General features: G+C 33.4%; 4 protein-coding genes across 4 annotated transcripts; 1 reads left to right on the top strand and 3 right to left on the bottom strand.

Moving 5' to 3' along the window:
• Positions 1-21,237: 21,237 nt before the first annotated feature.
• Positions 21,238-23,075, bottom strand: LOC120204860 (low affinity inorganic phosphate transporter 8-like). The gene has a single exon (XM_039204873.1). The coding sequence runs from the start codon at positions 22,884-22,886 to the stop codon at positions 21,267-21,269; it is 1,620 nt and encodes a 539-aa protein (XP_039060804.1). The 5' UTR covers positions 22,887-23,075; the 3' UTR covers positions 21,238-21,266.
• Positions 23,076-23,212: 137 nt separating this feature from the next.
• Positions 23,213-24,711, top strand: LOC120200147. Its single transcript, XM_039201056.1, has 4 exons — positions 23,213-23,540; positions 24,059-24,150; positions 24,255-24,471; positions 24,590-24,711. The coding sequence occupies exons 1-4, from the start codon at positions 23,471-23,473 to the stop codon at positions 24,709-24,711; spliced, it is 501 nt and encodes a 166-aa protein (XP_039056987.1). The 5' UTR covers positions 23,213-23,470.
• A 5,218-nt stretch (positions 24,712-29,929) lies between these two features.
• Positions 29,930-31,802, bottom strand: LOC120204850 (60S ribosomal protein L10-like). Its single transcript, XM_039204865.1, has 4 exons — positions 31,673-31,802; positions 30,618-31,119; positions 30,383-30,464; positions 29,930-30,146 (listed from the first exon to the last, which is right to left on the bottom strand). Exons 1-4 carry the CDS (start codon positions 31,680-31,682, stop codon positions 30,078-30,080), a joined length of 663 nt encoding a protein of 220 aa, XP_039060796.1. The 5' UTR covers positions 31,683-31,802; the 3' UTR covers positions 29,930-30,077.
• Positions 31,803-34,893: 3,091 nt separating this feature from the next.
• On the bottom strand, positions 34,894-36,758 carry LOC120198931 (cytochrome b-c1 complex subunit 8-like). Its single transcript, XM_039200167.1, has 2 exons — positions 36,546-36,758; positions 34,894-35,130 (listed from the first exon to the last, which is right to left on the bottom strand). The coding sequence occupies exons 1-2, from the start codon at positions 36,713-36,715 to the stop codon at positions 35,082-35,084; spliced, it is 219 nt and encodes a 72-aa protein (XP_039056098.1). The 5' UTR covers positions 36,716-36,758; the 3' UTR covers positions 34,894-35,081.
• Between the last annotated feature and the right edge of the window lie 35,331 nt (positions 36,759-72,089).

The following is a 72,089-nucleotide window of genomic DNA, read 5'->3' as shown; positions in this document are numbered from 1 at the left end:
CGTAATGAGGTCAATGCCTTGCGTGAGGAGGTCGGTACTTTACGCGATGACAATGGTGCATGGCGTGTTGAGGTGTCTACTTTATGTGGTGAGGTAGCAGCTCTACGTGAGATTGTAGCATCGTTGCAGAACGAGGTTCATACTCTACGCAACGAGGTAAGTTTAATATTTTTCATATATTTAACTTGATGATAAATTTACTCGTAATTTCACTTAGATTGCTTAGTAAATTCATTCGGTTGCTGCCAATATTGTTTAACTGTTTATTCTTTAACCCTGTGAAGTTAGTATTTGTTTTTGGTTGTTTTTTCGTTGAAGTAATGCAATCCATTCAAGTTTCAATTTGCAGAAGAAGAATAGTTTACTATCGCAATGCGAAAATGACTATCGCAACGCGAAAATGACTATCCCAACGCAAAAATGACTATCGCAACGCGAAAATGACTATCGCAACGAGAGAATCGCAATGAGAAATGAAAATCGCAACGCGAAAATGACTATCGCATTGCGATAGTCAAATTCGCATTGCAATAGTCATTTTCGCATTGCGATAGTCATTTTTGCGTTGCGATCGTTATTTTCGCGTTACGATTTTAAGTTTCAGATTCTATTCTTCTTCTACAAATTGAAACTTGAATGAATTGCATTACTTCAACCAAAAGACAAATACTAACTTCACAGTGTTGAAAATTTAAGTTTCAAGAATAAACTACTACTATTTATGTTGTCATTGAACCTGCACTAAACCTATATGTTATCCTTTTAAATGTTTATATAAGTGCTTACTTCTGGAATGTTATCTGATGCATTTTGTGAACAATGATATAATAATGACTTGGGTGAATATCGTGCAAGTTTGAAATATATTTGTCTTTGTTTTCACTGATTAATATCATGTCTGTTTATTTACTGATTTATGTAGCGGCCCGCTAAGGTGGATGCTCTACGTCGGGGTTTTCTTGCAAGACGGAGTTCACGCATCAGACGGCGTGCACGTGCCATTACGTCTCCGTTCACCCCAATAGTGCGAAGAATCCGTAAGAAAAAACCCGACTCACCTGTCATCGTTCAAGAGGCCTCCCCTATCGTTCAAGAGGCCCCTATCATCCCTCAAGAGTCCCCTCCCACCATTCAAGAGGCCACTGTCATCGTTGAAGAGGTCCCTCCCAACATTCTAGATCCCGATTCACACGGCGTAATATATCGAATTATTGAGAAGCCCCCTCACGTGCCGGACATGATAGATGACTGTTGGCTTTCGTATAAGTTACCGGCCAGTACCATTCCGGCAGATGAAGTGGAGAGGAAACAACTACCGGAAACAATTCTGGATAATACCCTTTGGGCTAAGACCGCAGTTGATTTTTATCTACATGAGCGGAGCCAAGGGTGTTAAGCTGACATATACAAACTCAACGATGATATATATTTGTTGATTGAACGGTCTTTGTAGGGTGTATTATTAGGGGTTGAAGACAACGGCTATTTCAATGGGGGGTAAGTCTTATATTTCTTCTTATATTTCAGTTTGATTAATTTTTTTTAAAATTTATGTAATTCACTAATATATGTCTTTTTTTGTAAAACAACATATTGATGCATGGGTGACACGTCTTCTAATTGTAAGGAAATTGAAGAAAAATATAAAAAAAACGTGATATACAATTATGCCGACGTCTTTTCACGTAGTTCACTTGAAGAATCAACGACATGAATCATATGTGTTGGCTAATGGACAAGCTAAACTTTATCCTGCATGGTGGGAGGTCGATAAAGTTAGTATTTATTTGTTTAAATATTTTAAAGGTGTTCATAAATAACTGCGCAATTTGAATTATTACATTTCGATGCAGGTGTTTATCCCTGTTTTGGAACGTACTCATTGGCTTCTCGTCGAGCTTCAGCTCTCATCCTTAAAGACAATAGTATATGACAGCATGATAAATTACATATCATTATCTGATTTGAGAGATATTATTAAGGGATGGAGCTCTTATTTGGCTAAATACTTGGATGCAATTAATTATTGGACTAATTTTGGAAACAATAAGCCAAAGAAGTTCAATGTTACAGTTATCAGAGACGAGACCGCGCCACAACAAACGAAGGAAGCCAGAGGGGATTGTGGTCCTCTCGTATGCATGTGCTTGGAGCGTTTGACGACAGGAAGTACAAAGTTTCTACCTCCCACCGATAGAGATAGAGGTGTAGTAGGCTTGTGGTTTTGGCATTTTATGGCTAGAACGATATATACGAGACGCTGCCTACCTGCATCCGTGTTATGAAAGTGTCCACAAACAATTTGTAAGTCAAATATTGTTTGTAGGTTTTAGATGTGTAGAAAGTGTTGTTGATTCAATGTTTGGTTTCTGCAGGTTAATCCTGAAGTGAGCTGCGTGAAATGGATGTATGGGTGCAAAAGTTGATTCAATAATTGATGAGAAAATAATTCTTATTATTATTTTTTGATTTTTTAATTGATTTGTAAAAGATGATTTGTAAATATTGATTTGTTTAATTGATGTGTACATAATTATTATTTGTGCTTGTTTAATTGATTGAAATGTAATAGTTGATTTGTTGATTTCAATCTGCATTATGTTGAATGCAAAACAGACTATCGCAACGCGGAAATGACTATCGCAACGAGAGAATCGCAATGCGAAATGAAAATCGCAACGAGAGAATCGCAATGCGAAAATGAAAATTGCAACGCGAAACTAAATTCGCGTTGCGATTTTCATTTTCGCATTGCGATTCTCTCGTTGCGATTTTCATTTCGCATTGCGATTCTCTCGTTGCGATAGTCATTTTCGCGTTGCGATAGTGATTTCCGCGTTGCGATAGTCATTTTCGTGTTGCGATAGTCATATTCGCGTTACGATTTCCGCGTTGCGATAGTCAAATGAATGTCTAATAAGTGATAACAACTGAACATATCATAGCAATGTTCAAACTCAAGTTACTAATACATGCCTAACTGAAAATATTAAAAGTTCACACATAATATACACATAATACAACGTTTGCATTTAAAAATCACCTAAGTTAACAGTCCCAAAAGGTGAAGCCGGTTGTGATTGGATTTTGATGAGGATTCATATTTTGGTAGAGGAAAAGATGATTGTGATGGCACTGGTGATCCACATGTCAACCTTGTATGACCACTTTCCTTGCAGCGACTACATGTCGATCTCTTATTCTCTTCACCCTTAGACGGTATACGATCGTGACTTTTTGGTCGGCCAGGTAGCCTTCTGTCCATGGCTGGTGGCAAAACTGTTTGTAAGTCATCTGGTATGTCCCACTCAGAAGGATGTGGAATAGGGTAGACAATCTCGACATAAGTCTGTCGATATACTTCTGTAGTGTAGCAATCCATAGCGTATGCGCTTGAATCATCTTGGTTTAGATGAAGAGCAACTTTTATAACATGGCCACATGGATAACCAGATGTTTGCCATTTCATACAATTACACGTCTTTGCATTTAGATCGACAAGCCCATTTAAGTTATTATCCAGTACTTCAAACAAAGTGTTTGAACATGGTTCAACTCTCCATGACATTGACTTCACAACACGTTTCGTTATCTTTTTTTCAGTCCATGGTGTAACACGATGTTCCAATGTTCCTGTAAATTTAAATAAATAATACTTAGTAAAATATATGATAAGTTACGAATTTAAAGAAATAATACATGCATGGTTTCTTTTCTTGTAGTACCACTGTTGAATAGAGGCTCGAAAAAACTCCATTAACATAGTAATGGGTAATTTCTGAGAATGACGACTTAGAGCGTTGATTGATTCTGCACTATTAGACGACATAAAACAATATCTCTCTCCAAGTTGATGTACTCTTGACCATCTTTCAAACCCGACATCTTCTAGTGTTTGAGGACACTGAGGCAAAACACGTCTTAAGCAGTTTATATGCTTATTAAAATCCACTTCCTGATAAGCTTCTACAGCCTTCCAGTATGTCCATTTGTGATTTTTTATACCAGCAGACCTTGATTTTAGATTTCTATACAAATGAACACCACAAAGTCCATGAAAAGCATCTGGGAAACACCTTCTAACAGCGTTGTCAATTGAGTTTACCCTATCGGATATGATTATCAAATTGCTAATAGGACCTATGCAATCCCTAAGATGCCCCATAAAATGCAGTATCCCATTGTTAGCATCCATGGCTACTACTAATAAGTTTACTCCAAGGTATCGACCTTTTAAATGTGCTCCGTCAACTATAATAACTGGGCGCATGCAAGTAATAAACGAACGAATCTACAAAATCATATACACAAGAAATATAATCATTTAAATGTGAAATACATGTAACTAACAAAAATGAGTCAACAAAATTATATTGATTTACTAACCGCAACACCAATGGCGATAAACAGCAACTCAAAGCGTCCATCTCTATCTATTTTGATATTAGTTACCGACCCAGGATTTTTCAACTTTAAATTGTGACAATAAGCCGGAAGTTGGGCAAACGATGCTTCTGGCGACCCCCTCAACAATTCCAAGGCATAACATTTGGCTCTCCAAGCTTGAGAATATGAGATACTAATCTTGAACCGAGCATTCATGTCAGTCATAATTTCATGTCCCCGATATACCCTGCCATTCAAAAACATTAACTCAGCCAGAAAACCACCCAACACCTTTTTGTTTGCCTGTCTATGGTGAGGAAAAACTTGGGTTCTTAAACATGTATGTTTATCAATAAAAGTCCTAACTTGAAACATTTCGCAATCTTTTATCCTCTTTGCAATCATACGCCACGTACAATTTTTGTCATCATACACCTTGTTTCGAAACGATCTTTGCTTGATTTGTTAACTTTTAGTTGATAGCCATCTTCCACACATTTCGTATACAAAGCTATCTTCAAGTATTCCTTTGTATCAAAACAATCATCTTTCTTGATACGAATAATTTTTGTGTAACAATCAACTACTATCTTTATCAACTCTTCTTCCAGTATCTGAAGTAATTCTGGCATATTCCAGTTATACTCCCGTGGCATTTTCTTCGAGGACTTTTCTTTGGGGATTTCTTCTTTTTTTTTCTTTTTTAGGGTTATATGAATTATAGAATAGATGTTCAACATGTTCATTTACAGTCGTAACTTCCTCCTCATTATCATCAATAACATCTTCCTCGGTAACGGTTGTTTCATCATCAAAATTCGGGTATTGACCAATATCAAAATCATTACACGCAGGGTCTGTTTCTTCTTCTGAAAAATCATCAAAATCCGAGTATTGACCAAGATCAAAGTCCGGGTATTACCAAGATCAAATTTTGAATACTGACTAGTACTCACAATTTTTTCTGTTGGCTCATCATCGTCTAACTGGTCAATACGAAAACCGGAATTTGGTGCTGAAAGTTTATTGGGATTTGGATTAGGGAAAGGTTGTGGGTTTTGAGATTGTGTTTGGTATTGGAAATGTGGTGAAACAATATTTGCTTGGTGATGAAATTGTGGTGGAACCATTAAATTTTGAGCACCATAAACTGGGGTTGAAAAACTTAGTTGATTACTACCCGCTACTGACCCAACTTCACTACTTCTAGGTTCAACAACATACAATGTAACATCATCACTTGAAACACTAATGTAAGCAATGAATCGTTCAACATCTTCATTGTCGGTTAACAAATAAACTTTACCATTTATCTGATAAGATAGCCTAAATCCACTTAGGGGCTCTAAATTCAATTTATTTGCAACACGTAACATTAGAGTTTCATAAGTTAACTTTTTTAATGACAGTTTTAGTTGAAGATTCATGGGTAAAGGCATATATTGTAAAACACCATGAACATTCTCCCATGACCCTCCAAAACACAAATCTATCCAAACATGATCAACATTAGATGATTTCATTATTGTAAATTAATTTACTAAACAAACGAGATGCGAAACTAAAACCTGTTGCCGGATGGGGAAGGATGTCGTTGGATATAGGAACGGATGTTGCCGGAGAGAGTGATAGATGGAGATGGAATGAGTTGCGATTTATGGATTTAGGTTATGAGTTACTGTTGCTGCGTAGTTATATACCCAAAACATTTGTGTTGCGAAACTAAAACCTGTTGTGAAATCAGAAATCGAGTTGCGAATTTGAAATTCAGTATTGCGATAGTCAGAATCGCGTTGCGATAGTCAGAATCTCGTTACGATAGTCATCATCTCGTTGCGATAGTCATAATCGCGTTGCGATAGTCAGATTCGCGTTGCGATTTACGTATTCGCATTGCGATTTACGTATTCGCATTGCGATTTACGTATTCGCATTGCGAATTAGGAAAATCGCAATGCGATAGTCATAATCGCGTTGCAAATCTGGAAACTGATTTGCGATACCGGAGATCGCGTTGCGAATTATCCATCGCATTACGATTTAGTTGGTCATTTTGGCAAATCCAAAAAAAGTTGATTAAAATCATATATTATAAGGCATTTTTTGTCACTGAGGTTATTTTCTCTTTTAGAAATTATAAAGTATTGAATTTAAGTGATATTTTGGAAAAATTGAGGATTAAATTGTAAAATTTTAAAGTTGGTAGACCATTTTTAGGAAGTGTAGGAAATTCAAGGACTCAGTCTTGAATTTACCCATTTTTCTTATATGTTAAACTCTCTATTCCCCCGTATAATCTGATTTTTCCCAGATTATTTTTCAATTTTCTCTCCCCGCCAACCCTCGTTTGACCTCCGATTTCTCCACCGTTCGGCCACCATTCGTCGATCCGAAACTACCATCGTGTTCGTTGTCGACCGATGAACAAAAGCCCTCAAACCGTTCATCGTGAATCGGCGTTGTTCGTCGTAAATCTCAATCGTAAATATCATCGGTTTTAACTCAATCTCTGTTGGTTTTCCGTTGATTCAGGTCAATCCAACCACCCGTTTTCGACACCTCCCGCTCCATCGTGTTTCTTGTGTCGTTTCGAGTCAACCGGTATCCTTCGCATCGCCGGCGCGTGAGGGAGGTAAGGAAGTTAAATTTTTTGACATTTAAGAATCGAGCTCTTCGCCGTTCAAAATTGTGAACCGAGCCTGGTAAGTGTCTCAAAATCCCTTAAAATAATTTTAGCAATTTTTCTGGAATTTTTTCGAACACCATACGAGGCTACACGTGCCCCCATGCGCCACCCCTAAGAGTGGGGAAAGTCTGGACAACTTGAAATGGGCTGACCCACTGACCCGATCCACCTGCTCGACCCGCTAACCCTACTGAGTCAACTCACGCTTAGTCAACTCGGCTGAGTCAACTTACTGGGTCAACTCGTTGACTTTGACCGAGTCAACTGAGCCAAACCGTTGACCATTGACTTTGACAAAAAAGTCAAAAATTTATAAAAATCATATTTTATGTTTTTCGACGTCCTGAGTCCGATTCCGAAGTCTGTTTCGCCAAATTCGAACCTGATAAGCTATTTTTCACTGATTAATCACCCGATTCGATCTATTTTTTGGAATTAAGCTCCATTTTTGATGAAATTTCATTTGATATGTATATGAGGAATTATTGGACATTGAATTAAAGATCGAAGGGGTTCGAATGGAATTTATATGGTCGATCAGTATGGCATGAAAATCAAGGTAATACAGTACTACCTCTTTATGCTTTATAGAACATGTTGATAATGAAAAATGCATAGATGTATACGATTGGACTATTATGCCTGTTTGATTATGGATAGACTCAAACCGAATACGGTTTAAGCGATAAATTATGAGAATACTTCGATTAAATAAAATTATGAAAATACCCTTATGTTGTAAAAAGACAAGAATTGACTCTGGAAGTTGGATAAGAAGTTTTAAAGACATATTGATCTAATGAAACTACTGATGTGTATAGAAAATACTACCTTTGCTTAGAAAATCTGGATTACCGATTTCTAGACCCAAGATGGCTTGTACATATTACTATAAGATAAATAAGGAATAATTTCAAGTTTAGAGATTATCCGGGAAAACAATTAACCATAGGATCTCCAAATTATATTATCCTTGTTAAGAGTTTAACACTAAAATTATCTGGTTATGAAATTATGAAAATTTCCTTTAGAGGTAAAAATAGTTTGAGTTAACCCTGAATGAGAATGTACCCTGAAGAATAATTTATCGAGGGTGTTTTTCTGTCAGGATTGTTCGAAAGGACTGAAATAAATGATAAGTTTGAATTTAATAATAAGATCAGACGGAAGGAAATGATTGTAATACAATGGATCTGTAAAATGACCAAAATGCCCCTAGAATGAAAATGACCAAATAATGTCACCAAGCTCAGGAATGATTGGATATCCTCGAGCTCTGAAATGAATGGAATAAAACTGAGCACCAAAATACCCTTATGGCCTAGACTAAGTAAATGTCTTGGATTAATTAAGGAATCCAAATAAACATGGGTGTTGTACTAACCTTAAAGGTTATGGAACATAACTTAAGTGAGTCGATCAACCCTAATGATGCGTCAGTACCTGAATGGAATAGATATCACTTGAATACGTGTTCGTCTTTTCAAGTTTGGATTGATGATAATTTTGGAAGTGCTAAGCTCAACTCTAGAACGCATTCGGTACTAAAAAAGTGGATATTCGTTAGACAAATCAACCACAAAGACCAAATTAAACTGAACGGAAGTCCAATATGTATCCGAAATTCAAAAACGTCTGAATTACTCTGGAAAACCCCGAAGTAACTGGAATGGACTTGACTGCTAAATGAGCTAAGAAACCTCAATGACTAAGGATTAAGTAAGTGATTTGGTTAAGTCTGGAAACTCTGATGAGTTTACATAGTGTACCATTACTATGGTTTATGAACCAAAAATCAAGTAAGTTAGTATTTCATAATATCGTTGAAGCATGGAAATGAAATAAAGCCCATTGGAAGATATATTCATCGATGATTCCTAAAATGATCTATGGACAAGAATTTTTCATATTAAAGAGTAAATACCCTGGAAGGATAATGAATTGACCAGTCGACAAGCATTAGTCTAGGAGCAGTTCATCTCGAGTTGTTCGATAATCTGATCAATCGACATAGATTGTAAAGGTCATGAATCTTTGTTCTCCCTTATCAGCTCAAATCACTCTGGTCATATATGAAAACACAAGTAACTCAGATGTAAAGGATTCTAAATACCCTTATGATTATGTGAGCTACCAAAAAATGTTTGAATAAGATATGATCCTGATAAATCACATTCTAAATAACTGATGATCCCGTCAGTTAATAAACTCCTCCAATAGTGATTATAACTTCCGGCATTCTATCGGTAAACTGAAGATCCGTGTTTCTCTGCCCGATAAAATTATCCAGTATCTCTGAATAATATCTGTAAACACTAATGTGTTCTCTAATCACATGAATGTTTTATCTGATTTCTGATTTGAATTCTATTCTAATTTGAATTATGTTCTGATTTCTGATCTGGATTATGTTATAATATCTTATCTGAATTCTGTTTTAATTTCTGATATCTCCGTTTATTGACGGAAAAATGTTTTAATTGGGGGTATTGTTGAAGGAAGTATTTCTGCAGGTTCCTTTGCTTTGTCCTCAGGGCCTTACAGGTTGTGTGGGTTGGGTATATGGTTCTGGGGAACCTACACAAACAGATTGTGAAAGGATGGGGGTAGTGTTATGTTTTTAAAAAATATATTTTAAAATGATCCGTATCTTTTCACTGGTTTTACGGGAACACACTAGATAACCTATCATGATCTCTTGAACCTAGTTATCCGATATATTTTCCTCTGAACTGAAAACTTATTGTCTGTTACTACCTGAGACATCAGTGGAACCTCAACTTAGCCTAAAAATATCTACGTCTGAACCAATAAGGAAATATATGTTTATCTGTATCTGCACGTTCTTCAGCATCAACTGGTAGTTTTGTATTACTGAGCTTTCCAAAGCTCACTTTGTTACTCACCTTTTCAGGTTAAAATAATTGTACCAGTACATCTATCGGCATCAGTAAAGGAGTTCTTTCGGCATTGCTCGTAGAGTATGGTACACGTGATTAGGGCAGAAATTGCATTTTGTTTTATGTACGAGTCTGAAAATCTGTTTTATTTCTAAACACTAATAAATCATTTTATGAGTCACATGTTTTAATAAAAGTTTTAATTTTTTCGAGATTTTTACGATGGGTCGCTCCAGTAGCCCTAATGTGACACCCGGATCAGATCGGGTTACCCGCATCGGTCTGAGGTGGTTACATTTAATGGTATCAGAGCTTAGGTTTGAGTCAAAAGTTTTCCAAATAGACCGATCGGTCGAATGTCAAAAGATGTCTAATCAGTACATGCCTCTAGACTACAATCGTACTTCTCTAAGCCGGAACTCCAAGGTTGAGTCCCTATCTGTAACGAGCAAACCTAAATTTTTATCCAATAAGGCTCTACCTTTGCATAAAGAAATACTAGTAACGTCTATCTGAATTCTGTAAAGTACCTCACGAGCCATGTGAGAGTTACTCATCTGAAAAATTCTGACCCGACTCCAGAAATGAAATTGCGCATATGTTACAACTCTATTAGTATATTCTTGTAACCAAGGCTAAATTGTTTCCACAAGGATAAATTTTCTCTAATTATTTTATTTTAATGAGGGAGAGTTTTGATGATAATGTATACTCAACTGGTTAAGGATTAGTAGAGGACGTGTATTTTTGTAAAAGCTACTTGAAGATATGAAAGAACTGATGGAAGTTTCATTTATGCAATTACGTGACATGAATGAATTTCGAGGACGAAATTCTTTTAAGGAGGGGAGAATTGTCACACTCCCTAATTTAGGGGCTAAATTTTTAGAAATTATAAAATATTGAATTTAAGTGATAATTTGGAAGAAATTGAGGATTAAATTATAAAATTTCAAAGTTGGCAGACCATTTTAAGAAGTGTAGGAAATTCAGGGACCCAGTCTTGAATTTACCCATTTTTATTATATGTTGAATTATAAACTCTCTCTTCCCCCCCCCCCCCCCCCGTGTAATCTAGTTTTTCCCAGATTATTTTTCCATTTTCTCTCCCTCACCAACCCTCATTTGACCTCCGATTTCTCCACCGTCCGGCCACCGTTCGTCAATCTGAAACCACCAACGTGAAAAAAAGCCCTTAAACCTCTCATCGTGAATCGTTGTCATTCGTCGTAAATCTCAATCGAAAGTATCGTCAATTTTAACTAAATATCCACTGGTTTGCTGTTGATTCAGGTCGATTTGGCCAACCGTTTTCGACTCTTGCCGCACCATCGTATTCCTTGTGTCGTTTCGAGTCTACCGGTGTCCTGCGCGTCTCCGTCGTCGTCGACGCGTGAGGGAGGTAAGGAAGTTAAAGTTTTTGACGTTTTGAAATCAAGCTCTCCGCCATTCAAAATTGTGAATCGAGCCTGGTAAGTGTCTCAAAATCCCTTAAACTAATTTTAGAATTTTTTCTAGAATTTTTCTGGAATTTTTTCGGACACCGTACGAGGCTGCACGTGCCCTCACGTGCCACCCCTGAGAGTGGGGAAAGTCTGGACAGCTTGAAACGGGCTGACCCACTGGCCCGACCCACCTGCCAGACTAGACTGAGTCAACTCGAGCTGAGTCAACTCACTTTGACCGAGTCAACCCGTTGACGGTTGACCGTTAACCGCTAACTTTGACCAAAAAGTCAAAATTTTCTAAAAGTCATATTTTATATTTTTCGATGTCCTGAGTTCGAATTTGAAGTCTGTGTCGCCAAATTCAAACACAATAAGCTATTTTTTCACTGATTAATCACCCGATTCGATCTATTTTTTTAGAATTAAGCTTTGTTTTTTATGAAATTTCACTTGATATGCATCTAAGGAATTATTGGACATTGAATTAAAGATAGGCATTCGAATAGAATTTATATGGTCAATCAATATGGCACAAAAATCGAGGTAATACATTACGACCTCTTTATGCTTTATAAAACATGTTGATAATGGAAAAATGCATGGATGTATACGATTAGACTATTATGCCTGTTTGATTATGGATGGACTCGAACTGAATACGATTTAAGCGATAAATTATGAGAATACTTCGATTAAGTAAAATTACGAAAATACCCTTATATTGTAAAAAGATCAGAATTGACTCTGGAAGTTGGATAAGAAGCTTTAAAGATATATTGATCTGGTGAAACTACTGATGTGTATAGAAAATACTAGCTTTGCTTAGAAAATCTGGATAACTGATTTCTAAACCCAAGATGGCTTGTACAAATTACTAGAAGTTTGATAAGAAATAATTTCAAGTTCAAAGATTATCTGGGAAAACAATTAACCTTTGGATCTCCAAATTATATTATCCTTGTTAAGAGTTTAACACTGAAATTATATGGTTATGAAATTACAAAAAGGCCCTTTAGAGGTAAAAATAGTCCAAGTTAACCTTGAATGAGAAAGTTCCCTGAAGAATAATTTATCGAGGGTGCTCTTCTGTCAGGATTGTTCGAAAGGACTGAAATAAATGATAAGTTTTAATTTAATAATAAGATCAGACGGAAGAAAATGATTGTAATACACTGTATCTATAAAATAACCAAAATACCCCTGGAATGGAAATGACCCAAGAATATCACCAAGCTCAGGAATGATTGGATATCCTCGAGCTCTAAAATGAATGGAATGAAACTGAGCACCAAAATGACCAAAATACCCTTATGGCCTTGACTAAGTAAATGTCTTGGATTAATTAAGGAATCCAAATAAACATGGGTGTTGTACTAACCTTAAAGGTTATGGAACACAACTTAAGTGAGCTGATAAACCCTAATGATACATCAGTACCTTAATGGCATATATATCACTTGAATGCGTGTTCGTCTTCTCAAGTTTGGATTGATGATAATTTTGGAAGTACTCAGCTCAACTCTAGATCGCATTCGGTACTAAGAAGTGGATATTCGTTAGATAAATCAACCATGAAGACCAAATTGAACTGAACGGAAGTACAATATGTATCTGAATTTAGAAATGTCTGAATTACTCTAAAAAACCCTGAAGTAACTGGAATGAACTTGACTGCTAAATGAGCTAAGAAACCTCAATGACTGAGGATTAAGTAAGTGATTTGGATAAGTCTGGAAACTCTGATGAGTTTACATAGTTTACCATTACTATGGGTTATGAACCAAAAATCAAGTACGTCAGTATTTCCTAATATCTTTGAAGCGTGGAAATGAAATAAAGACCATTGGAAGATCTATTCATCGATGATTCCTAAAATGATCTATGGACAAGAATTTTTTATATTAAAGAGTAAATACCCTGTAATGATAATGAATTGACCAGTAGACAAACATTACTCTAAGAGCAGTTCATCTCGAGTTGTTCGATAATCCGATCAATCGACATATATTGTAAACGTTTTGAATCTTTGTTCTCCCTTATCAGCTCAAATCACTCTGGTCATATATGAAAACACAAGTAACTCAGATGTAAAGGATTCTAAATACCCTTATGATTATGTGAGCTACCAAAAAATGTTTGAATAAGATATGATCCTGATAAATCACATTCTAAATAAATGATGATTCCTTCAGTTAATAAACTCTTCCAACAGTGATTCTAACTTCTGACATTCTATCGGTAAACTAAAGATCTGTGTTTCTCTGCCCGATAAAATTATCCAGTATCTCTGAATAATATCTGTAAACACTAGTGTGTTCCCTAATCACATGAATGTTTTATCTGATTTCTGATTTGAATTCTGTTCTGATTTCTTATCCGAAATTTGTTCTGATTTCTGATCTGGATTCTGTTCTGATATCTTATCTGAATTTTGTTTTAATTTCTGATATCTCTGTTTACTGATGAAAAAATGTTTTATTTTGGGGTATTGTTGAAGGAAGTATTTCTGTAGGTTCCCGGTTTTGTGCTCAGGGCCTTACAGGTTGTGTAGGTTGGGTGTATAGTTCTGGGGAACCTACATAAACAGATTGTGAAAGGATGGAGGTAGTGTTATGTTTTTAAAAATATATTTTAAAAATATTTGTATCTTTTCTCTGGTTTTATGGGAACACACTAGATAACCTATCATGATCTCTTGAACCTAGTTATTCGATATATTTTCCTGTGAACTGAAAACTTATTATCTGTTACTACCTAAGACATCAGTGGAACCTCAGCTTAGCCTAAAAATCTATACATGTCTGAACCAATAAGGAAATATATGTTTATCTATATCCGCACGTTCTTCGGCATCATCTGGTAGTTCTGTATTACTGAGCTTTCCAAAGCTCACTCTGTTACTCACCTTTTCAAGTTAAAAGAATCGTACCAGTGAATCTATCGACATAAGAAAATGAGTTCTTCCGGTGTTGCTTGCAGAGTATGGTACATGTGATTAGGGGTCATGTAAATGTATTTTGTTTTATGTACGAGTCTAAAAATCTGTTTTATTTCTGAACACTGATAAATCATTTTATGAGTTACATGTTTTAATAAAAGTTTTAAATTTTTCGAGATTTTTACGGTGGGTCGCTCCAGTGGCCCTAATGTGACACCCCGGATCAGATCGGGCTACCTGCATTGGTGTAAGGCGGTTACAGAGTAAATGTATTGAAACAAGCATGATATGTTGATAAAATGGTAAGGATATTACATATGTGTCATCTCATGAATAACATGATAAGAGTTTGATTGGTGAACATGCCTAGTTCATGATGAATTATATGTAATACTTCTTGATGAAATATAGCTGACAAGTACGCGTAGTTACCTTAATGAATCTTTTGTGAGTGTATCATAATATTGGATTATATTTTTGATGTCTTGTGTACATTTATGAATCCAAAGTTAAATTGGTCTATTGATATATGTTTGTCATTAACTATTATATATGTTGCATATGATTTTGGTAGAGTCATAGGAATTTAATCATGTCTAAAAGAAGATTTTGATTATTTCATGTATTTTATATCAGTATTATAAATGTGATATCGATATTAAATCAATAGGATGTACTAATACTATCCATGAGAGTATGAGTACCGCAAGCCAAATTCAGATTACAAAATGTCATTTTGGTATGGATAATGGATTTAAGTATCAATAGGGGTTAGCGTTCGATCAAGTCGAGTCAAGTAAAAAAAAATTAATTATTCGAGTTGATGAGTGTTGTCGAAACGATTTTTAAAAGGTCTCATTTTGAATAATTTGGTATTCGGTTAATAGTAAAACGTGATTCGAGGAGTCGCTACCAACCTTTGATTAGGGTGTGATTGGGCACCCAAAAAGTATTTGTCATTTTAAAAAATATTCATGTTAATTAAAACAATAAATTTATGGTCTGCGTTACAAAAAAGTCGAGTTCGGGAGTCAGTTACGCGTGGGGAAGGATTAGCACCCCCCACAACGCCCTAAATCGATAGCTAGTCGATTAATTAGTTGTCTTTGCAATGAAACTTAAGAATTCGAGTCTAATTTAATTTAAGATCTCATACTCATAATATTCTATGAATTTTAGGACGAAACAAAATAATATTTAATTATTTCCTATTGAGAAGAATCGACCTCTCATACCTTAAAGCAGTCGATTCTTACTCCAATCGAAATAAGGAAATATTATAATACATCCTAAAGTTCAATATTAATTCAAAATAACAACACAAAATAATTTTAAGAAAGAAAATAATAATATCTAATTATTTCCAATCGAGAATAAATGACCTTTCATGCCTTAAAGCAGTCATTTATTACTCCGATCGAAATGAAGAGATGTCATTATTTTGTCTTAAAATTCAATATTGATTCGAGAGAAAACGATAATATCTAATTATTTCCAATCGAGAATAAATGACCTCTCATGCCTTAAAGTAGTCATTTATTACTCCAATCGAAATGCAGAGATATCGCTATTTCGTCTTAAAATTCAATATTGATTCGAGAGAAAACCATAATATGTAATTATTTCCAATCGAGAATAAATGACCTCTCATGCCTTTAAGCAGTCATTTATTACTCCAACCGAAATGAAAAGATATTATTATTTTCAATATTAATTCGAGTGTTATTTATTTTAAAATCCCATTGAAAAATACATGCAAAAATAAAACAAATTAAAAGCATACATCAAGCAAGTACAAGTAATTATTTATTTTACCAACATCTAATGAGAATAAGGAAGTTCAATTATTTAAATACATCGAGATAATACCTTAGATTCGATCTAACAGCCTTTTCTCGGCAAACTTAATTAAAAGAATGTGATCTTTTTCTCAATCCCCAAAATTTAAAATGGATTCAATTTAATTCGTGTCGCCTAATGGGATAGACTTTTATTTTAAAACTATCGAAAGTAACTTTCTTATACGTTAAGACAATCACTTTACGACAGTATTAAAATGAAGGAATATTACCATTAGTCAAATTATTTTGATTCGAGTCAAGAAAGGCTTATGAGGTCCTAAATTATAAACAAACAAATCATCATGTCAAAACAACACTGAAACTACATGCAAATATTGAAATAAAACAACATGCAAATAAAACTAAATTATAAATGATTCGAGTCAAATTATGTAGAAAAAAACTAATTAGTGACTAAAATAACATAACATAAAAGCAACATGCAAATATGACTAAATTATAAACAAACAAATCATCATGTCAAAAGTTAAAATAAAATAAAGTACAAAAGTGACTAAAATGAACATTTTTAATATTAAGTGATAAAATTACAAAGGATAAAAATAAATAAAACATGGGGACAAAATTAAAATAAAATGAAATTGTTTGGTTAAATTAAATTAAGTAAAAAAAACAAATCATAGATGGAAATATAAACATGCTGAAACTACATGGACTATTTCACAATTATTCCTTTTTTATAAGCCTAAAATATGTTTTTAAAGAAAAATGGGTAAATTACTAAATCAGTCCAGAAACATTTAAAAATTAAATCATCACTACACATGACCAAAATGTAAAATACACAGCATGCATAAGAAACGGGTAAATAACAATTTCAGTCCTTACAGGTGACCAACATGAAAAAACACAGCTAAACTAGGGGGACTAAACAACAAATAATCCAAAAAAATATAAAGCATGCACAAAAATGGACAAATAACAAGTTCGGTCCATACATATGACTAACATGTAAAAACATGGCTAAACTAGGGGGACCTAGGCGTGATTTTACCCTAAAATCTTCCTATATAACTCATTTTTTATCTCTTTTTTTCATTTTAACTGAAACTCTTAAAAATTTCAAACTCTCTCCCTTCTCTCTTCTTCCCTCGGCCGGTCCACTACCAGTCGTCTTACCACGACTTCGGTTGTCGTTCTGGTCGCCACACACGGCGGTCGAAACCCCTAAATTGAATTTAAAATATCCCTCTCACTCCAATCTACCCGCTTAAGCTTAGATCTAGGCCTAAAACCACCTAAAATGACCCCTAAATACCCCAAAAAGATCCCGACCTTTCGATTCTCACACGCTTCGACCGCCGCGAAGATGAACTGGCCCTATGGTTCGACTCCCCTTTTCTAAGGTAACTAGATCTATTCACTTCCCTTCTCGTTTTTTGCTTCCTAAATATGCTTCTTTTTTTAATTTATTACTTTGTGTTTCGAAACTGAAAAATACAAGAAAAAATACCTTGAAGTTTCTGATTTTATTGCTTCTAAAAACCAAAAAGGAGAGAGCCTCTTTTCTTTACAACAGTGTTCGGGTTTTATAACCCTTGATATTACAAATTTTTCTTTTTTTCCATAAAATGAAATCATTATTGTCTTGGTATTTGTGGTTGCTTGTTGATTTAGGTGAACTGACATGTCAGGGTTGCCTTACACGGCTGGCGAAGATGGAAGTAGCATGGGGCTGGTGCAACAGGGCTACTGGCGCGTGGTTGGTGGAAATGGCGATGGCAAGAGACTGGTGCAGCAAGGTGGCGGCAGATGAATGGAAACCCTAGGGTTTCAAACCCTAGTTCATTTGGGTCAATCTGGACTATCAGATATGCTCATGATCTGAAGGATATCATATGATGGCTGGAGGCAAAAAGAGAAAACCCTATCTTATTGGGTTCACACACAGAGGCCTCCCATTGGGTTTTGGTTCTGTTGGGCTCCAAGTTTGGGTCGGATGGACCTTTGCAACTAGACCTAATTTTGGGCTTCTTGTATTGTAATTTGGACATGTAATAGTAAAAATAATAATAATAATATTAATAACAATAATAATCATAGTATTCGTACGAAACGGGTTTCGACAATTCATATTTTATAACTTAAACTTTATTTTAAAAAATTCGAGTCGAGTTGCTCAAGTTTTTGTTTAAATTTAATTGTAAATATTTATAATATTATGGTACTATTTGATTTCAATTTAAACAATTTTTTGTAACCATATGCAATACATATATATTTCTTCACATTTTTCATGTGATATACATATATCATAGAGAATTAAGGAACTAGACTCTAACTTGAAAATCGATCCTCTAATTACTAAAATTTTTTAGTTATTCGAGTTTTATTTTATAACTCGACTTGAACTTGAAATTTTTTTTGAGTTGAGTCAATTTATAAAACTACGGGTCAAGTCAATTCGAGTCGAAAAGATCAATTTTTAAGTTGAGTTGAATTTTGCTCGCTCATAAGTTTCAATACTATCTTAGCAATATTTACATTCAAATCTTAGGATTGATACCAATTAATTAAAATATGAATATAATATACCAATTTGATATTGATATTTGTCCAAAGATCAGTACTATTCACATAATATCAACATATGTAGTTTAGTACCAATATCAATAACTTAAATTGGTTAAAATTATTCAATTGGTCCCTCGTTCATGTAAGGTTTGTAATTTGTTATATAACTTGTATTCTTTTCATATAAGTCTTGTGATTGAATTATTACAAATCTATAATTTCATTCGAATTAGAGTTATACATAATTTTGATCATTAAAGTGTGACATCGTTGATTTAATTCATGACTAGGCCGAGTTAAAAGTGTTACAGTCGTAATTAGAAATGTTACATGACCAATAAAAATATAGTCGTTGCTTTAGATATAACTTGCCATTTAAGGTTTTCATCATCCATAACTCTAACTTTAACCACAAAGCGACTACGATCTTCTCTTTTAACACATCCCATAGGATCTAATATGATAGATGAAAATGAATATGTGATAAGACATTTTGATTTTTACGATGTTTCCCCTCAAATGTCTAAGAAAGACGTCTTATCAATCTTTAATAAAGTATTATCCATATCCATCTGCATGAGGATCGCATGTATCTTCACTTGCCACAATAAGAATATGGTGTTTATATTATATAATCATTGTTATCGTGATTGAATCAAACAACTTGATATTTACATTTTTTTTACGGATAACTATCTATAAACAATCACAAAGTAGTAAGAAAAAATAATAATATTGATCTTTACATAGAAAACCCTAAAAGAGAAAACATAAATATAAATATGTTTATTGTTCATGAAATAATCATTTTGTCTCAAGATATCTTGATATACTATAAGTCATGTAAGAAGTCAATCTTATATTGTTACATCTTTAATTTCTTGACACCTAGTTAGACCAATTGAATAAATGATATTAATCTCCATCAATTCATTTGAGTATGACCACGCATTTCTTAATCTCAATTGTCAAGGGGTCTAGAGATCTCTCTCTTATAATAAGAGGGTCAAATTTACTCATATCTCACTGTATGATTCTTATCATATTTAAGCATAATATTTATAATTGTTCGGATAAAAACAACATTTTCACTATCTCAAAATACAGTATACATCATGTTGAGACCATAGTGATTTGAGGTTTAAGAACGTAATGACAACCATTAGAGATTAACTTAAGATACTTATCTATGTATTAATATCAGAATGAGTCAATCTAATATCGGTTTACAACAATACATATGAATTTGATTTGTATCTCATAATCGTATTCATCTTATAAATATTGCTTATTAATCTTAATTTATTGTTTTTCCTACGACAATAATCAATTAAGAAAATTTAAAATAATTAATAATATTATTAAAAACATTATTATATAATATTTTTTGGCAAATTCTAAATCTAATCCTAGGCCTGTAAACGAACCGAACCAACACGAACAGGGTATGTTCATGTTCGTTCGTTTAACTTTAACCGAACAAATGAACGAACGTGAACATAAATGGAAAAAAAATTATTGGTCATGTTCGTTCGTTAAGGAATGTAGCATGTTCGTGTTCGTTCATTTAAATGATAAACGAACAAAAATGAACGAACATAAACGAACGTAAACATACACAAATAAACAAACGTAAATGAACACAATAAATAAATATAAATGAACTTAAACAATAAATGAACATAAATGAACTTAAACGAACATAAATGAAAATATTTTTTTTCTTTCCTAACAATTTTAGAATTATATTTTATTTAATTGTTTTGAGTTTTTTATTTGTATTTAAAATTAATTGAATTTTAAAATATTTATGGGTATCAGATTAAAATTTATTGGGTTTTAATATTTTAAATGGGTCTAGAGAGAGATTGGGTTAAATATAAATGAATGCACATAAACGAACGAACTTGAATGAACGAACATATTATCGAATGTTCACGAACTTAAATGAAAGAACAAGCCCTTTGTTCATGTTCGTTCATTTAATTAAACGAACACAAAATATTTTTCATGTTCGTTCGTTTAATAAATAAACGAACTTCCCGCCGAACGATTCACAAACGATTCATTGAACGTTCGATTCGTTTACATGCCTATCTAATCCTAATCCTAATCCTAATCCTACCTAGAAGCGAGTAGGTGGGGGAACTCAAAGAGAATGAAGGGGGTTTGCCGGTGGGTTTAGACTTGTAAACTAAGGGAATATGAGGGAACAAAGGTGAACAACAAGTACATTATTATATAATAATTAAACATACAAATTATAATGATAATAAATTTAATAATCAAAATAATATGTTGATACAGTAGTTTACATCACTAGTAAAATCCAATCCTTGGGGTTTTAATCGATTTGGTTGATGACGTAAGCAAATTATCCATTTTCGTAGATAATAATGCAGACTTGAGAACCCTAATATATCAACATAATGGCTAGAATCATGGAGAGACTCCAGATAAGATTATATAACCCATTTACTAGCTTTTATTTACTTTTTGTTGATAGAGAAGTGGATTTAACATGTAGTATTACTAAACCATTTCACGTTCTGCGACAATTGATTGATCTATCCCATTAGGGTGGGTCTTTCTGTCACCAAAATCTTTTTCCTCTCCAGAGATCTCCTCAAGGGACCGACCCTTGGTTTCTGGCACCAAGAAAGTGAAGAAAAACCCAATCATGTTCACCATTGCAAGTGCAATCATTACCTGCTTAACATTTTTGTCATCTTGAGTGTATGTCTGCAATACAAATGCAGCTATGATGGCTCCTGCTTTCCCTGAAGCTGCGGAGATCCCGTGGCAAGTTGATCGGAACCTTGCCGGAAATATCTCTGCCGGTACGACGAATGTTGTACTGTTAGGTCCGAAGTTGGCAAAGAAGAATGCAAGGCCGTATAGGAAGGTGAACAGCTCGGAGTTTCCATTGCAGAATTCCTTGGTCTTACTTTGTTTGCAATGATCTCCCCTAAGAGCATAAAAGCGAAATCCAAGAATTGCCATGCATATGGACATCACAAGGAAGCCACCAAGCTGGATTATAAAGCGTCCGATCCGGTCAATGAGGAACACTGTGAACCAGTATCCTGGAACAGTTGCAAGCAGTGCTACAAGGAACATGGCTTTGGATAGATGGAATGTCTCTTCAATGGCATTCATTGACGAGGCTTTATGCAACAGTCCACTCGCCGGATAGACATCGTTCTGTGTTAGTTGGAGACTGTAGAAGGCAATGTCTAGCAAGAACCATGTAGTGGAAGTTCCTAGAAGGTGAAGTCCATGTCTCCTGGCAAACTCAGAAGAGAGTAATCCATATGATGATTTGGGGTCAAGTTTGTTACTTGTTTCCTCCACAGTTAGATCTGTTTCAAGGACTTTAGCCATATCAGCGGCAGCTTTCTTTTTATCTCCCTGAACCAATGCTGTGTATCTAGCAGTTTCTGGCATTTTGAGACGCCAATAGTAGGTCAAGGCAGCAGGGACAGCGCCAAACATCAACACGATCCGCCAAACGAAATCTCCTTGCGGCTGAGTCGATAGTACATGACTTTCACTAAATGGAGGTGCTGGATAAGCAGCTAAGAATGCCTTGGAGACCATCACTGATACAAGTCCTGCAACTAGAATACCTGTTCCTTGCATTGCAAAGACGGCAGCAATGAATGCGCCTCGAGTTTTTTGGTTGGCATATTCAGACATTATGACAGCTGAGAGCGGATAGTCTCCACCGATGCCAAACCCGAGCCAGAAGCGGAAGAAGCAGAGGGTACCAATAACGCTTTCAGCGGAGGAACCAAAGGATAGACCAGATGCTAAGGCACACCCAACCATGGTTACAAGGGTGATTCCATACACTTTCTTTCTTCCAAGCTTGTCCCCAAGCCAGCCAAAGAAGAGTTGCCCTGCAAGGGTTCCGAATAGAGCGACTCCGGTAACAGCATTTTTTATTTCTTTTGGGAAAGCACCTGGCTTGCCAGTTGTAGGGTCATAGTAGTACAGTCGTCCTATGAGCTTGGTTACAGCAGTTATGCAGAAAAGATCATAAGCATCAGTGAAAAATCCCATTCCAGCAATAACGATTGCCTTGAAATGGTAACTCTGAGTCTTTGCATTGTCAAGAGCTTTGAAAATCGCTTGGCCTCCTTCTGCCATGCCTAAAATTATTTCTGATTATGAGAAACAGTGTTGTGCTCATGATAGAAGGGGTTCTGTGACTGATTTATGGAGTTGGGTAAGCCCAGAAAAAAAGGTAGGTTCGTCTTGTTTCGGACTTCGAAAGGTACTGATTCCAAGCACAAGAAATTCCCTTTGGAGTTAACGTATCATATTGTTTGGCCTTGACAACAAATGACAATTTGGTATCTTGGAATCATAAATCACCAATTTCTGCAACTTCTTCTTAGTTTAATGCTCTGTCATTGTAGATGATGAACTTGTAGACTTGTAGTTAAAGTTAAAGCCAAGATAAGATTGTGCTAGCTGTCATAGATCAAAATGACCATTATTAGCTCTGGTATTTTTGGGGATGATCCCTTCACTTGTCTGTGACTACATGCGGCTCCTCCAAAGCTTGCTTTGTAGATTCCCCCGTCACTACCAATGAATCCAATAGGACATTTCGAATATCTAGTGCCATATATTTTCAGATATATCACTCTGGAATTGAAAATCTTTCCTCATAGGTCCTTAAGAACTAGCCAGCTGCCGAAATAGTAGAGCGTCATTTAAGCAATAAGATGCAAGCAAAAATATTGTGCCTGCACGGTATCTTAGTAGTTTCTCTTCTGTTTTCCGGCACTAAAGCAGGTTTCTCCCTCTCGCTTTTTCTTTGTATGAGTGCACCTATTCAATAGACTGCTGACATCTCAGAGTGTCACGACAAACTGACCTATTGTCACGTTGCACCAGTTGTAGTGTCCTATTTTCCTCTGTGGACACCCCACTGGTTCTGCAATAATTTGTCGCATATGCCTCCGAAGCTCGAATCTAGGATCTCTCCATGTAGGAGTCCTTTTCCACAACCATGGTACCATTTGATAATGGTTGCAATGTGGGAGATCCTAGGATAAGAGTCTGGAGAAGCACACATTCAGTAACAAATCCTTAAGGAGTCTCTAGACGTCCAAAGAGGACAATATTGGCTTGTACTCACAACACCAGTGCGACATGATCCAAGAAGCGACAATTCTTTGTTGGTCCGCAAGTCGTATAATACAGACAGAGAAGCTAGAATTATTAGAACTTTGTTCTCGGACTTATATTGTAGAAGCTTTAAAGTCTTTCATGATAATTAACATATGCGGTTCCTGGTATTACATTTGCAGATACAAAAATCAAGCAAGTAACAGACCCTACGGGAAATGTGAATTTAAGTCCATTTCAACAGTGGGAAAGCGCTTATGAATGCCTGCAAAACGTTATTCTCACATACTGTTTTTGTTTCAATTCTAATCTTCTTAGTTTCCTAGTTTCTAATCAAATGTATTTCTTTGTGGGAAATGCTTGTAATGTATTTCACAGAAATCGCAAAGCTGTTCAGACATATATACTCTAACGGAAGCAGGATGGATGAATGTAACCTCCAATGATGCGACAGACTTTTGTAAAGCTGGAGGGTGTGGAGAACATACCAAGGCAGTATTGACTTGCATTCATCATGTTAAGCGAGACTATAAGTTCATCAACAAGGCTACAGTGTGGGACCTCAAGTACACAATCACTCATGGATGTACTTCTGGTAATTGAATTTTTCCTGTAGTATCTCATAAGAGTCTGTAGTAATAGTACAGCATTGAGTGAGTTTGTACGCATATAAACATAGAACTTAGATGCTAGTTTTATGGTTTATTTTGTAGGATTCAATGGAACCACCTATATCAGCAATGCCAGAAGGAGAATCTGGAGCCCAATCGCCATATCGGTTTCAGTTTTAGCAGCTGTGTTTCTGTTGAAGAACTTGGATGATTGGCGTAATTAGTATATAAGAGCTAGCTCTTTATATAAATGTTATACTACTAATATTTTCTGTGATTGATGCTTGTAATTTGTGCTTCAAAGAAAAGAAAAATAAAACAAAGCATTGTTAATCTCTTGGTATGAAAGTGAACCTTCATTTGTGATGATTTTAGGTAACTTATCCCTACTAAAAGAGAATTTCTTTTCAATGTGAAAATTATTTAGTTTCTACATGCAGTGTAAACATTTTCATCAGTTGATATTGAATGAAGTATGAGATTTTCATCAGCTGATAGCTCTGATTAAAATGAGGAACATCTATTTCACAGCAAATGAGGAACAAAGAAGATTATTGTCCTAAACAACCATCTTGGAAGATCAAGCACACCATTTCTGTCACACATGCTGATGTTAGTGCAATCTTACCGATGATATTAATGATCGAAATTGTATTGTGCATGACATTAGTACAACCATCTTGGAATAAAATAGAATTGACATTAATGATCGAAATCATGTTGTGCATGATATTACTCGTAGTGATGCAACTATGACCAAAATTGACACCTATAATGATCTTACCGATATAAAGACTAAGTTACCTTGTACGTCCAAACTTCAATAAGACTTACTGGGATTTGGTTGACAATCATTGTTGAGTGAATAACCTTTAAGGAGTTTCGTGAAAGAAGTTGAGAATTTGTTCGTCGAGGTGAAGAATTAATATTTTTGTTAAGTTTGGGTGTTTTATCAAATTTGAAATTTTTTCTTGAATTTCTTACACTTTCAGAATTCATGCAATGTGGATATTGTTAAAATTTTACTTGAATTCGATCTGAGATATAAAATTAAGAGAGAATTAGAGAAATTAGAAAAAAAACTAGTTTAATTGAGAGTTGGAAACATATTTTCCTTTAAGTTGATTAACAGCAAAAAATCTAGTTTAAGTAAATTTATACTTAAAAAATTTTCTTTGAATCAACTACATATCTCTATAAATAGATATTATGGAATAAGAAAAGAAATTATTAAGTCAATTTCTGAAAATCTCATGTATTCTTCTATTTTTGACACTAGTAAAAATTTTCTTCTCCTGCTCGAAATTTTTTCACAAAAAACAAATATGCTTGTTTTTTTATAATCATTATAATTATAGTTATCTTTTAACGATTTTCGTAAGTAATAATTATATCTAGTTGCTGCCTCATTTTGACGAATTAAGTCGAAGATGTAACTAATGGCAGAACTCAACATTATTTTTAGAAGGCTCTAAAAGAACTTTTATATATATATATATTAAATTATTTTGATATTTGTGTCACTGTAAATTATATATCAAAATCCCATATTAATAAAAAAAAATTATAAATTCTTAAAAATCATTTGTTCACATGAAAGCTTGAAGAAACAAAATACATCAATAATAATGTTATCTAGAATTATGTCTTAAGTTTTTTTATTTTTAGAGATGAAAATCTGTAGTTATAGATAGAGATGAACATTTGTCGGATTTCAATCCGATCCGGATCGGTTTTTATCCGATCCGATTTTTTCTCATAGAAAAAAAACCGGTTTATAAAATAACCGGTTCGGTTTTTAACCGGTTTGGAGGGCCGGATATCCTAACCGGTGTAACCGGTTTCGGTTTTAAAAAAACCGGTTTTTTTAAAAAAATCGGTTATAAAAAAACCGATTTTAATATTCCAGATTGCTCATAGGGAACCGATTCCCCCCCAAGGGGGTACCGATTCCTCACTGAATGGTTTGGCTCCGAGATTTCCAGAATGCTCGGAAGGAACCGATTCCTCCATAGGGGGTACCGATTCCCCCCTATTCAACGGTCGAAATATTTGAATTTTACACTTAGGGAACCGATTCCCTATGAGAGGGTACCGATTCCCTATGAGAGGGTACCGATTCCCCCACGCTCCAAGCATTTTTATTAAATGTTTTCACACTTAAACGGCTATATTATCTTCATTAATTATCACTAACGTTCAGAAGTGATTCAAGGTGTATTTAAGCAAGCTTAGAAGCCATTGATCAAAGACAAGAAACATCAAGCAACTAGAATCAAGAGAGAATCAAAGAGAAAGCATCAAACCTCAAGTTCGATAAATTCAAATACTTAATTGAAATACTTAATTAACTCAACATAATTGAAATACTTAAATACTTCCAAGTTTGATAAATTCAAATACTTAAAAACTTCCGAGTTCGATAAATTCAAATACTTAAAAACTTCAAGTTCGATAATTGAAACAAAGTTTACGATAATTGAAATAAAGTTATAAAATAAACTACATTGCCATCTCTTCTTCATCATCTTCGCCTTCTTCGTTTGGAGGGGATATTCCAAGTTCGACTTCTTCAATGTGTAAGTTTGCTTCCAAATCCGCATCAATTGCATCTTCTAGGGTGGTGATATGTTGTTTACGAGCCGCTCCATCCAAATAATCCTTTAAACAAATGCATACTTCCACCGACTCGGGACTTAGTCTTGATCTCCGTTGCGATATAACCCTGCCATTAACAGAAAAAGCGGATTCCGAAGCTACCGTAGAAGCTTGGACGGTTAGTAAATCACGGGCCATGGCGGTTAGAATCGGAAATTGTGCTTCCTTTTCTTTCCACCAAGCCAAAATATCCAAACTTTCAAACTCTTCAAATGTCATTTTTGATAGAAAATCGCATGACATATAATTTCCCAACTCGCTACTTGGGGTGGTAGTACGTGATCGTTTGGATTGAGAATTTACAAGAGTGTTAAAAAGATTCAAATTTATGTTACTTGGACGTCTACTAGATGATTCCACATTCATTCTCATTTGATCGTGTATTACACTACTTGATCCGTATTTAGTTAAATAAATTGCAAACATGTCTCGAAAACATTTGTTAAAATAATTTATTTGGTTTTGGACAAAGTTGGGTTCATCATCGGTTAGATTAAAAGCAAACGCAATTTGTTCAATTAGTGTTTCAACCCCACCAACATTTAACGTTGGGTTTAAAGCGGCGGCACAAGTAAAAATGGGGGGAATCTCCTTAAAATATTTTAAAAGTTTTTCCTTCATTGCAAAGCCAATTTCTTGAAAAACTTCGATTTCAAATTCAAAGTCATTTAGTCGGGTAGCCAACAAAAATATTTGATTAAGAACCAACGGTCTAGTAGGGTAATAAACACCGGATAAAAAAGTTGTTGCATTTTTAAAAACCTCAAGCAAATCGGTTATTTTGGCTATAGTTTCCCAACTCGAATTCGGATAAATGTTTGGGACATGACCCCTCTCGAAAAGCCGATCGTGAAATGTTTGCAATGTTTCCCTTTGCCTTAAGGCAGTATGCATCATCATCCAAGTTGAGTTCCAACGAGTTGGACAATCCAAATTAGGACCCAAAGCTTTTTTATTAACAGACTTACAAAATCGTTTATAATCATTTAGTCTTTTGTTGTTGTTACAAAGAACCGATTTTATCATTGTTTTGAATTCTAATCTGATCGGCTCAATAACCTCCAAACCGGCTTGCACGGATAAATTAATTATGTGTGCAACGCAACGGGTATGAAAAAACGCACCGTCTAAAATCGGTGAAAGTAATATTTTCAATCTTGGAACCGCGTTTGTATTATTCGATGCATTATCAAAGGATATAGAAAAAACTTTATTTTCTAATTTATAAAGACAAATTACCCTTTTTAAAAGTGTAAATAAATTAGCACCGGTATGCGGCTCACCGAATAATTCAAACGCGATTGTTCTTTTCATCATTTGCCAATTATCTTGATCTAACCAATGTGACGTAACGGCTAAAAAAGAATTTTCGGTATTATGAGGGGAACTCCAAACGTCACATGTAAGCGACACACCATAACGGTGTTCTTGGAATCCTAAAATCATTTTTCCCTCGCCGTACGCCACATTTTTATAGCATCTCTTCTAAGGGTAGTACGACTTACTTGAGTATAACGTGGTTGCATTAGTTGTTGAATTGTTGTCGTGAAATCTTCATCATCAAAGTGGTCGAACGACAATGCTTTTGTAATCACGAACTTTGTAAACGCTTCTCGTAATTTTTCGTTGTCGTAAACAAAAACACCACCTTGCGGTGTAAGATTCGATTGACTAGGATCCGATCTTGAGCGAAGTGCCTTGCATGATTTTGTCAAATGGTTCTTCAACGTTGTGTTTCCTTCCGATGCAAGAAACTTTAGACAAAGTTTACAACGCGCCCTCCTTGAGCCATTTGACATCTCACATAAATCGTAGTGATCCCAAATGTCTTTGTTTCAAGTGTGTTCGATCACTCTCACGACTTCAAGATTTCCCCCGACGGAAGATTCAGCCGTGTTACTCATGATGAACAAAAAATTACAAAAGTAAGATTTGAGAGATGTTTAAGTGTTGTGTAATAAGATTTGAGAAATTTGTAATCAACCAAATACATCCCCAACTTATTTATACATGTTTAGGGTGGTAAAATGGTAATTTTTTTAAAGAAAAAAACGGTCAAAAACGGTCACAAAACCCCCCCAACAGCTATATTAACGGCTAGTTTTTTAAACCCATACCGGTTTTTTTTTCCGGATAAAAACCGATTTTTTAACCGGTTTTTTTCAAACCGGTTTTTTATCCGGTAAAAAAACCGGTCTAGGTTTTTTTCTCCAAACCGGTTAAAATAACCGGTTTAAAAAAATCCGATCCGGTTAAAAAAAACCGGTTTTTCCCAAAACCGATTTCAGATATTTTTTTCGCAAAATCGGATATTCAGATTTTTTGTGCACCCCTAGTTATAGATACTTGAAATATACCCATAAATATAAATTGAATTGAAAAGTATTTTTAAAAAATACTTTCAACTAAAATGAAATTAAAAGTTGAATATTTGGTAACTTAAATGAAGTCCTCAACCCAAAGAAAACAATAAAACATAGAAAAACACAGTTTCTTTTAATCTTAAAATCGAAAGTGACAAAGGAAAATAGGCTTTTATCCATTATACAACTACACAAAACAATGGAACCAAGAAGTAATCATTTTAAGCTTCCTTACATGCCATCAAAGTTAAGTTAGTAACTAAAGTCAATTGCACACTAAATCACCTAAACTGCACAAAGCAAGCTGTAGAAGAGAGGGCTAAATGCATTTGAAATGAATGACTTGCCTTCCTCAAACAAACAAAAATGGAAATGATAAAAGTGCAATTCAACAAACAAAAACTTGGTGTCATAGTCTGAATACTGAAAAAGCAAACCATTAAACAGTATTATGAACCTCAATAACATCTTTTCAACTCAGGAATAAAACACAACTGTAGTAAACTTAACAAAGAGTTCAACTTCAGCTTTTAGAAAGCACTTCATATTTCTCTGGATAGTCCAAAGTCCTAAGCTGATGCATTTAGAAAAGCTCTTCCAGGTTGACGATTAGCCAAAGGTCCATGACATCCAAGAAGCTGCATGTTATGAATCACAACTTCGACTTTAGAAACCGGATAATCGTACCACGCAAATAGCATTTCAATGTTTAGCAAACACAGTAAAACCACCAAAACAATATTCAGCCCCGTCAAGAGAAGTAAGAGCTACAAGTAGCTATATAATGTATTAAACACAGAAAACAGAAAATAAATCATTGGCAAAAACAATGTTCAAGAGAGAATAATACACCATATCCATAGTATTGTACTACCTTTGCATTCACACCATCTGGCACAATCCTGTTCTCAGACTTCCACCTCAGATAGTCAGCACGATTGTACTTGGTGAATCCCCTGAAAAATACAATTATAGCAAAATGATATTAAAACATATGTCCATAACATTAGCGAGATGATGTTGCAAATATATCCAGAATATATATTAAATGGAAAAAAGCTTCATAGAGCAAACATCAGATCTTCTGTACACGAAACAAAAATGCATACCACTTCCTGCTAACAATGATCTTTTGACGACCAGGAAACTTGAACTTTGCACGGCGGAGGGCCTCCTGTGCATGGTGGCTGTTGCTGTCCTTGCAACGAACTGAAAGCAGGACCTGCCCAATGTCAACTCTTGCACATGTTCCTTGAGGTTTCCCAAAAGCACCCCTCATTCCAGTCTGAAGCCTATCAGCCCCAGCACATGAAAGCATCTTGTTGATCCGCAGAACATGGAAGGGATGAACCCTCACCCTCAAGTGGAAAGCATCCTTCCCAGAAAATTTGGCCATGTACTTGTTGCAGGCAATTCGAGCAGCCTCCAATGCCTCACTTGAGACATTCTCTTTCTCCCAACTAACAAGATGGACACAGAAAGGAAACTCATCAACACCTTTCTTCTTCATCCCAACGTCATAAATTCTGATCTTTGGATCCGGTACACCACGGCAGTATCGAGATTTCGGATATGGCTTGTTCTTGATTTGGCGATAACACCTTGCAGGTCCTATAAGGAAGAAAAGAAGTTCAGAAAAGAAAAAAATCACAACAATTATGACGCTCAAGGTGGACAGAATACAACAATCTTCTCATGGAATCTCTTGTATAAACATAAATAACACACATCTGTTTGCAAAAGCTAGTGTTAGCAAGAAGAGGAGACAAAATAAATGTTTCAACAGGTTTCCACGCTAGAAATTTAGTTAAAGCACCCTTGCAAACAAAATATCTGATGCTTTGTGTATCGCAGACATACCCAAGATATTTGAAAAGCATTTGCAAGCAATTAACACAGTCAAACATGGAAACTATGATAGAAATGTGGAATAGGTAATTACAAAGAGCTCTTACATGGTATTTAGCACACAATTAAAGGGTGCTGCAAATGTAAAGACTAATCATAGGAAATAAAGTATGAAAAATGAAAGGAACACAAACAGAATCCAAAATCATTAATATAATACAAATAAAGATCAACAAACATAAGAACAATTAAGATTACAGCATCAAAGATCTGATATGGAAATTGGCAAGGGAAGGAGGGAAAGATACAAACTTACTTCTCCCCATGTCGTCTGGTCTTGAGAATACGACAACTGCGACGATTCGAAATGAAGTAAAAGAAACCCTAGGCGTCTTTATTTATTCATTTCAACTTCAAGACATGAGCTTCAGGCTTAGCCCATTAACCCAAGTAAATAGCCCAAACCCTAGATCTGTTTTATTCTAATTTCCATTATAATAAGGCTTAATATAAAAGAATGTCTAAATTATATTTTTTATTTTATTTAAGTGTTTGAATTTTTTCAATTAAAGTAAGTGTCACATTGTCATTTAAGTGCCTGGATTATTATATCCGTTAAAAAATTCGATTATCTTATACATGTCATATTTATAATTTAAAAAAAAATCATTTTAACGAAACTTAAAATATTATAATTAAAAAAACTAACACCAAACCCATGAAAGAAATCTCAACAATGGAAAGAAAGCGGCCGAATATTGGGAGACCACAGCATGAAAGGAAAGCAAAGCAAAGCAAAGACTCCACAAGAAAGCAAAGCATGAAGGCGGCCCTCGTTGAATTTAGGCTTAATACTCAAATAAATGTTTAGATTATACTTCTTTTCTCGAATAGGTACCTATATTATTTTTTTAAATCATCCAGATGCTTAACGTTACAAATGTTACCACTTTAGATGTTTGGGCCGTCAACGGCGTTAATTTTCTCCGTTAAGTGACACGTGTTACAATCTGATAATTTAAAAAAAAAATTATATAAAATTATATATATATATTTTAAAAAATTCGGAATAACCCTAAAATTTTGAAAACATTCATTTCAACCCCTAAACTCATGTTGACTACCGTCCTATGCCGTCGACGAAGCTCCACCCGACCTCACCTTCCCTCGACGACCAAAACCCCTATGAAATTGTGACCGATCAACGGTCGATTGACGGTGAATGGACGTTTTATACCCCGTGATCCCACATGATTTCGACAGCCAATCGACAGCAACTACGATGGCGTATAACTAGGATGATGGCAGGGACTACGTCGGAGGCGATGGTCGTGGCCGGAAAGGGTGCCGACGGCGGGTTAGTGTTGGGATTTTGAGGATTTTAAGGCTTTTTTGTAATTTAAAAGAAAATATAGTTTTTTATAAATATAATAATATATTTTTAATTGTTTTATAATAATACATTTCAAAATTATCAGATTATGACATGTGTCACTTGATGGAGAAAACTAACGACGTTACATCTCGGGTACCTAAAGTGGTAACGTTTGTAATATTAGGCACTTGAATGATCTAATAAAATACTATAGGCACCTATTAGAGAAAATATATATAGTTTGAGCACTTAATTGGGTGTTAAGCCTTGAATTTAACATTTTATAAGATGGTGTTAGTAATTAGAATTTAGAGATTAGATATTTTAGATTATAAGGATTTAGAAATTCAAGTTTAGAGATTAATATCCATTTTAAATTATCTCATATTAATATTTTTTATGTCACATATGACAAAGACGGACCACGTTAGAAGTGCCTTTCAAAACGTGTTTACAATACACATCCTCACCTATGTGGTAGTACAATTATAGCAATTTGAAAAAAAATAAAATGAAATGAAAAAAAGTCAAAATGTGAAAATTTTGTACAAATTTTATAAAAAAAATTAATATGTGATACTTTTTAGAAACATATTTGCGTGGATTCGAGTTAAATGAAGAGACGATATATATATATATATATATATATATATATATATATATATATATATATATATATATATATATATATATATATATATGAGTCTTATCTTCAATCACTTAATGAGTGTGTTCTTCAAATGCTATATTTAAATACTTGAAAAAAAATCAATATTTAAACAATATAAGATTTAAGGATCTTATGGTTAAAATTATTGATTTAGAACTGTTAAAAACTGATTCTAAATTTGATTGGATCTAATTTTTTTATCTTTTTTCTTTCTTTCTTTAATTTTGACCCAACCTTTAAATTTCTTACTTGTATCTGACCCAACCTTCAAACTTCTTACTTATATTTTGACCAAACTTTTAAATTTCTTTTTTATATTTTAACCTAACCTGTGATCAAGTTCTTATACTTGAGCAAAAACACTTTATATCAAATGCGTTTTTTAGGTGATATTTTAGGGGAACCCTTAAGTTCCATTTTTTTTAATAGTTTTTAGACTTAATACCTAAATAAATGCCCAAACTATACTCTTTTTTCCGGATAGAAGCTTACAATTTTTTTTGTCAATCGAAGTGCTTAATGTTACAAATGTTACCATTTTAGGTACCCGGGCCGTCAACGGTGTTAATTTCCTCCGTTAAGTGACATGTGTCACAATCTGATAATTTTAAATTTTTTTATATAAAATTAAAAATAAAATTATATATTTTTAAAAAGAAAAAACAAAATTTGAAATAACCCTAAAACTTTAAAAATCTTTATTTCAACCCTTAAACCCACGCCGACCGCTGCCATTTGCCGTCGACGAAGCTCCACCCGACCTCACCTCCCCTCGGCGACTAAAACCCCAATGAAATTGTGATCGATCAATCGATGGTGAATCGACGTTTTATACCCCGCGAACCCTAAGATAAAAATTATGATCCCACACGATTCCGACAGCCAATCAGCGACAACTACGGTGGCATTTAACTAGGATGATGGCATGGACTACGTCTGTGGCGTCAGTTGTGACTGGAAAAGGCGACAACGACGGGTTAGTGTTAGTATTTGGGGATTTTTAAGATTTTGAGACTTCTTTGTAATTTAAAAGAAATTAAGGTTTTTTTATAAATATAATAATATTTAAAAAATAAAAATTATCCAATTGTGACACATGTTACTTAACGAAAAAAACCAAAAGATATTGTAGGCATAAATTTGTATAAGAAAAAGATTAGTTTGAGCACTTATTTGGGTATTAAACCTAATTTTTAAATAGTCACCTTTAAAATTTTGATTATATTTATGAAAAAACTATTAACTTTTGTAAATGTCACGCGACGAAACCTTGGACATGACAAAAAAGCCATTAAGATTGAACGAAAAAATAGAACAGTGAGTTGATTTTATTATTGAAAGTTTTGATTTTAATCCTTAGATGTCTAATTAAAATGCAAAAAAAATAGAAACTTCAAAAGAAAAGGGGAAAATATCCCAATATAACATGTTATTATGAGCACAAATGAACAAAAAAAAAATCCATAAACCACTAATTGGCCTACACAATATTGCAGAGCAAAACGACAAATTTATTTGAACCCTAAAGATGATGATAATGTTCCAATTTCATCATTCCATGTCCATAATCAAACGCAACCAAAATATACGGCTTGTCATTGCAAGAAACCTTAGTAAAATATCATCTAAAGTGTACAATCTCTGGATTTTCTTCTCATAGAACGGAGGCTTCCCAATGGTTCAATACCTGTGCTCCAGCTTCTCTTTTTCCTTGTAATTTTGGACATACCTGCACCCAATTATATAGACAAAGGAAATACATGTAAAGCAAGTCAACGTCCTTAACCAAATGTGGATTCTGTGCATATGTATACTTTTGTGTTTCACTGAGCAGAGGTTCAAGTGGAGCTCAATATTCATCTAAAAAAACCCATGTTACTTGGACTTAAGGGTATACGTTGGATATGGATATATGCTCAATTTTTCTCTTCTAACTTTTATACAATCATATCTGTGTCCAAACATGATCGGACAACAATACTTTAACAAAACAAAAAATCAGGTATATCAAAATACTTCCAAGCTATGTTGCTACTGCTATTAGGAATCAAATTGCATTGAAGCAGCTACCATGCATGAGCAAGATCAATCCATTCGTCTAAACAATAAGACATGTTCAGAGGTGGGAAGATCCCACGAAACAGAAATATTCATAATGAGAACCATATACTTACTGCTCTAATCAGAAAATAAGGTCCACATACTTTTCCACAAGCGATGCATGCTCAAATATAAACAATGATTTACAACAAATAGTAAGAAGAAATTAGTTTCAATTGTTTATATATATTTATAGGGTTAGGCTCCAATTACACAATGTAAAAAGATTTAGTTTTTCACTGATTTAGAATCATTGGATGAGTGAAAATAAATAGTTGAGATTAACTCTTTGTTTTCTGTGTGAATATTTTCTCATTTACTACTGCTAATATCAGCAGTTTATTTTCACTTATCTAGCAATTCTAAATCAGTGTACTTCTTAATTTTACATTGTGTAACTGGATCTTACCTTTTATATATATATATATATATATATATATATATATATATATATATAACTAAAATGGATTCCCTATTATGGGAAAGATTTTTTTGGAATTTATATAGTACTTTACGCCAAGAAAAAAGATACATAAATTACATTCAATTTTTTTCTATAAATATCTCTTTAGCCAATTGCCCCATGAATCGCTTAACATTTCCCAAGTAAATATTCAGTCTATGGGTATATGATTGTGCACATGTATTGCTCTTTCTTGTTTTCCACTTGTTCCTTCAATTAGAAGATCTATAGCTAAAAATGTAAAGTACTTAATATCTTATTGTCAACGGGAGTTGGCTAAGTTGCACAGATAGCGTGTTCATATGTTTAAAAAAACAAGTGCAATTTAATCTGCATTTTATACAAGTGAGTAAACCCAAAAGAAAAAAAAGCTTTTGCCCAGTGTCTGTAGCTTTCTTTATTTGCGTTTGACATTGAACCGATTTATTACAGTTACGGTAGGGTTTCAATAAAAGTATGAACGCTTCAATCATCCATAAAAGTAAAAGAAAGCAATCCATCCAATTAAAGAGAAATTGAATATAAAATTCATAGATATGATGAGAAATCGAAAACTAAAAAGAAAAAGAGAGGGAAATTACGTGTAGGTGCCGACGAGAGGGGTGAGGAGGAGGGTAGCGCTGATCCAATTCTCGGAGACCTTGTGGGTTATCTTGGAAGGCAGATCCTTCCATAGACCACTCATTATCTTCTGCTGGAACGGCGACAAAGCGTAAACCACCGCCCTCATCTTCACCGGCTGCTTCCCCATTCTTTTTCCTTGGTTTCTTCGATTGACGGCCGAACTATCTGAAATATTCTCAAATTCTGAAATGCGAAGTGTGAGCCTATAGAAAAAAACAAAAGGCCGTCGGACTTGGGCCAATGTTTCGGCCCAACTATCTTTGTGCTTCAGCTTAATGTGATGACATGACATATTCGTCGAGTAAATAAAATAATAAAAATCACCCATCAGAAGCACGAATCAAGCGACCTCAGTAGTAAAAGAAGTATTGTTATTCTTTGATATCTCGGTTTGAGCATCAAGAATATGAACATTCAATGTCAAATGATTAAACGTTAATTTTAAATAAATATATCATATACTTACCTCATATTAATAAAAAAAAACCACTCACCGTAAACTATAAGGTACTAAGAAAGAATAGCTAGATACATAAATAAATAAATAAATAAATAAAAAGTTAAATTTTATCTTGAATCTAAAGTTACAAAAAGTTTAGGGATTTATTCTATTTTAAAGAAAATAGATAGATATTGAGTTTTTTTTAATATTATTTTTTAAAAATTATTTTTTACTATGATACTCATCTCGATTATTTTTCGAATAAACACTTTTTGTTAGACAAGATAAAAATTCTTTATATAGAAAGCGTATTTTAGAAATCGTTTTTGTTTTTGTAAGACATGTCTTCTATTGATGTAGTAGACATCGGTAAGAAGTTTTAAAGGTTAGACCAAAATGAAAGAAAAAGAAAAGGTAGTACCAAAAGCATAAAGCCAGATCAGACAACAACAACACATGGTATATTAATTTTATGTTCAATCACTCAATAATTATATATTTAATAGGCTACATGTAAATACTTGAAAACTTCAAATATCTAAACAATGTAAATACATCTAAATATTTACCTCACCTCAATACTTAAAGAAATCGTTGTTGTTCTTAGAAGGTTACGAGTTCGAGTATCATCATCAGCTGATTAAGAGTATTGAGATCATATATTACTTTATAATCAAGGTTAATCAAAATATTTAATTATATATAATAATATTAAGATTGTTTTTGTTGCTTGTGCAAGGGCTTAAAACCTGGGTTGTGCGTTTGGCATGGAGCATCACTAGCCACCAAGCCAAACTTCTTTACAAACCTTATTTAACTTATAATTATTTTATGGAATTTGTTAACAGGTAATGGTAGCTAAGGCACTCTCCTCCAACTGCCCTTCCCACGTTCACCACTGATCTCACAAAGGCAAGATGGGTACTTTTGGTGATATTCTTCACTGAATACATAAATAAAATTCCCTATTCCCAAGCATTTCAAGCGTGCGAATTTTTCATCTTCATGGTTGTCTACTAAACTAATTAACAAGCTCAGCGGCATAATATCAATCTCGCTGAATCCCAACGTAGTTTCATCAAACATTGTCTTCTTGTTTGTTTGTTTTCGGTTTTTACATAAATAATCTTTCTTTTGCGTTGCTTCATTATCTTTTTTTCCTCTTTATTAATTGCCTCAAATCATGGTAGTTTGAATTAAGGACCCATGTGCAGGTTTTTTGCACAGCTTGTCTTGGAAAAGTTCCTTTCAGCATAAAGGGTGATGATGATGATGATGATGATGATGATGATGATGATGATGATGATGATGATGGTGGCAAACAAGAATAGCTTCAGTGGTCTCCACCAAGGCACTTTGTATGACGCAGAGCAGAGGACAGGGTAGGATGGGAGGGTTACAGCTTATAGGAGTAAAAAAAAAACGACTTCCTTTTTGCCATCCGGAATTGTGTCACATTTTCAGAGTTATACACATTTAATTAGTTTGATATTGTTTAAGTAGATCTCAAATTCGAGTCCTTATATATAATAAAAATCTCTGTCGAAAGATTTACTTATCAAAATCATGTGTGCGACCTGGGTCGATTTGAATTAGTTAGGGCAAAGCCTTGAGTATCGAAAGGGCAACCAATATATATATATATACACACACGCATAATAGCAGAATTAACCTTAATATTTATCATAATAATTATTTTAGTCCTATTCTTTTTTTTTGGAATATTTTAATCTCTAACGTTTTATTCCCTTATATTGATAAAGTCGTTAGTTAACACACGATGCTCCAAAATAGGAAGCTTTTTACTCTAAAATGAAATATTGAGGGTCAAAATACTTCAAAAAAATATGGGACAAAATAATTATTTTGTCAAATAATGGAGGTCTTTTTGCCTTAAAATGAAACATTTAGGAATAAAATATTCTAAAGAAAAGAATAAGGGTCAAAATGATATTTTTGTAAACATTGAGCGTTAATTTTAACACCATGCCTAAAATATAGGGTAAATTGCACATTTAGTATCCTAACTATCACTTTTGTTCCATTTTGGTCACCTAACTATTTTAAAAAAATCATGCCTAACGTTATGTTTTGATTTCATTTGATCACCAACCGTTAAAAGATTAACAAATTGTTGACGTGATATTTTTATAATTTTCAATGATGACATAATATTTTCTTATGGTGATATATTAGTATCATCGTTAAATTTTGAACGACGGATGATCAAAATGAAACTAAAATTAAATGTTAGGTATAAATTTAAAAAACAAAATAACTGAATGCCAAAAATAGAACAAAAATGATAGATAAGATACTAAATATAGAATTTACCCTAAAATATACTATGGGAAATATACAAACTGTTATGCACATATCAACTGCGACCAGTCTCGATCTAGTCTCATGTCATATCAGATCATCAATTATGTGTTATATATATATTTATATATGTTCATTGTTCATTTTATTAAAAGTATTTATCTTAAAATTTTACTAGTGTTTACTTGTATCCTACCATTAGTTTTGATGGATACATAATTCAATAGATATTTTTATATACATAAAAATTTAATTTTAAAATTTTATTTAAATAATATTAAATTATTTACCGCTTAAATTAATCCCTATTTGCCAACCAAGATCTTTATGTTGGTGATAACATATGGTATGGATTAAAAGTAAAAAGAGAGTGTGTAATATCCTTGGCTGGCGATCCTAAGTTGGATTGTGGATGGACACGTGGTTCAATACTGTGCTTAACTCTTTTATTTTTTGAGGCTCCTGAAATGCATTTTGCTGCTCCATGGCTTCCTTTTCCAGCCAATGCAATTACATATGAATGTGTGTAAATTGCTATTTATATCGGTTGCAAAGTAGGGAATAACTTTGATTAAAATATACATCGTATTCGCCAATTAGTGTTGGCACAAGTAGTTGAGATTCAGGAATTTGAGCTTGTAAGGCCAAGTTCGAATCTCACCACCGTCACTCTTGGTGGGTAATATGTAAAGTCTTATGTAAATCCAATTGGGTCTTAGGTATGCCATGACCTTACACTGGGAGAGCCACCCCGAACCTAAACTTTTGTGTACCAAAAAAAAAAATATATACATCGTATTCAGGGACAAAAACAAGATATCAGTTCAAAGGGGATAAATATAATTAATCATAAAAATAAAGTAATAAAATCAAAATTATTTAAAACTAGGAGGACTAATTTGATATTTATTCTTATTTTTTAATTATAAAAAATAGGGAACAGTGGCACCCAGGACAAAGATAATTTCATCTCTGACTTTAATACAAGGTTGATTCTATTACAAATAAAAATAAAAATTCAACGAAACTATTCAAAATTTTAATGCTTTATAAATATTTTTAAAGATAGTGTGAATATTTATTTATATGATTGCTTATTATAATTAGAAATTTATATATTAAATATTAAATAATATTTTTACTTGCATTATTACATACGTCATAAAAAAATTGTACGTGAATCGTGGAAAATCCTAAAGTAGATGTTACATTGATATTCACCACTAATTTTATACAGTATATAAATGGACATTAAACTACACTAAAATTATTATTTTAGACACTAAACTTTTAAAAGTTATATAATAAGCATTATACTTTAGATTTTGTTACAAAATGGGCACAATATCATTATCTATCATTAAAGAGATAACGTGGCATGCTAAATCAATAGAAAATATCTTATTCGACCCTTTAATTATAACTAAAATTTCATTTTACTATTATTTTTTTATTATGTTCCTTTAATTAAAAACAAAATGGATATAAATAAATTAAATGTTATTGTTAGGGTCATATTATAAATATTGAATTTATACCATATAAATTACTTGATACATTATTAAAAGTTAAGGATTGTTTCGGTTATTTTTATTTAACTTTGGATGTATTTTTCTTATTAATGTGATATTGTAATTCTCTGGAAGTATTTTTTTTAAAATTGTTTTTAAACTTCTTAAACAAAAGTTAGGTGCTTGAATTACACCGTTTAATAAAAAATAATTACATTGTTTGATAATTCAATTTTTGGATCTCAAAAATTATAAATTGTTAATTTTACAAATACAATCACGATTAAAAAATAATTAGTTATAAAATAATTTGATGAATGAATAAATTTAAAAAATATATTTTTTAATTTTAAAAATAAACTATTTTTGTATATTTAAAAAAATTCTAAATTTTATAATTTATTTTTGAAATTATTACTTAAAAATATTTAAAAAATATATCAGAATAAAATTTTAGTTATAATTGAGGGGCCAAATGAGATATTTCCTATTAATTTATCATGTCATGTCACCCCTTAATAATATTTCACGATTGTTATCTGTTTGTAAATAAAATCTGAAATTTAATTTATATTTTAAAAATTTTAAAAATCAATTGACAAATTAAATCATTTTAAGAAATTTAACGACCATTTATGAATTTTACCGTATTTTTATATTAATAATGCATATCGATGCACATCGATGTGTGTCGCTCACTTTAAACTCATCCGTAGATCATAACTAAAAATCTATTTTTCATATATATTGTAGACACCCATTTTTTTCCGGGTTTTAATTGTTTATTATTACTATCATTATCATTATCATCATCATCATCATCATCATTATCATTCATTATTATTATTATTATTATTATTATTATTATTATTTACATTTTTGTATGTCTGAAACTAAGGCCCAAACAACAACAAAAAAACCTGAAGCCCAAAATACAACATCAAGCCCTCTAAAGCGACACTTTGGCCCAATAGGAGAGGGCCTGTTTGTGAGCCCAAATCTGCTAGGGTTTTCTCACTTTATCCTAGAGTCGCCTTTTAATCTCATTCGTCCGATCGGGTTGAAGATCAGTAGTCTAGATCACCTAGAATTTAGGGTTTTACCCTAACAGATCTCAGCCGCCGCCGCCATCCAGCAAAGACAAGTCATCCTACCAGTGTGTGAGCTTCATCGGTCGCCTCTTCAGCTCCCACATCGCCATTGTCATCAAATCTGACCGAACAGTGATAGAAAATACACCACATCAAGTCAATCAACCAAATCAGTCTAAAAATCCAATAAAAAGAAATCCAAAATAAATCATTTAACACCACAACCCGTATTCAAACCGGATTCGAATCCGAGATGTTACATTAACTTTTAACAAATATTTGCTTTTACAAAATAGATTAAAATTCAAACTTTTATTACAATAAAACTAAATTATTTACATAAATATAATAAAAAAGGTTTACAAAACAGATCAGGACATGTTTGATTTAAACTTTCCTTTACATGCCAACAAAATAACATATAACAAAATACCTACATCTTAAATCAATTCTGATCTGTTCTTCAATTGGTTTATATTGTCTTGTCGACTGGTCCTAGCTTGGATCTTCTGATTTCTTTGAACCTACGTATGAAAACACTCACACGCTAAGTCACAAACTTAGTGAGGCATATAGTACATGAATGAATTCATTACACATGCAATCACATACTTTCATTATGTACCTAAAATATCATATATGGAATTAACAAGAATACATATATCATTAAGCACTTATTCCAATAAGAACTGATCACATTATTCATTATTAAATTATTTTATGTCTTTTAGTAGCCCATGGTACATTATTAAGAACCAAAGATATGTGAGTGCATTGAGGTTGTGCACAAATGTTGTCACCACAGCTCGTATAAATTGCACTGAATTGCCACATAGAATATCCTGAAGAACCACATAGATGTCCTAAAGGACCGCATAGAAATGTCCCGAATGACCACGTAGAATTGTCCCGAAGGACCGCGTAGAACCCTCGACTCATGGTATGCCAATTATACCCTCATATCTTATACCATATATTATGGGCTTTACCAATTCATCTCAGTACATGTCATCACAGTCTCAGTTTTCCCAATTAGAAGTTAGTCATTTAAAACAAAAGTTGGCTGAAATGGATCAACAAATAGATAACATGAAAGCCGAAAATGAAGTGAGGGAAGCAGAGAGAGAAGCATCATAAGCACAGAGAGAAGCAGTGGCAACACAGAGAGAAGCAGCATATCATCATAAATGTCAAGAATTTGAAAAATGACTCGATGATGTGATGTAGCTGTTACAGAAAACGCAATCTCATAATCCACCATCTTAATCTCATTTATGTTATATGTTTTGTTAATGTTACTGAACAATGTTTAACTGAATTGATATTACGTTAATGTAAACTTTTATTTATTATATTGGATTTGATGTTGGTTGTTATGGATATAGAGTTTGGTGTTATTGATGTCATGTTTGTTGGATAATGGAACAGACTGAAAAAAATAGATTTGGGGTAATCGAAGAAAATATTTAAATTGTTTCAATTCTATGTTCTTTAGGGGCATTTGTAAAAAAATGCCGCTAAATATCAAAACAATATCGGTGTTTTACATAAAAACACCACAACAAATTTAGATATTTTGCGGCGTTTGTAACAAAAAAGCCACTATATACTAGACCTTTTGTGGCGTTTGTTGTCGTAACCGGTTTTCGCCCGGGCACGAAATTTTACTTGGCGGGAAAACTAAAATGAATAAATAAATGATTTTAATTTTAAAAAATATTTTGGGAGTTGCCATTGACTTTTTTGGGTTAGGTAGGTCAAATACCTAAAAACAATCTTTTAAAATAGCTTTTAAGAAAACATAATTTAAAAGATAAACTGATCTGCGTATAACCAAAAATTTTAGTAAAAAAAGGATTCGTGGTCGATTACGTTTAGGGAAGGATTAGCACCCCTATAATGCCCAAAATTGGTACTCATTAATTATAAATTGTCTCTATTATTAGAATTTTAAGAATTCAAAGATATATTTAATTCATAATTCTATTATTTCAAATTTATTAGTATAATTTTAAGAAAAATATTTATATTTATATAAATAAGATATTTATTTACTTAGAAATATCGGAAAAGGACTTTTAGGTCCTTTAAGACATCCCATTTCTTAATATTTAAAAAAATATTAATAAAACATTTCTCTAAAAATAATTAAAATAAATTAATATAATTTATAAAAATAGGATATTTATTTATTTAAGAATATCAGAAAAGGATTTCTAGTTGCTTTAAGACAATCATTTTATTTAATATTAAAAAATAAATAAATATTAAAATATGATTAATTTTCCTTAAAAGTAATTTATATAAAATTAAATTTAAAATAGGATTTTTATTTAATATATAAAAAAATAAGTAAATATATATTATTTATTATATATGTTTATATGACTGCATAATAATAATAACAATAATAATTAAATATATAAACATATAAAATTAAAATATAAATAAACAATGACTAAAATAAATAAAATTAAAACTATAGTATTAAAATATAAAAAGTAATAAAACTTGTAAGATAAATGAAAGTATTTGAAATTAGTGACTAAATTATAATATATTAAAATTAAATACCCTAATTCATAATTAGCTATTTAAAATTTCAGTGGGTAAACATGTTATTTTACCTATTATTAATTTAGTGACAAAAATAAACATATATTAAATTCAAACCTCAAATTAAAATAAATTAAAACATGTATTTCGGGATAAAAATATTAATTAACAAAATTAGTGGTCTAAATATGTTATTTTATATAAAATATATATATTTATGTTAGTGATTAAATTATAAAGTAAATAAAATTAAGATACCGAATTAAAAGGATCTAAATTTGATTTCAGTGACCAAAATGCAAAGATACAAATAAGTAATGGCTACGAAAGGGGTTTTCCCATATGGGAAATTACACAAGGGTCCCTCCCCAAATGACCAAACAACGTCGTTTGGGGAGGGTATAAATACCCTTTTTAGCCGACCCTAAGGGCCATTTTATTTCATTTTCTATTTTTGCTTCTATCTCTTTAGAGAGAGAAGCTCTCGTTTTCTGTCACCGGAGGAGAAATCGGTCGCCGTTTCCGGAGCCGATCGCCACCATGGGTGGTGGTTGAAACTTACAATCCTACCCCCAAAACATAGACCTAAACGTCTTAAAGCTCGATCTAAGGTATTGTTTTTGCTCTGGGTTTGGTGTTACTGTTCTTGGTGTTTTTGCTCGCTGGTTGCTATCGTGGTGTCTCCGTCTCTATCCTTGGTCTCTTGCTTGCTCTCGGGTTCTTGCTCTCCTTCTTGCTCTTTTTTTTTTCTGCAGGTTCAGTGCTTTTATAGCCACCACCGGTGATGGCTTTGGACCGGTCACGAAAGGGGCTTTCGGTGAGTCACCATAGCTTGACGTGTGGAGGGCGTCGTGGAAGCCGTTGGAATCTTCGACGAGGTGTGGCATCAGCTTCCTGAGGCGGCAGAGTGGTGGCAGCAAGGGAGGCAGCGACGTGGCCCTAGGGTGATGATACCCTAGGGTTTCCTCTAGAGGCTTCTGGATCGTTGGATCTGGCAAGATCCAAAGGTTGAGATTGAAGCGGCTGGCTGCTGAGATGTTGGAACCTTAATTAGGTTTAGGGTTTGGCTAGATCCGGGTTGGTCTTGTATCTGATTGGGCCTGGGTATATAAATGGGCCTCCGGGTCTTGGGTTGATTCCAGTTGGGCCACTGGGTTGTAAATGGCCTGGAAATATATAAAATATTATTTAATAATAATAATTATAAAAATATAAAAATAAAAATAATAGTATAAATAAAATAAAATAATATTAATAATAATATAATATAAAAAAATGGATTAAAAAATTAGTATCTTCAGCTGCCCCTCTTTGCTCATTCTTGTGTTAACAAGAATAGGGCAAAGACGAAAAGATAATAATTTTTTTTATCCATTTGATTTCACTTGATTATGATGGAAATATTGAACAAGTTCTTTTTTGGGATTAGTTCTTCTTATTATGAACTCTTCCATTTTTCCACTGGGGATGATAATCTATCTTCTTCTGTGATGTAATTTAGCAAAAAGTTGAACAAATTCTTCTCATTATGAACTTCTTCTTCTTTTTCAGATGAATTCTTCTCATTATGAACTCTTCTGGAAATGTTGATCCATCGATCAAGCTAAAGTTGAACAAGTTCTTCTCATTATGAACTTCTTCTTCCTCTTCAGATGAGTTCTTCTCATTATGAACTCTACCTGGAAATGGCTCTGCTGCTCTATCTCTTTCTGGAAATGGAGTCAAGCAAAAGGTTGAACAAGTTCTTCTCATTATGAACTTCTTCTTCCTCTTTAGATGAGTTCTTCTCATTATGAACTCTACCTGGAAAAGTTGATCCATTTATCAAGCTAAAGTTGAACAAATTCTTTTCATTATGAACTTTTTCTTTTTCTTCTTCTTCTTGTTCTTGTTGTTCTTCTTCTTTAGGTGAGTTCTTCTCATTATGAACTCTACCTGGCAATGCTGATCCATCGAGTGATGAATTCGAGCAAAAGGTTGAACAAGTTCTTCTCATTATGAACTTCTTTTTCCTTCTTCAGATGAGTTCTTCTCATTATGAACTCTTCCGACAATGTTGATCCATCGAGTGATGAATTCGAGCAAAAGGTTGAACAAGTTCTTCTCATTATGAACTTCGTCTTCCTCTTCAGATGAGTTATTCTCATTATTAACTCTATATGGGAATGTTGATCCATCGAATGATGGATTTGAATCTTTGCTGAAATCTTTGCAAATCTTTGAAATTCCTGTTAAATATTCAAATTGATAAAATGAATGAAAATGCCCCTATTTTTACAAATACCTAAATATGATGCATGAATGTTGAGTGTATTTTTTACTTCAAAGTGGCAACTTGGTCTTCCTTCACTTGGTCAAAATGTCATTTCAAGCTGGCATTTTTGATTTGGAAGAGCAATCTTTGTATCTTATTTGTTTCATGAAAGTCTCAAAAAAATGTTTCATTTATGGAACTCTTGTCGTAGTCAGAACTATAACCTTGATGCCCCATTTTGTCTTTTATAAAATCAGCTTTCTTCATATGAACTTGTGTAAAAATCCAATAAAGCTTTCATCTTTAAAAAGAGTATCTATCATCTTTGAAGAATGTAGATGTAGATATGTCAAACTCATCATAGATTAATTAGGAGAGCAACATCTGTTCTAATTTGACTCTTGAAATACATTAAAAGGAAAATTTATCTTAATTCCTTTCATGTCTCCACATCTAATCAGATCTCAAACAAGGCAACCTGGACTATATCATGTTGATATGTTTAAAAACAACCTGTCGTTCAACCTTAGTTGGCTCCACTAGATTCTTGTTGTTAAAAGTTTCAAATTTCCATCAGTGGAAAGAAATATTCATCATATCTCACTTCTAACCTTGGGGTTGAAGAAGACATACTTTATCTTGCATCAATAAATGAAAATCATATGATCACAACATTGGTTCATCACCATAATCAATGGTTCGTAAAATATTAGACAACACATTCATCTTTTCCTGTGGCTTCTGCTCAGATGTTCGTAAAACATTTGACAATACATTCACATTTTCCTGTGGTTTATGCTCAGATGTTCGTAAAATATTTGACAAAACATTCATCTTTTCCTGTGGTTTCGGCATAGATGTTCGTAAAACATTTGACAACACATTTATCCTTTCCTGTGGCTTCTGCACAGATGTCTGGTCAAGGAAGCTCTTTCATAGTTTTCAAAACTTTGTATGATGTCACAAGACCGCTTGAGAACAAAACTCAATAGGAATATGAGTGAGATATTAGCGTGTTTCATGACCAAAAAGTTGGTCAAATTCATAAAATATGCTAGTGCCGAATTGAATAAGAGATACCAACTGATCTTGATATCATCTTGAGCAAGGGCAAGTGTGATATCGATCACGTTTTCTTCTATAATGAATGTTTTAGGAAGTAGAAACACATTAACTATAGGAGCCATGTACAGAAAAAGGTTCATGGAAGTCTTGTTGTTATAGATGAAACACACATGATAAACCAAATAGATGAATACTCAGTTCAGTCTGACTGGCAATGATAGCCCCAGTAACAATGGGAATAAGGGTAATGTACGTAAGATGAGCCTTTTTCTTCAATGTCATCAAGTAAACAAAAACTGATGTGAAAAACGATTTCGTAGCCTCAACAACATGATTGAAACTAACTGCTAGGAATCTCAAAGAAATATTTCCAATCATCACCGACATACAGAATATAAAATTCAAAGCCGAGATTTTGAGAAATTGAACCCTGGATCGAATGGTCTACATGGGGACCATCTTTATTCATGTAACCATGATGTATCTTAACAAAGAACGTGATGTCATGTGACACATGGTTAAGAAGATTGGGTATTTGAAACCATAATTGTTGAGTAAATATTTGTTCAACATCAAGACCCTAATGCAATTGTTTGATGAACAAAGCAATTATGTATAGTCAACTCGACTGCCACTGCTTCTCCATTTTCATTCTTCATACCTTTCTGTCTCATTGGAAATATTTGCTCAAGTTAATGATCTTGACACAGGATGATATGGACCTTCAACATACCCCAACATTAGTTAATACAAAAGTTCAAAATACATCAACATTCCTGATTTTGATTGAAATGGGCTTTCAGCATGCTCCATCATTTGCTTCCTGTTAATCTGAGCCTTCAAAATACCCCACATGGATCTGTCTGAAGTAACCTTTAAAATGCCCCAATATTTGTTGATACAGATGTTAAAAGTGTGCTCAACATTACTTCTAGCTGAGATGAGCCTCCAAGAATGCCCAAATATTCATATTACTATGAGCCTTCAAAATGCCCCACCATTCTATTTCTGGTTGAAATGAGCTTTCAAGATGTCCCGCATGGATCTGTCTGAATTGGACCTTCAAAATGCCCCTAACCTTCTAAACTGTAAGGCTTACTTTCAATGTTTGTTTGATTTCAATATCATGATCCCCACGAGGTCTAATTTTGACAATGTACTATTGTGGGTACTTGCGGCTTTATCCGTGCCTTAAATCTGTTTATCTTGAATACTCTCATTCTGATGTCACTAAACAACAGTTGTTAAGTAACTTGAGGAATTCTCTTCATGTTGTCACAAACTTAAGAAGTAATAAATCATTCTGACAGAAATGTCCGAGATATGTGCCTCTTTTGAATGAGGTGCCCATTTTTTAGATCTGGAGGGATCTAGTCAGACATAGTGGTATAAATCGCTTGGTAATTCATTCCAGGCTGACACATTGAACCTTGTTTCCAGTGAATGCTATTTCTAGAATATACTTTTCTTTGATTATGAAGCGATCTTTCAGGATGATTTCACAGATATTGATAGTTCTTCTGATACCGAGGAAATCCTGAATTCTGATTCTGATGAGGAGAATAAATTGTTATACTTGACAAAAATGGGGTACTCAGAGGCTGAGGCTTCAATAGCCATGGAGAGATATGGTCTGGATTCATCAATTGCAGAGTTGACAGATTTTATATGTGCTGATCAAATGGCTAAGGCTGCTGACGCACTTCTTCTGGTAGAAGATAGGAAGCCATTTTGCAATGACCCCAATTACAAGAAAAGATGAAACTCGAGCTATGATTTTTTTGAAAAAGAAGAAGCAGAGGAAGCTTGAAAAGAAGCTTCTTAATGAAAATGATCATGCATTTAATCTTCCAAATCCAATGATTGGTTTTAGGGTTTTTACCGAACCAGATCAGATAACTCAAAGAACACTTCCAGAAGATGCTATTGGGCCTCCTTATTTCTACTACGAGAATGTGGTACTTGCTCCAGTTGGTGCTTGGATCGAAATGTCATGGTACTTATACGATGTAGAGCCAAAATTTGTAGATTCGAAGTATTTTTGTGATGCTGCACGGAAAAAGGGGCTATATTCATAATCTGCCAATTGAGAACAGATTTCATTTTATTCCGCTTCCTCCACGCACCATACATGATGCTTTTCCATTGAAAAAAATGGTGGCCTTCCTGGGATCCAAGAACAAAGTTGAACTTTTTACAAACATGTACAGGAAGTGCCAAATTGACAAAAAGGATCTGTAAGGCTCTTGAAGCTTAAGACGATGAGCCACCTTCGAGTGTCCAGAAGTATGTTCTTGATGAGTGCCGAAAATAGAATCTGGTATGGGGTGGAAGGAATAAAGTTGTTCCATTTAAACCTGATGAGGTGGAAATGCTTCTAGGTTTCCCTAAAAACCATACACGAGGAGGAAGATCTGCTAGAGACATGTTCCCCGGTGGTATCAATGTCTTGTCTCTTTTCTCTAGGATCAGTGATACAGAGATTGTCTTCTATTGTATTGTCATACCTTTGAAAACAGATGTGCAAGAACTGAATGATGATCAGTTGGAGCAATTAATGAGTAGATTTGGCGAATTCGACCTTGTTGGTGGTGGCATCCCGTGTAACAACCTTACCGGAAGAAAGGTCTATAATTGTAGAATTTGTTCCACTGTCTTATTTTGTGCCATAAGTTCTCAATTTCAAGTTCAACAATCTTCTGAATGGCATAATGGATATAATACTGACAAAGAAAATGATCAACATGGAATAAGTAGCAATGATGTATCTAGACTTGAGCCAGTATCAAAGTATAACCAGAGTGCAGGTGGTGACTTGTTCATTCCCATAATACACCTTAATGGGACTTATAGATCTGTGATTTAATCTTCTAGAGAACATGGATTGATGGTTGGGGAAAATAATTTGTCTGGTGATGTGTTTATCGCCCACAGCATGAGATAAGTGTCACTTTTAAATAGGATAATCTTTCTTGATGAATTGCTAATGATGTCATAGGAGAGTGTCACAAGTTCAATTCTCCAGACTTTCTGGCTTCTTGGACCACTTGCTTTCAAGAAAGTGAAATGCTTCATCATTCTGGCCTCGTTCATTCTTTTTCTTCAATAGAGGTAGAATAGGCAACAACTTGCTTCAAGGACCTTCCTCATTTGAGACTGTCCTTTTTGAAAATGTTTTTCCTTCTTTCTTTATCGAAGAATGAAAGAATTTTGTAAAGTGTTGCCTATCACAGAGTCACAATTGAATCAAATCATAAGCATGAATTTAATGAATATCAAATAAATCAATTACACTTTTAAATAAAAAAATCATAGTCCTATGGAAAGTGTCAAAAATTATTGACTGATTTAGGGCTTAGGTTGATTCTGGTAAAGTAAGGTATGTCAGGTTGATCCAGCATATATGTCTTCTTTGAGCTTCCACTATCTTGAAGGAAGGGTTGTTATGCTCATCTCATAGAGATACTTCTTAGTTCCAGAATCTCAGGAACGTCTTTGGGATGTGTGGTGCTTCATCAAGAGCTTAATATCGTCTCTTATGTTGTTGTTGCACCATTCAATATTCAAGCCGCCTTTTTAGGTTTTCGACTTGAATACTCCCTTGGTTCCAAGATGTTATTTAAAAATTTACATCTTGAACCCCCTTTTATCATTTTTCATATCATGCATTAAAGATTTAAAAAACAATTTTTGCAAATAAAAATCAATCCTGAGAGGCGGAATGAAATATGAAGATAGTCTCTTTCACATAAAAAATCCATGTATAATTAGAATGAACTTTTAGGGTACGTAACGTAGGCCAAGGCTCAGGGTTATGAAAGAAAGGGATAAAAAAGGCCCAAACAAGTGTTTAAGGGTAATTAAACCAATGATCAATTCATTCTGATGCCTTCAATCTTGTCTTTCTTGACTTGGATCTGCTTTGTTGGGGATTTTTCCATAAGATTCATTTATCTCCAGCATTTCTTGTGCTTCTTGTTGAATATGAATCTGTGAACTTTATTGCACTTGATCAACCTTGTAACTTGAGGCTTAATGAGTCACCCATCTTGATTCAGTTTTTCCTTTTTCCCTTTTTTTTGAATGTATGACTCCAATTGCCTTGAGAACCTCATTTTCCTTTTGTATTTCAGAAATTCTTTCGTTATTCTTGACTGGATTGATCTTCAAGTACTTTGCATTTGATCTACCTTGTGGTTCAAAAATCTCTTTATTTCATGGAGATTTACCTTCGTAATTGACAATATTTATTCCTGTGAGCAGATATTCTTCTTCTTGCCCCCCGAGGTGGAGGGTGATCCTTGGTTAAGGTTGAATCAGAAAAAAAATATCATAGGCTCAAAAGGGGACAACAAAGGATATATTTATATTTTGAAAAGATAAATGAAACAATGTCGTTCTTCATCTCATACACAAACGCCTTTGTAAAAAGAGGTATCCCCAGGGGAATGAATATTCAAGACTAATTTTTATTTACATGAAAACAATGTAATTAATGCATGATATATTTATCAATCCTTTTTTTTCTTTGAGTATGCTCCAATTACTCAAAATTATCTTTGATAAGTTGACCCATGATGCCTCATCTCGTCTCTTCTTGCAGGAAGGTTCACAGATAATTTTAAAGTTTGGTTCTTTTGAGGTCTTTTGGTCTATGATGGTTTTGTATTTGGAAGGACAAATGTGTGGCTTTTGAAGTCATGTATATGGTGGAAGGTAATGAACCAATCAACTCTACTCGAGAAGGTAAACATCTGAATTTGGTGTCTCAAAATAGGTAGAGACATGACTTCAGAGTTTCAGATAAATGTATGGTCAATATTTGGTTTTAGTAAGGGTCAAGTAATTGGCATTAGATGAGATATGGAATGTCTAATTTTACCACTTGCCAAAGATCTATAATTCTTGAAAAAGAATATTTAATCTACTTGATACTCAAAAATTTCAAGATTAAAATTTATTTCCTTGCTCATAACCATAAAAGCAACACAAGTTTTTTTATCACAACAAGACAGAGAAAGGAATAAAATACAAATTCAAACAAGATGCTGAAAATAGAAAGTATTACAGTGGTAAATAACAACTTCCACTTATTTAGCTATAATGCCTCATCATTCCTTGAATGTTGGGTGTGTACTTGGCCCAGGATTTTCATCTTTATTTGCCTCCCATTTCTTGATCATTTCTTGTGTCAAGACTCCCTTGTCAATGAGCGTCTCTATTTCGTTTAACAATGACCAACAATTCCCTGTTGAATGCCTAGATACTCCCAAGTGAAAATTACAGAAACTATTTTGATCATAGCAATGGGCATAAGGCTTTGGTGACACTTTCACCAATCTTGGTGTAATGTGTTGGCTTTTAACCAAATGAGGGTACAGATCTGAGATAGATTCTTCAAACACCTTCAGAGTTTTTCTCGCTCTAGAAATTTTCACTTTCCTTGATCGTTCTGAACGACTAAATACTCTCATGTGATCGAGGAGGTTTTGGATGGTCATTTTAACTACAACTGGGGTAGTATTAACTAGACTCCTTAAGTTTCCCCTTGCCTTACTGGTTTTCAGAAAATCTGATATAGGTATATGAGGTGTCTTCTGGGTTATATCTGCCCCATTCTTTCTTAGACCTATGGGCCAATCTCGAATTACATCCATGAGAGCCTTTTGATTTCTTTTCCCATTTTCTTGCGCCCAATATTCTTCGCAGGATTTGGTCACATTAGTCTCTGTTGAAACAATGATTTCTGAATATTGAACCTTAACCCCTTCTTTTACCTTGCATTTTTAAATTGCTTGCTCTAAAGGATCTTGGAAATTTCCCTCAAGGTTACCAGGAACCTTAGCTGAACAATTTGGAATTCCAGTCTGATTTATCCAAAGAACCTCCTTATAAGTCCAATTCTCATTTGGAGGCCACTGTGGTTGAACAAGTCGTGGAGTAGTTAATCTGGCTGAGAGCATTTTTGGATGCAATTTTTTACTTGAACAGTGGAAGGGAGGAAATTGAAAACCCTGCACATTCTTTTTCTTCTTGATCACTCTATAAGGTTTGACACCATGTTTAACTAAATAAGACCTCATTGTATTAACATCATCTTCTTTCTCGACGTCAGTATTGTCAGAGCCTCTTATCTTGCCATTCTTGATAGCTATTTCGATAATTTCTCCACTCATGATGATGTCAGAGAAATTATTAGTGGCAACCCCTATCATGTGATTAATATAGGGAAATTTTAATATACTAATGAACAAAGTAGTGAACTCTATTTCAATCAATGGTGGATGCACTTGAGAAGCAACGTTCCTCCATCGTTGTGAATATTGTCGAAAGTTTTCATTGCATTTCATATTCATGTTTTGCAACATTGTTCGATTAGGGACCATATCAGTCATGTGCTTGTATTGACCCAAAAAAGCTTGAGCTAAGTCCCTCTAAGAACATATTTGAGTATGTTTTATCTGATTATACCATTTGGATGCAGACCCAGATAAACTGTCTTAAAAACAGTGGATCAACAACTTTTCATTCTCCACATAGCCAGTCATACGACGACAGTACATAGTGATATGATATGAAGGGCATGTGGTCCCATTATGCTTTTCAAAATCTGGAATTTTGAACTTTGGTGGGAGAACTAAGTCGGGGACCAAACTTAGCTCTTTGGCGTCAAACCCATAAAATGACTCAACCGTCTCTCTAGATTTTATCACCTCTTCTACATTTTTTAGTTGTTGGATGAGGTTTTTGGAGTCAGGGACCTTATTATCAGTACAAAATTCATCTGGCTTTAATCCAGAAGCAGTAGGACAATTAGTGGGGAACAATGCTCCAGCCTGATATTGTGGGTTCTTAACAGTGAAGTAAACTGGTGATTGGATTTCCTGATGTACAGAGGTGTGCTCAGGAATGTGAACAGGTGTAACACCCAGAGGATTTGTGGGGTTTTCAACAAGACTCTTTCCAGCGGTCTGGTGCTTCCCAATCATTTCTTTCATATTATTAAGTAGATCAATATGAGAATTTGTGATATTAGCTTCAATTTGTGCCAACTTTCTCCTCAATTCTTCCTGCTTCTCTTTTTGCTCTATATCAAATTTGGCTAGCCTATCCTCAGTTTCTTTAGACATTTTTCTTATGTCGTACTAAGCATTCTACAAGGAAGAACCAAGATCACTTTGGTTGAAATCCTTATTTTAATGAATGAATGTTTTAATGTATGATGTAAGTTTGAAACTATAGATGTAATTATAATGTAAATGTAAATACAAATATAAAAATGCAAAGATGCAAATACAAATGCAAATACAAAGATGTGAATATAAAAATGCAAATTGTGTAATAAAAAAGCAAACAACAAATGCAAAATGAAAATGCATAGATACAAAATGCAAATGTATGTATGAAAAGGTGTTACTCAAGAGTGATCATCTTAGAACATATTTCATTGAATACAAAAGTTTTCGTGCATCAAAAAAAACTTTTACATGTAGGGGACAACTTTCAGTTCTAAGTTCAATAAAACTTTACATATAGGGGACAACATTCCCTTCTAACTTCTCTAAAGCCAAGTTAGTCTATCAGCTTATGGGCCATATTGCTTGTCTGGACTGCAGCTTCTTCCATAACATTCTCTTTTTCCTTCATCATCTGTGTCAATTCTCGGAGTTGCTCATTTTCCCTTGTAAGAGAACCTTTGTGTTCAAGAAGTTCTTGGACAAGATCTTCGTATATGTTGCAGTTCTTTTTCAACTTGGTGACCCCTGTTATCCACTCTTCTAGGGAATTTCCTATTCCAGTATTTTGAAAGGCTTGATTGATCTTCTGAAAATCTCCATGCATGGTTTCCATTTTGGTGCTCAATTTCTTGTTTTGCTCCTTCAAATAACATGCTTGAGCTTCATAAAGACCTCCTTTATTCTGAATACCTTGACTGATACTTTTGCCGTAGAATGCTTTTGGTATCAATCTAACAAGATCTTTGTGGAATACTTTTGGTATTAATATAACAGGATCTTTGTGGAATACTTTTGGTATTAATATAACATGATCTTTGTGTGCATAGCTCGCTTCTATCCTCGGAGTTTCCTCAGGAAGTCCTTCATTGGCTGCGTCATATTTTGTTTGATCATAAAACTTTTTGTCCATTTATGAATTCTTTCCAATTTGATGAACAGTCTTTTAAGTCAACACCTTTTGGTTATGCCATGATCATGTAATGCAAACAAAAGAAAACAATACAAACAAGTTAGAGCAAAACAAAATGTATTAAAAAATAAAAATGAGAAAGGAAAAAATAAATTGGTTAGTACCAATTAATGGAAAGAAAAAAATCTATCTATCAAGGTATAAATCCTAACCTCATGCTTTCTAGTTTCATGCTTTGTTTGGAAAAATTAACCTAACTGCATGATTACTAGTTCGTATGCATTTATTTAGAGATAATAAATTAAACGCTAAAACTTATTTCTCCTTTGTGTACACCTACGGATAGGGTTTTAATATTGTCTTAGATTAGGAGAATTTCTAGGGTTTATTTTATGCAGGGTTTTAGTTCTAGGATTAAAGGTACTCGAACTATCCTTGTTGGTGCCCCCTTGGGCTGCCAACCCTCAATCCTAGTCCACTACAGACTTAAATGGATCGAGTTCAATTCGAGGGGACGCATTTCTCTATGCCTGACACGAAGAATAAATTGTCATGAAGACATAGAGCATATGAACCCCGAAAGCTACTTGCTAGGTCTGATACGGATAATAAATTCTCATGAAGACGTCACTTTCACTCCCACTTAAAAGGGAAAAATCTCAATTATAGAGATTATGTTTATGCAATGCAAGTGTTGTGTGTGAGGAGAAATGTTCAAACCTCTTGACAAACAAATAAAAATGAATTTTAATATCTGAAAATAATAAAAACATTAATAAAGAAGAATATATAAATATTATGAAAATCTTAAGTAATAAAGATTTTGAAAGAAAAGAATTATAAATTAAATAAATATGAATTTTTAATTTCTAATAATAGAGACAATTTATAATTGATTTTAAAGTTTGACCAATCCCCAGCGGAGTCGCCAAGCTGTCGTAACCGGTTTTCGCCCGGGCACGAAATTTTACTTGGCGAGAAAAATAAAATGAATAAATAAATGATTTTGATTTTAAAAAATATTTTGGGAGTCGCCATTAGGTAGGTCAAATACCTATAAACAATCTTTTAAAATAGTTTTTAAGAAAACATAATTTAAAAGATAAACTGATATGCGTATAACCAAAAATTTAGTAAAAAAGGGATTCGTGGTCGATTACGTTTAGCAAAGGATTAGCACCCCTATAACGCCCAAAATTGGTACTCATTAATTATAAATTGTCTCTATTATTAGAATTTTAAGAATTCGAAGATATATTTAATTCATAATTCTATTATTTCAAATTTATTAGGATAATTTTAAGAAAAATATTTATATTTTTATAAATAAGATATTTATTTACTTAGAAATATCGGAAAAAGACTTCTAGGTGCTTTAAGACATCCCATTTCTTAATATTAAAAAATAAATAAATATTAATAAAATATATCTCTAAAAATAATTAAAATAAATTAATATAATTTATAAAAATATGATATTTATTTATTTAAGAATATTAGAAAAGGATTTCTAGTTGCTTTAAGACAACCCTTTTCTTTAATATTAAAAAATAAATAAATACTAAAATATGATTAATTTTGCTTAAAAGTAATTTATATAAAATTAAATTTAAAATAAGATTTTTATTTAATATATAAAAAATAAGTAAATAAATAATATTTATTATATATGTTTATATGACTAAATAATAATAATAACAATAATAATTAAATATATAAACATATAAAATTAAAATATAAATAAACAATAACTAAAATAAATAAAATTAAAACTATAGTATTAAAATATAAAAAAGTAATAAAAATTGTAAGATAAATGAAAGTATTTGAAATTAGTGACTAAATTATAATATATTAAAATTAAATACCCTAATTCATAATTAGCTATTTAAAATTTCAGTGGATAAACATGTTATTTTACCTATTATTAATTTAGTGACAAAAATAAACATATATTAAATTCGAACCTCAAATTAAAATAAATTAAAACATGTATTTTGGGATAAAAATATTAATTAACAAAATTAGTGGTCTAAATCTGTTATTTTACTTAATATATATATATATATATATATATATATATATATATATATATATGCCAGTGATTAAATTATAAAGTAAATAAAATTAAGATATCGAATTAAAAGGATCTAAATTTGATTTCAGTGACTAAAATGCAAAGATACAAATAAGTAATGGCTACGGAAGGGGTTTTCCCATGTGGGAAATTACACAAGGGTCTCTCCCCAAACGGTGTCGTTTGGGGAGGGTATAAATACCCTTTTTAGCCGGTCCTAAGGGTCATTTTCTTTCATTTTCTATTTTTGCTTCAAGCTCTCGTTTTCTGTCACCGGAGAAGAAAACCGATCGCCGTTTCCAGAGTCGATCGCCACCGCTGGCCACCGAGGGTGGTGGTTGGAACTTACAATCCTACCCCTAAAACATAGATTTCAACATCCTAAAGCTCGATCTAAGGTTATTTTAACCTAAAACCCCCACAATACGTTGTAAATCTACGATTTTCAACTTCGACGTTCGGGTTCTCCAACGACGAGTAAAGGCTCCGATGGTTACGTAGTTCTCTTGGTAAGCTTCTCTCCGTTTTCCTTTCGATTTTTTGATTTTGGTATTGTTTTTACTCTGGGTTTGGTGTTGATGTTCTCGGTGTTTTTGTTCGCTGGTTGTTTTCGTGGTGTCTCCCTCTCTGTCCTTGGTCTCTTGCTTGCTCTTAGGTTCTTACTCTCTCCTTTTTTTGCAGGTTCAATGGCTTTTATAGCCACCACCGGTGGTGGCTTTGGACCGGTCGTGAAAGGGGCTTTCGATGAGTCACCATAGCTATGGTGGTGACTCACCATAGCTTGACGTGTGAAGGGCGTCGTGGCAGCCGCTGGAATCTTCAACGAGGTGTGGCAGCAACTTCCTGAGGTGGCAGAGTGGTGGCAGCAAGGGAGGCAGCGACGTGGCCCTAGGGTGATGATACCATAGGGTTTTCTCTAGAGGCATCTGGACTGTTGGATCTGGCCAGATCCAACGGCTGAGATTGAGACAGCTGGCTGTTGAGATGTTGGAACCTTAATTGAGTTTAGGGTTTTGTTGAATCCAGTTGGGCTTGTATCTGATTGGGCCTGGGCATGTAAACGGGCTCCGGGTCTTGGGTTGATTCCAGTTGGGCCATTGGGTTGTAAATGGCCTGGAAATGTACAAAATATTATTTAATAATTATTATTATAATAATATAAAAATAAAAATAATAGTATAAATAAAATAATATTAATAATAATATAATAAAAAACAAAAGGATAAAAAAAATTAGTATCTTCATTTGTATACGAAAAACGCCGCTATATACCAAACATTTTGCGATGTTTATAATAAAAAAGCCGCTATATACCAGACCTTTTGTGGCATTTGTATCAAAAAACACCGCTATATAACAGACTTTTGTGGCGTTTGTATCCGAAAAACGCCGCTAAATCGCAACATCTATTGCGGCGTTTATTCAAGAAACGCCACTATATCTCTTCACCTATGGCGACATTTTTGTTGACAAACACCGCGAACTTTAGCGGCGCTAGTTTTCCCGACGCTTCTTGTGGCGCTTAAAAACGCCGCTATAGGTAAAAAAAACTCCGCAAATGTACAGTTTTGTTGTAGTGACATCAAATAATAAAATTCAAGTTTTTTGTAATAAAATATTTTTGTACTTATATATTTTAATCATTATGAAAAATTATACTATCAAAACCATTTCTCCCTATTTTTGTAACTACAATGTTTATAATAATTGCAAAAAAACATTGTCACAAAAAATAATTGTATTCACATTTTTGTGACAAATTATACTTATAGTTATAAATTTTAATTATAGTGATAACATATATTGTGATAAATATTTTCTCCACTTTTTTTGTTACAAAAAGTTATATTGATAAGTTTTGTAATTATAATTTATAGTTATTGTTATAGAAAAAATTATCACATTAGATAATAAAATTCAATTTTTTTGTAATCAATTTTTTTTGTAGTTATATATTTTAATCATTATGAAAAATTATACTATCATAAATATTTCTCCCTATTTTTTGATGCCAAAAATATGATATAGTAAAAGTTTTATAGTTATTGTTATAGAAAAATTTATAACAAAAAAATTATTTTTAATTAATAAATGATTCCTAAAGTTAGGGGACTTATGGGTAATTAAACCACGAATTGGTGACTGAAACACAAAACACGCTAAAGGTCCAAGGACCTTATCATGATTGTCCCTAAATAACAAAATAAAATATATTCCTCCCTTAATTTTCAATCTGCCCGATACTCAACCCTAACATTCCATCTCTCTATTCTCTTCACTCGCAGCGACAACCCCCTCACCAACGACTCGAAGCCCTCAACTCTAGGCTACCATATATGGGTGGCCATTTCTACTCCGTCTGACAAACTCACAAGATGAAAGGAACACCAAGAAAACAACCCTTAATCATCAACAAGACCCACTATAATTCCTCTCCTCGACCGAGAACCAAGCGACGGAACGACCACCATACGCGGTGGCCCTCCGACCCCAAATCAACACCCACTATACTTCCCTCTCTCTGACGACTTCATTACCCCGACGAACACCATAGTAAGGTAACCTTACATCCCTAACTTACATTTATTTTTTAGACATTATGGAATTTACATAAAAACAAGAATGAAATTGTAAACTAGGAACGAAATAATAATTTAACAAGCATATTGAACACGAAAAAAACTAGAATACCTTGTTGATGGCCGTTTATTTCATGCGAATTCTTTCATGGAGCTCAATCTCTCGCGTCCTTTGCTTCGAGCTTGTGAAACATTGGGTTACACCAAGCCTACCCCTATTCAGATATTTATTTTACTTGATTTCATAATTCTCGCTTCATTAATTGAGTTTTCATCAATGAGTTTTTGTGTAATTTGTTCTATAGGCTGCATGTATACCCTTAGCCTTGACTGGACGCGATATATGTGGGAGTGCAGTTACTGGTTCTGGGAAGGTATATTTATTTTGAACTTCATCTCTTTCTGTGCCATTAATTTGTGATTGAAGATTTGATTTTTATTGAAATGCTTTTAATTTTCCCATAATACAGACTGCTACGTATGCCTTACCTACACTAGAAAGGCTGTTATTCCATCCTAAAAGGGTTTCAGCTATGCCAATATTAATCCTTACTCCTTCTAGATAGTTGGTCATTCAGTAAGTACTATAAAATCTTTTGAACATTTTCAGCTCTCTATCACAGATTTATTCAGGAATTTGCTTTCTTTGTTCTGGCATAGTCTAAGTAAACTAATATATATATATATTTTTATAATGGAATTATGTTATCATAAACCAGTGAACTGGTTTTTGCATTTTACTAGTTTATTGGAAATATTTCTAAGTCTGTTTGTTCGATCTTTTTATGCTTCAAGTTTGTTGAAAACTAAAAATATGTTTCATGTGTATTTTTGGAGATTCGTTGAGGTTTAAACCTTATTCTACATTCATTTGTTGCAGGGTTCACAGTATGATAGAGAAACTTGCTCAGTATATTGATATTCGATGTTGTCTGATTGTTGGTGGCCTTTCATTAAAGGTTTGACCTATTGATTTCCTTACTTAGCTGGCTTAATTTGCACTCATTTTATATACAGGAAAAAAGTTATATGTTTGATCCTTTCAGCACTCTTTTTAATTGTTTCTTTAACTCAGTTGAAACTTCCTCCACTATTGTAAAAAAACTATAATCATTGATCACCCTTTCCATTTTCTTAAATGTTTGAATGGTTTATAAAAAACCTGTTTATTTTTTGAAGTTGATGTCAACTGTTTGTTTAATTATTTGCATTCATATGCTTACATAGCCTTCTTTTATCTCATGTCATCTCTATAGGCACAAGAGACAACTTTGAGATTGATCCCTGACATTGTTATGGCTACTCCTGGACGCATGATAGATCATTTACGGAAAACAATATAAAAAATTGTGACAAGTAATACTTTCAAAATAACAAATTATAAAAAATGATTTAGTCACAATAACACATTAAATTTAAACAAAGTAAAAAGTTATGTCAAATTTATTTCGTCATAATATTTTGTCAAAATAAAAAATTATGGCAAATTTATTTAATAAAAATAATAATTTATAACAAATATTAATTTCTCGTTATAAAATTTTTTGATAAATAATATTATTTCAAAATAACAAATTGTAACAAATTATTTAGTCACAGTAAAAAGTTATAAAAAATATTTAGTGACGAAATAATAGTAGCGAGAAAATAAATTTTGTTGTAATATGTCTTTTTGCCACGAAAACTTTTTTTGTTTGATATAATTTAAGTTAATTGTGGCGAAATTTACTTTTTGCAATAAAATAATTATTTTTAACAAATATTTTGTCTCTGTAACTTACATTTTGTGACGATATAGCAAATGTGATAAAATAATTTTTGTTGCCTTATGCATTTTCGTCACAAAAACCCTTTATATTTGATGTTTAAATATAAGTTAGTTATGACAAAATGTACTTCTCGTGATAAAATAGTTAATTGATTGTGACAAATATTTTATTGTGATAAGTTAATTATAGTAATTAAATTTCATTATTACAATAAATACTATACAATGGTAACAAACACAATTTTGTCACAATATACTTTACATGACAAGGTTGTTCTAACAAACATGGTAACAAATAAAATTGGTCAGAATAAATATATCGTGACAAATTTAGTACTTTTAATGATAAATAATTTTGTTGAAACAATCGAAATCTCTTGTAGTGTCATGACACATACAATCACATACTTTCATTATGTACCTAAAATATCATATATGGAATTAACAAGAATACATATATCATTAAACACTTATTCCAATAAGAACTAGTCACATTATTAAATTATTTTATGTCTTTTAGTAGCCCATGATACATTACTGAGAACTAAAGATATGAGAGTCCATTGAGCTTGTGAACAAATGCTCTCACCACAGCTCGCATAAATTGCATCGAAGTGCCGCATAGAAATTGCACCGAAGTACCACATAGAATGTCCCGAAAGACCACATAGATGTTCCGAATGACTGTGTAGAAATGTCCCAAAGGACTACGTAGAATTGTCCCGAAGGAACATGTAGAACCCTCGACTCATGACATGCCAATTATACCCTCAGCTCTCATACCATGTACTATAGGCTTTACCATTTACATCATATTTTATAACTTATTTCATATAGTCAAGTAAACACGTAAATCATGTCTCATAGCTTATACCATTATTTCAAGTAAACCCTTAGATCCTATTACATAGTTTATATCTTATACTCATTTATCCACATAGTTCATGTAACACATAGACTAACATATAATACATAACTCATGTATAACATTGCAAGTAACATATTTAAATATGCATGTACTCAAGTACGCATAATAACCATATTAATCACATTTTATTATACATGCAATCATGAAAGTAAAACATGGGAAACATACTCATCGCAAGTCTAATTTCCATATAATCATATGCCATAGTAATATGCACTCATCTTAGCCTTACTTAGTCCAATCAACTCCTATAACTCTTTATCTATCTCTTGATCGATCTTAACTTGTTGACTGTTCCGGAACTTGCATATGTTCAATATCTACATAAATATACATTCGATACTAATATCAGAATTCTAAGCATTATGAATCGATCATCAATAACCTAAGCTAAAAGAAGTACTTAACTCAAATTTTCACTTTGAATAGTATCGATACCCAAGGTAAAATATCGATACTTCCTTACTGTGGTATGGATACTATACTTCAACATCGATACCCTTTTTAGGTTTTGGAATTCCATCTCAAAAGATGGTATTGATACTTGCATAATGGTATCGATACTAACCCTTCAATATCGATACTCTTTAAAGATTTCATCAGTTTTAACTTATGGTATCGATATTGTTCCTCATGTATCGATACTCGAAACCCAATTCTACTCATTTTACTTTAGAGTATCAGTAGTGTTCATCCAATACCGATTCCCCTGGCCCAGAACATATTTATTCTAGCTCAAAAATTCACTAAAACTTATCTGAATCCCACTTCTTTAACTCCTTTTATGGTATTACCCTCAATTATACTTAACAAGAATAACTTATATCGTTGTAACACCTCTTAACATCCAAAGTCCCAAAAAATCCCTTAAAACTAAAAATCATGCCAATTTATCAACATCATTATTAATCCTTTCTAACACTTTAGATTTCTTATTCCAACATATGACAAGTCAAATTTCATTTCAAAACTCATTTACTAACTCTTTCTCAACAATTCTCTCAAAAACCCCTTATATATAATCACTCATAACTTCCTCATCTTTTGATTTTAAGCAATCTTAAGCTTTCCTTAAGCTTAAATATTACCTAAAGAACATAAACCAAACTTAATTTCAATGAATAACTAGCTTATAAGAAACTCACCTTTTTAAAATAGGGTTCACGGCTGAAGGAAGAAGAGATAAGCACTTTTCCATATACTTCTTCCTCTCCCACTTCTTTACTTAAATATCTAGTAATAAAGAATTTTAAATTCTTTGCTTGCATAATGACCATTCTGACCCTCCATCATTCCATATTTGCTATATAATCCTACACAAAATATTTTAATTAAAACCCTGAACTTTTCAAATTTATCTAAAATTGATCACGAAATTTTAATTTTTTTTAATTTAGTCACTAACCCGGTGTTTGGGATGTTACAAATCTCCCACTTAAGAAAATTCATCCTCGAATTTTTCACTGTACAAAATGATACGGGTATTGTTTACGCATATCCTCTTCACGTTCTTCCAATAATTATTTAACCTCATATACCAATAATTACACCGGTTCTTCCTCATAGGTTAAATCAGGCTGGACTTCTATATCTTCTGGTACAACAATATGAGAAAGATCTAATCGATACCTTCGAAGCATAGATACGTGGAATACATAATGAATTTTCTCCATTTCTGGTGACAATACTAACTGATATGCCACTGGTCCCACTCTCTTTACAATTTCATATGGTCCAAGAACTAAGTTTTCCTTTCTATCCAAACCGTAATACATTCTTCCAAGTAGATACATTTAGGAATACTTTATATCCAACTTCAAATTTAATTTCTTCCCTCTTAAGATCAATATACGATTTATGTCTATCAAATGCCACTTGGAGATTGTGTTGAATCACTTGAACTTTCTCCTCTACTTCCTTGATCAATTCATGACCAAGAACTTCCCGATCCTTGAGCTCGTACTAATTCAATAACGTATGACATTTTCTTTTATATAAAGCCTCATAGGGAGCCATATTAATCTTGACCGATAACTATTTTTGTAAGCAAATTTGGCAAGTGGCAAATACTTCTCCCAAGATCCTTTGAACTCGATTACACAAACTCTTAGCATATCTTCTAAAATTTGAATGGCTCTCTTAGACTGTCCATCTGTCTGAGGATGAAACGATGTGATAAAGTTTAATCGAGTTCATAATGCTCCATACAAAGTCATCCAAAATCTTTATGTGAATCGACGATCTCAGTCAGAAACGATCGAAACAGGCACATCATGCAGTTGGATTATCTCCTTAATGTACAACTCAGAATACTTTTCTATGCAAAAATCGATCCATTATCACCCATATAAAATCTCTTTTATTTGGAGTCAGAGGTAATCCCATCACAATTCCAATCGTCACATTCTCCCATTTCCACTGAGGAATGGATATTGGTTGCAATAATACTGACGGAACCTGATGCTCAGCTTTGACTTGCTGACAAGTTAAGCATTTAGACATAAATTTAGTGATATTTTTTTTCATTCCCGACCACTAATACCGACTCTTAAGATCCATATACATCTTATTTCCACCAGGGTACATCGTCAATGGACTACAGTGAGATTCTGTCAACAGATCATTCTTCAATTCCTCATCATCTGGAATCACCAGTCTCCCTTGATAATACATATTCCCATCAGGCTTAACCTCAAAATCTTTATTTTCTTTATTATTTACTTGCTCCATTCTTTTCAAACTCTTTTCATCTCTTTACTTTGTAATTCTTTAATTCGATCCAACAACGTTGTCTTATGTAATATCACAAAATCAGGGTTAGTGACTAAAATGGAATTTTTGAAACTTTGAAGTATGATTTCAAAAGATTGTAAAGTGCATGGACTTATTTGTAAATATTTTTGAGGGATTATTGTTAATTATTAAATAAAGTAAAGGGTAAAATGGTCATTTGACAAGGAAGATTTTTATTTTTCCTTATAAGATAAGGAAACCACGTGAGAAGAGGGAAAAGGAAGTTCCAGAGTTCTCTTCATCTTTCTTCTTTTTCTCCATCGTGAACCAAGGTTGCAAAGGTAAGTCCTCTTGTTAGTTAATTTCTTGTTGAATTCAAGGTTGGTTTATGATTATTAGATGATAATTAAGCTTAAAGAAAGCTTAAACTATCTTAAAAGCAAAGGATGGTGGAGTTAGGAGAGAATAAAGATTAAGTGTTTTCAAATGAAATCTTGGAATAGAGTTCATTACTCAAATTGGAAGATAAATTTGACTTGTCATCAACTTAATTAAGAGACATGAAGTGATAGAATTGAATTTAGAACATATTAAAAAATTGGTATGATTATTGATTTCCATATGAAGAAAGGAATTTTGAGATTTAAAGGGTGATTAATGAGTATAAATGAGTTTAAGTATGTATATGAGAGTTAAGAATATAGTAGGGGATGAAATATGAAGTGTTTAAGTAGATTTGGAGTGATTTTCGGGCTTAAAATGAATTATGGGCTAGTGTGCATCGGTACACATTCAACATGTACCGATGCATCAAGGGTAAATTTCCAAAAATTGTTCAGTGTGTATCGATGCACAGGAAGTGCATCGATGCACCCCTTAAAATGGAAACATCGAATTCAATTTATGTATCGATGCATAGTTAGTGCATCGATACACATACTAAGGAATGTATCAATGCACTACAGAGTGTACCAATGCACTTCAAAGGGAAATTGGAAGTAGGCTCTCTTTTAGTTTAAAAAATTGAACGATTAGAATATTGATATGGATTCATGTATTATTATGTAGATACCAATCGAGAGCAAGTTCCGGAATGATTGAAAGGTTAGAATTGATCCAGAACAGAAAGTAAGCCATATGACTAATTAATAGCAAGTGAGGCCAATGTGAGTGCATATTAGATCGTATATGATATTAAATGGAAATAAGACTTGCGACAAGTCTATTTCTTATATTGTTATGCATAAATTCATGAACATGAACATGTGTTTGTTATGGATTATATGTTGTTGTATGTTTACATAAGTTATATGAATATATGTTTACATAATGAATAATATGCATATGTGATATACAAATATAAGAGATTAAGTGAATGAACATAGATGATATACATGATGATATAAGAATAAGATATGAATCATATAATATGGGTTATATGAGAAATATATGTGAACAAGATATGATATATATATATATATATATATATATTTATGTGAAACCATGCAAGTGACACGAGCTATGTGGAATATGATACAAAGTTATGTGATTATATTGTCACAAGAGATAAGAAATAGGTGAAAGTGAACAATATGATTATATGAATATGTGAATTGATATATTGCTAATACCCATGTTATGTGTATAGAGATCTAGAGATATAGTTGGCAAGCCAAGAGTCGAGGGACATATACAGTGGTCCTTCGGGACAAATTTCACATGCCCCTAGTGGGACCCCATACGAGCTGTGGTGACAACATAGTGCATAACCTCAATAGACTCACATATCTATAGTTCTCACATGTGTACATGGGCTAATAAAGAAATAATACCCAATACATTATATGTAATATGTATGTTTGGTAATGTGAAATGTGTTACAGAAATTTCATGATGACAGGTTTGTTCTTTGGTGTAGTGATATACCTGTTACATGATGTGTATATATATATGGTAAGATAAAAAGTGTAATATGATAAAGGAGATTAATGATTATGATAAAAGTAATAATAAGGATAAAATGATATGTATCGGTATGTATTTGTGTTTTGATGCATAATATATTTTATAGTGTATTACGATCACATGAAGTATGCATAATAGGAATTAGAAATGATATGTTATAGTAAGTTTATTTATGCCTCACTAAGTCATAGACTTAGTGTGTGAGTGTTTCACATGTAGGTTCTGGAAAGCGAGAAACGAAGCGGTGAAGAGCAAGACAAGTCAGATTCTCCTTACCATAGATCAAATCAGAATTGTAATTGAGTATATGTATTATGTTATATGAGTGTAGTTGGCATGTAGTCTAAAGATTTAAGTTTTATAAGCTCTGATATGTTTTGTAAAAACAAATGCTTTTAATAAATGAAAATTAATCATTTTCTTGAATTATGAATTTGAATTTTTGTCATTTTATAAAGGAAAATGATTGAAAAGTCAATGTGACACCTCAGATTTGTATCCGAGTCGATTACGAGTTGGGGGTGTTACAGCCTAAGTTTCAATTCTGCACATAAAGCACCATCTCCATTTAATGACAATCTTACTTCTAAAGCTCATAAGGCTGAGAACGTTTTTCGACTTAGCGCATTAGCTACCACATTAGCTTTCCCATGATGAAAATCAATAACTACATCATAATCTTTGAGAAGCTCTTATGATCCGTGTAGAGATAGCAACGTTCACCATATAAATAGTGATGTCATATCTTGAGAGCGAACACTACTGCAGCTAAATCCAAATCATGTGTCGGATAATTCTTCTCATGTGGTTTCAATTGTCTGGATGCATATGCCACTACTTTCCCTTCTTGCGTTAGTACACATCCCAAGCCACTATAGGATGCATCACTGTAAACCACGAAATTCTTTCCAGACTCAGGTTGTACCAACATTGAAGCTTCTGTCAAAATTCTCTTTGACGCTTCAAAACTCTCTTGATATTCAGGGTTCTAAACAAAATATATATTTTTCCTCATCAATCTTATCAAAGGCAAAGCTATCATCGAAAAGTTCTTAACGAACCTTCGATAATAACCTGCAAGACCCAGGAAACTCCGAACTTCAGACACATTCTTTGAAATTTCCCATTCTAAAATAGCTCTGATCTTTTGAGGATCTACTCGAATCATTTCTGCAAAAATCACATGCCCAAGAAATATCACCTCATTTAACTAAAACTCATATTTAAATAGCTTGGCATATGATTTCTTATCTCATAGAGTTTGCAGAACTATCCTAAGATATGCATCATGTTCTTCATTAGACTTTGAATATACCAAAATATCATCAATGAAAACAACTACGAACTTATCCAAATATGGTTGAAATACTATATTCATTAAATCCATAAACGCAGAAGGCATATTAGTCAACCCAAACGACATAACAATAAACTCGTAATGACCATATCTTGTCCTGAAAGCCGTTTTTGGAATGTCTCTTTCTTAAATCTTCAATTGATAATATACAAAATACAAATCAATTTTAGAGAAAACTGAAGCCCCCTTTAACTGATCAAACAACTCATCAATTCCTGGGAGATGATACTTGTTCTTTATGGTCACCTTATTGAGTTGTCTATAATCAATGCAAAGACGCATTGAACCATCTTTCTTCTTTACGAACAACACTAGAGCTCCCTAAGGCGACACACTTGGTCTGATAAATCCCTTATCTAACAATTCTTGCAATTGGATTTTTAACTCATTCAATTCTTTCGGAGCCATTTAATAAGGTGCCACTACAATCGGTGTTCCAGGCATTACCTCTATTTGAAATTCAATCTCCCTATCTGGAGGTAATCCCATCAATTCAGCAGAAAAAATATCTAAAAACTCTCTGACCGTTAGAATATCTTCTATTCCACTATCCTTAACCCGAGTATCAATCACATTAGCAATAAAACCTTAACATCTTTGTAATAATAACTTCTTTGCCGACATCACTGATATTACATTTGCTAACAGATTAAATATCTCACTAAACACCATAATTTCTAATCCTTCTGGACTTATCAATCTTACCATTTTCAGTCTAAAGTCAACATTGGCAAGATAATGAGACATCCAATACATTCCCAAAATCACTTCAAATTCATCAAAGGGTAACTCCATCAGATTAGCAGGGAATTCAATTCCCTAAATCCTTATGGGACACTCTCGACAAGCTCGATTTACCCGAGCACTATGCCCTAATGGGATGGTCACTATCACTTCACTACTTGTTGGTTCTAATTAAATTCTCAATTTTTTCACCAACTTACTACTAATGTATGAATAAGTTGAACCCAGATCAATCAATACCAAAACAAATTTATCATACAATTGGAAAGTACCTGCAATAATCTCTAGATTATCATGATCTTCACTAGTCTTTATATTATAAATCGGGCAGTTGAACGTACTTTCTCTTGAGTGGATGACTCAGATTGATTTATTCCTCTACCTCTTCCTCTCTGAGATATCGAACCAGATCATTCATACTGTGCAGACACTTCAACCATCACTGGACAATCCTAGATAAAATGTCTGGTGTCCCCACATTGAAAACATGCTCCGGAGATTACTCGACATACTTCGGTATGGTTCATTCCATAATGCTGACACTGTTTAGCTTGACCCTGATTAGATCTCCCAATTTCAAACCCTACAGATTGAGTTTATCTAGCTCTCATCAGATTTGATCCTCTAGTAGAGGATGTAGTTGACTCAAACCTCGTCTAAGATTGAAAACTAGAATCTCTGTCCCTTTTTTACGATGCTGAACTCGATGAAGCACCAGCTCTTTTAGACATATGAGCTTTCTGCTCTCTAAACCTCTCTCTCTAAAGCTTTAGCACGGTTAACCACTTCATGGAATGAAGACATATTCAAAACTATCAATATTTCTTTCAATCTCGGGCGCAAGCCCTCAACAAACTATTCGCATGCATACTTTTCGGTCAGAACAAGTTCAGCAGCAAAATGACTCAATTTATTAAACTCGAACTCGTATTCGTACATGGTACGATTCCCTTGCTTTAAGCTCATAAACTCTTGCTTCATTTTTCTGACAAATTGATCTCCAATATACTTGCGTTTAAACTCTTCCAAAAACAAGGACCATGTCACTTGGTCACTAATCATTCTCATGGTGACATTTGTCCACCATACTCTAGCTTATCCACGAAGCAATAAAACCACTCCATCTAGCTTCTCCACCTTAGAACAGTGTAGTCCATCTAGCATTATCTTTACATCATTCAACCAGAGGTCCACCTCAACAGTACTTTCATATGTTTTACCTTTGAATTCAGGAGCTCTTAGTCCTTTCAACTCTTATGAGATATTCATTCTAGTAGTGGAGGGAGCAGGGGGTTGGAAACGCGTTAGGATAGCATCCAACGTCCTGAAGAAAGCTCATTGAACATGTACAAGCACTCCCTAGGGTGCCTGTTCTTTACCTTGCAAGGCTAGGGCAGGTGAATTACTACTTCCCTCAAGTCTATCATCTCCCGCTTCACTTTGGGAGCTTCTCAATATTTTGTTGGCAAGTATATTTTTTAAGACACTTTTGACTTCGGTTTATGTCTAGAATCAACTAAACCTTAGCTCTGATACCATCAAATGTAACACCCCGACCAGTATTCAACCCGGATCCGAATCCGAGATGTTACATTAACTTTTAACAAATATTTGCTTTTGTAAAATAGATTAAAATTCAAACTTTTATTACAATAAAACTAAATTATTTACATAAATATAATAAAAAAGGTTTACAAAACATATCAGAGCATGTTTGATTTAAACTTTCCTTTACATGCCAACAAAATAACATTTAACAAAATACCTACAGCTTAAATAAATTTTGATCTGATCTTCAACTGGTCTATAATGTCTTGCCTACTGGTCCTATCTTGGATATTCTGATTTCTTTGAACCTATGTGTGAAAACACTCACACGCTAAGTCATAGACTTAGTGAAGCATATAATACATGAATGAGTTCATTACACATGCAATCACATACTTTCATTATGTACCTAA

Source organism: Hibiscus syriacus, unplaced genomic scaffold, assembly GCF_006381635.1.
Source record: "Hibiscus syriacus cultivar Baekdansim isolate YM2019G1 unplaced genomic scaffold, ASM638163v2 tig00000340_pilon, whole genome shotgun sequence".
Lineage (NCBI taxonomy): Eukaryota > Viridiplantae > Streptophyta > Magnoliopsida > Malvales > Malvaceae > Hibiscus > Hibiscus syriacus.
Note: the sequence above shows the minus strand (reverse complement) of the source record. Positions and strands in the feature narration are given on the sequence as shown.

What these genes read in the sequence shown, in the direction of transcription:
- LOC120204860 (XM_039204873.1), bottom strand. Translation starts at nt 22,886, where the DNA reads ATGGCAGAAGGAGGCCAAGCGATTTTCAAAGCTCTTGACAATGCAAAG.
- LOC120200147 (XM_039201056.1), top strand. Translation starts at nt 23,471, where the DNA reads ATGCAAGCAAAAATATTGTGCCTGCACGGTATCTTAGTAGTTTCTCTT. An exon ending in CTTATGAATGCCTGCAAAAC is followed by an intron (nt 24,151 to 24,254) that starts GTTATTCTCACA and finishes TGTATTTCACAG; the next exon opens with AAATCGCAAAGCTGTTCAGA. An exon ending in CACTCATGGATGTACTTCTG is followed by an intron (nt 24,472 to 24,589) that starts GTAATTGAATTT and finishes TTTATTTTGTAG; the next exon opens with GATTCAATGGAACCACCTAT.
- LOC120204850 (XM_039204865.1), bottom strand. An exon ending in ATCATTGTTAGCAGGAAGTG is followed by an intron (nt 30,465 to 30,617) that starts GTATGCATTTTT and finishes TGTATTTTTCAG; the next exon opens with GGGATTCACCAAGTACAATC. An exon ending in CAGATGGTGTGAATGCAAAG is followed by an intron (nt 30,147 to 30,382) that starts GTAGTACAATAC and finishes CATAACATGCAG; the next exon opens with CTTCTTGGATGTCATGGACC.
- LOC120198931 (XM_039200167.1), bottom strand. Translation starts at nt 36,715, where the DNA reads ATGGGGAAGCAGCCGGTGAAGATGAGGGCGGTGGTTTACGCTTTGTCG. An exon ending in CCTCTCGTCGGCACCTACAC is followed by an intron (nt 35,131 to 36,545) that starts GTAATTTCCCTC and finishes AATTGGGTGCAG; the next exon opens with GTATGTCCAAAATTACAAGG.